This window comes from Fringilla coelebs, assembly GCF_963513975.1.
Source record: "Fringilla coelebs genome assembly, chromosome: 3".
NCBI lineage: Eukaryota > Metazoa > Chordata > Aves > Passeriformes > Fringillidae > Fringilla > Fringilla coelebs.
In genome coordinates this window covers 56382719-56452547 of record NC_140030.1, presented here as the reverse complement: position 1 = coordinate 56452547, position 69829 = coordinate 56382719, and the positions used below count along the sequence as shown (strand labels likewise).

The 69829-nt window shown below is 43.1% G+C and overlaps 5 protein-coding genes across 6 annotated transcripts; all 5 read left to right on the top strand.

The window, feature by feature from the left end:
* The first annotated feature begins 2183 nt into the window (after positions 1-2183).
* LOC311151786 (pantetheinase-like) lies at positions 2184-12856 on the top strand. Its single transcript, XM_084202453.1, has 8 exons — positions 2184-2329; positions 4046-4287; positions 4394-4524; positions 6294-6486; positions 7911-8202; positions 9353-9726; positions 11884-12054; positions 12426-12856. Exons 2-8 carry the CDS (start codon positions 4075-4077, stop codon positions 12543-12545), a joined length of 1494 nt encoding a protein of 497 aa, XP_084058579.1. The 5' UTR covers positions 2184-2329; positions 4046-4074; the 3' UTR covers positions 12546-12856.
* Positions 12857-15748: 2892 nt separating this feature from the next.
* On the top strand, positions 15749-24470 carry LOC311152450 (pantetheinase-like; the record flags this gene model as incomplete). Its single annotated transcript, XM_084203563.1, has 7 exons — positions 15749-15961; positions 16068-16198; positions 17947-18139; positions 19565-19856; positions 20995-21368; positions 23518-23688; positions 24055-24470. The coding sequence occupies 7 exons, from the start codon at positions 15749-15751 to the stop codon at positions 24172-24174; spliced, it is 1494 nt and encodes a 497-aa protein (XP_084059689.1). The 3' UTR covers positions 24175-24470.
* A 925-nt stretch (positions 24471-25395) lies between these two features.
* Positions 25396-36139, top strand: LOC311152272 (pantetheinase-like). Of its 2 annotated transcripts, none has more exons than XM_084203210.1 (8): positions 25396-25610; positions 27346-27587; positions 27692-27822; positions 29582-29774; positions 31204-31495; positions 32643-33016; positions 35175-35345; positions 35718-36139. In XM_084203210.1, exons 2-8 carry the CDS (start codon positions 27375-27377, stop codon positions 35835-35837), a joined length of 1494 nt encoding a protein of 497 aa, XP_084059336.1. In that variant the 5' UTR covers positions 25396-25610; positions 27346-27374; the 3' UTR covers positions 35838-36139. The 2 variants fall into 2 exon arrangements, with proteins under 2 accessions (XP_084059336.1, XP_084059335.1); XM_084203209.1 differs by having other exon boundaries at positions 25396-25622.
* Positions 36140-39050: 2911 nt separating this feature from the next.
* On the top strand, positions 39051-48905 carry LOC311151917 (pantetheinase-like; the record flags this gene model as incomplete). The annotated part of the gene is made up of 8 exons (XM_084202630.1): positions 39051-39263; positions 39368-39498; positions 41258-41450; positions 42884-43175; positions 44331-44704; positions 46856-47026; positions 47397-47581; positions 48719-48905. The coding sequence occupies 8 exons, from the start codon at positions 39051-39053 to the stop codon at positions 48903-48905; spliced, it is 1746 nt and encodes a 581-aa protein (XP_084058756.1).
* Positions 48906-53643: 4738 nt separating this feature from the next.
* LOC311152098 (pantetheinase-like) lies at positions 53644-61491 on the top strand. The gene is made up of 8 exons (XM_084202918.1): positions 53644-53724; positions 55569-55824; positions 55931-56061; positions 57143-57335; positions 57936-58227; positions 59109-59482; positions 59639-59809; positions 61066-61491. Exons 2-8 carry the CDS (start codon positions 55612-55614, stop codon positions 61183-61185), a joined length of 1494 nt encoding a protein of 497 aa, XP_084059044.1. The 5' UTR covers positions 53644-53724; positions 55569-55611; the 3' UTR covers positions 61186-61491.
* The last annotated feature ends 8338 nt before the right edge of the window (positions 61492-69829 follow it).

Here is a 69829-nt window from a genome sequence, read left to right as displayed (position 1 = left end):
GGCCTAGCACATGAGAACTTGTAAATTTCTTGATATATATATAAAGGAAATAAAAATGTGCCATGTAAGAATTTGGAAATTCTTAAGTTGACTACAAAGTCTTTAGTCTTTGTTAAATAATCAGTCTTGGGAGTTTCTGAGTGTTACTCTTCATCTTTGACCCTGATGTTTTATTGGTATTTTTGCTATGTAAAGACCCAAACTTCATTTTCTCCACTAGATGGAACCCTAACTCTGATAAAAGTTCTTGTGAGTTCTGCCACTAGTAGTTCTGGGTTGGAGATTTTGAGTGTCACATTTTCTTTGTAAGCTTTCACTGTATATTTTTGCTGAGCAGATGCTAGAAGTCAAGCACCAGTTTTGTGTGCATGTATTTGCAGAATTGAGAGTTCGATGTAACGGGACACTTGTGACTTGTCAGACATCAGTAGTCAAAAAGCCACCATAAGAACAACGTAGTTGTTACCAGAATCCTCTGTCCTCTGCCTTGAGGTCAAGGCAGCATTATTTCTGCCTGATTTTCCTGGTTCTATTCAAACACTAAGTGCACCTTGCCAATTCTCTTCTGCCCTGTTCCCCCAAATCCTCTAGAACCAGATCTCCCTCAAGACAGAAATGTCATTTTTCTCAGTCTTCCTGCTAGCTCCAATTGAGATGGGAGCTCTTTTGACTAGATCAACATTACTGAATATATGGTTTTGTGTTTGCCATCCAAGAGTACTGCTTTGACGATGCTCCTGCTTATTTTGCTTTTTCATAACCAGGTGCTGGCTGATGGACGTCTGATAAATCGGAATACTACATCAAAGCCAGTTTTGAGTGTAACACTCTTTGGGAGGTGGTATGAAAAGGACCCTCCATCCACATATCAAGCTTCAGCATGATTTCATTGCATGTCGTTCAAGCTTTCATCTGTTCCTTTCCGTAGTGCTAATTAATCACAAATTATGGAAATTAATAGAAATAATAATAATTAAATGACATTCTATTCCTCAGCTTGCCTTATCTAACAGTATAGTTACTGCACATTGATTTATTGACTTGATTTTGCAGCAAAGATCAATATGCTGCTGGGCTATTGTGTATGTGTTTTTATATTATAAATTTGGTTGGCATAGGCTTGGCCTTAACATTGGGAACAATAGAAAATAAATTCCTTTGACTTTACTGGTAGGATTCAGTGGGTTGTGCCCCAATAAAAAGAGTTTTTAATTATTTGAAATTTTTGTTGGAGTATTAGCAGCCATTTCCAGAACACTGTTCCCACCCCATTTCTGAACAGCCACTTTTGTAAACAAGAGATTACCAGAACCTTTGAAGATTCTAACTTCCTTTGAAAAAGAAAAAAAAGCCTCAAAACCATGTACCTTCAAAAAGCAGTTATTCAGCTCAGCATACTGCAGTGTGTTATCATACCATGATAGGTACTTCATGAGAGAGGAGTCTGCTTTAATCTTTCTGGCCACATTTTTAGGATGTGCAAAATCTCCCTAGCACAGAATTGCTGGTAAGTGTCACAAATGCTCAAAGTAAGCAATTTCTCAGGAGCATGTCTGTGTTCCCACAGAATGGTTGCTCCTACCAGTGCCAGGGAGAGCCGGGACTGTGCCCGCAGGTGTTGGGAAAGGGGAGGGAACAGCTGGAGCAGGTGGGACACGCTGGCACCTGTGAGGATGTGGGCCCTGCAGACTGTGTTTCTTAGGCAAGTGGACTGGATTACTTTGTGTTTCCCACCTAAGGTTTCTATGTGTGCCCAATTCTGTTGCTTGTTATGCGCGTTTGCTTTGAAGTCCAAACATTGTTTACACTTAATCTGACCAACATCTTTTAAAAAATATTGACTTGTAGGAGGCAAAATACATGGTGTTTTTAAACAGGGGAATGTCTTAAAAAGAAGACTGTAGTCCGTGAAAGTATCAAACTGAAACCCTCTACAATTCATGTACTGGAAGTAATGGGAAACATTCTACTGCTCGGAGAGGAAAAGCACTGCATCCTTAAATTTCTACCTGCGCCCCAGGAAAAGCTGTCCTGTTACGACACAAGTAACATAACTCCGAGCTGTTGGCAGAAGCGAGCGCCTTCTGACTTCCCGACTCCTGCCCGCGTGTACTCATGGCTCGGCAGTGATTGCGTGGCTGCCCGAGTCACCTTTCACACCGCCTCCTCCAGGCACGGTTAACCCTTGGAATGCGCAGCTGTCTTCCTCACGCTCTCCTCTCGCTAAGCTCAAGAAAAGAAGCCGGAGCACAGTCTGACGCCAGACTCCCTCTGCAGCTAAGCTGATTTAGCACCAAACTGCATCCTGCTGCACAAAGTAAATCCTCAGGTAGCCCCCACCATCAGGCGGTGGCAGCGATGGGGACGGGCGCAGTGCCGGGGTGGGAAGAGTGGATTGGGAGGGGAGAGGTGTGGGAAGTGGGCGGAACTCTCGGGAAGTTTCCCCTTGCATTGTGCACAGCCACGGAGAGCCCGGATCGCCGCAGTTTTCTTCAGTTTATTCGGTGGATTGTTTAGCTGGTGTCAGTTCCTTGCTCCCGGGCGAGCTCGCAGCCCCGCAGGAAATAGGGAGCGGTGCCTGCTGGTACCGGGGCAAACGGGGATAACTCCACTGCACCTTGTGCCGGCAGTGGGACTGGAATTGTGCGGGGCATTCCCCTAGGACTGCACTTGTAAATATTTCTGCTCAGCTCTGGCAGGGCAGTCACCTTTCTGGCTGATGTCCTCGCTATTGCTAAACCAGGGAGCATTTGCTACTTCCTCTTTCACCCTGATGTCTGATTGTGTTTAATGTGACTCAGCCTATATTTCGTTTGGTAAAAAATTGAGGCAGAGAGGGAGGGAGGCTTCCAAGCTACATTAGTTCAAGTATCAGCGAGATCTCCACTGCAGCCTTTAAAAGGCTTGTATTTCAGGCTCCTGAATGAGCGTGCTGGATCTAGGAATGTGTGTACAGAAGTACTTGGGGATGAACATCACCAGATAAATATCAAAGTTCCTACTGATTGAAACCCTCAGTCAGCACTACTCTGTGAGAGAACTCTGTGCTATCTGCATTCATAAGCCTGTCTGTATTTTCTGAACCAGCTCTACAGTGACAGTCTGCTGTAGCTGAAAGCACACAGCCTGTTCTGATTCCCACTGCTCAGACAGCCTTTTTCAAATGAGAATACTGCAAATACTAGAAAGTCAAAAAATGAAAGATGTCATTGGAACAAATGGATTTGAAGTGAGTTGAAGATTAAAAGTGAAGGCCTCTCCATGCACAGCAGGTTCCTGTGTACAGGAAGATGTGCAGAGGAGCAGGCATGCTACTGCACCTGGTGAACTACGCTGCTCTTTTGCTTCAGGCTAGTGAGAGACAGGGAATGAGTTACTTACATGCCTTCTTTTCTGGTGAAAAATTCTATCCAGATTAATATTTTCTGGTGGAAGGCTGTTGGAAAGTGATGCTCAGCTAAACAGAAGTGGCTGGGAGAGACACTGGGATAAACTCAAGAGACAGTTCTGTTGCTGGCCTGTTGGGTGCATGACATCTAAGTACAGTGAGATGCTAATGCAATTTCTGTGGTCTAGAGAAACACAGAAGCAAGCTGCACATACTGAGACATAGCATATGAATTGAGATATACAAAGATACTAGAATGAAGAAGTTTTTATTACCCTGTGTTTTGCCACTCAAAATTTACAGAAGACTAGCTCCACTGATGGCAATATCCACCTGGGTACCAGCTGAGCCCACACAGAAAAAGTCTTGCTGTAATCAGTGACAAAGAAGAGTATAACAACAGAAAGTGTCCTGCTCTTTCTAGATATGATTTTAATGACTTATTTTTTTACTGGCCCCGTTAGTGTTGGCATTGCCCAGCATTTTATGTTTGCTCAGTTGTGACATCCTTGCTGTGTACTGCAATACTTTCTTGTATCTCACACTAGTTTCCAAGGTAATGCTTTAACAGACCTGCAGTTCATTCCTCCCTCTTTCAAAGTAAACTTTGTCCCCCTTCTCTTTTCTGTGCATGTTCCTTTTGCACTGTTTGTCCAGAGCACTCCAGGAGCTGGGAGGCTGCAGCCATGCTCCCTTCCCAGGCTCTCCTGCCCGCTGTGGTGTTTGCACTCGCAGCCCTTCGGGCCCTTGCCTCCGACACCTTCCTGGCAGCCGTCTACGAGCACGCCGTCATCCTGCCCCCTGCCACCCAGGAGCCCGTTCCTCCCAGCGATGCTTTGGCCCTGATGAACAAAAACATGGATGTCTTGGAAGGGGCCATCAAGGAAGCTGCCCAGCAGGTACGAGGGCTCTGCTGTGAGGGCTGTCCATCAGAGTTTTCTGCTCCTGCTGACCCTCCTGGTTGTCTGTTGATGGGTGCCCTCTAAACGGAGCCTGTTGTGACAGGGTGCCCACATCATTGTGACTCCTGAAGACGGCATCTATGGCTGGCAATTCACAAGAGAAGCCATCTACCCCTACCTGGAGGATATCCCTGATCCGGTGGTGAATTGGATTCCCTGCACTGAGCCCTCAAGGTGATTCCTTCTGCAGTGCTTTAGGTGATTTCAGCCTCTCATCTCATGGAGTCTTGAGCAGCTCACACTAAATTACTAAGAACTGCTGACAACTCTAACATAAGTTTTAATTAAATTTTAGTATGAAGGTAGTTAAATGGTTAAATATATATTATGTCCATGACTAACTGATGAGGGAGACATTAAATTTGGTTTTTTTTTTTTTTTTTTTTAATTAGACACTTTAAGGAGAAAGTCAAACAACATACAGAATTTGGGTTACTAAAAGTTGAGGAAATCTCTATTTTTGTTGCCAGAATATTCTGCTTCTTGTTCTGCTTCCAATTTTTCCACATTATTTTGAATATAACTGACTGCAAATTATTAACAGTAGTATTTCTTTTGATTTTTTGGTTTCTTTATCTTTTATAAATGCCATATTGAAACAAAAGCCCTCAAACCATTTTTGTGGACAGCCAAGAAGTAGTCTCTGAGCAGATTATAAGAGATTATATGAAGTCAATAATTAAAGTGCAAACTTCTAAATGATAAAAACACAGGCATTTGAATCTTGGTTTTCCACAGTTAAGATAAGATAAAGTCTGAATTGCTAGAGTCTCTGTGCTGTAGAACACTATCTGTCATTCAAGCAGTATGTTTCAGCAGTGACAAACTAAGCTATAGCTGAGGACTGGACTTTAGACTCCTCCAGCATGCAATACGTGTTCAGCTATGGAATTACAGCCGTGGTCTGCCCTTTTCACCACGGCTTTCTGCACCTCCTTGATGAGAAGCAGGTTATTTTATCTGTGGGGATATAATAATTCAATGCTTCCGAGAAGAAGAGTTACATTTGCAGAGGATGTGCAACTTTTTGCTGAGACATAAGCAGCTGAAGTATACAGTCTTTCATGGAAGGTGGAGTGTGGGGTGGCAGTGTGTCTAAGCAGGTCTTTATTCTGGTGCATCACACAGGTTTAGCAGAGGTGATCTGAGTGCCTCCTCACTGTTCCAAATCAGGAGTTTCACTAGCAGCTTTTGGGAATATAGCACTTGCCATCAGTGTCTGGCATGCCTTATTCCTGGTGCTGTACGTGTATCTTGCATGGAGGTCCTGCTTGGGTGGCCCAGGCACCCCTTGCAAAGCCGTAGGCATTGCCCCACTGCAACGGGGAATGAACGGCTGCTCTCTTTGTGGCCTGGTATGGATGCTTCAGAGGTGCTGCCAGTTTCTGGCACATGGACACTGTCATATCTCAAAATTAATAGCCCACTGCTCTTCATGCCATGGTTACAGTTCCTGTGTGCTGCTGTCTATGGGAGGGAATGAATGCTGAATTGCCTTGACCCTATATCATCTGCATTATCCCACAGCTCAACCTTGCTTAGCGTGCTGAGGGCCCAGAGCTGCAAGCCCTCAGGTGCCAGTAAGCCTGATGCTAAAATATTTGCTTGTGTGACACCAAGCTCGTGTCTTCCTCTGCCTAGAGATTGCTCTCCTACCCTTTCCCAGCCCGAGGATTATCTGTTTACTGCAGTGCATGTTCCAGGTGCTGAAGGAGACTGGCAGGCATGTCCCTGCAGAGGCCAATGGGAGGTCTCCAGGGCCTACCCCAAGGTGCAGGAAGCATTCTGAGAAAGCACTGAAGCATCTCTCTGTATCTGCCTGCCCTGCCATGGCTGCAGGGTTGGAGATGCTGCTGGTGTGGCCTCGAGTACTGTGGAAATGGACACCACTGTCGGCACAGGTTTTGTTAAGTTTGTTTTTCTCCTTCCCAAAAATACATTAGATTTGGTCCAGCACCAGTGCAGGAACGACTCAGCTGCATGGCCAGAAATAACTCCATCTATGTGGTTGCAAATATCGGGGACAAGAAGCCGTGTGACTCCAGCGATCCCAGCTGCCCCAGGGACGGTCGGTACCACTACAATACGGACGTCGTCTTTGATGCACAGGGGAAACTGGTGGCTCGGTACCATAAGGTAAAGTGGCCTTGGAGAGACAGAAATTAATTTTCCCCTACTTCCAAAATGTATAGGTTTGGGAAGCGAAGTAGATGCCAGTCATTGTCCACTGGCAGAGTTTTGTTTTTCTTTATCATTTTAAAGAATATCTCTCTTGCTGTGAAGCATCGATGCCAAATTTGCATTTGCTGTCATGTTTCTCAAAACAGACTGGAATGAAAAATGATTGTTCTGGTGCAATTTAGTGGCATATGGTTTTGGTTGACTTCCTCAGTTCATTAGCTCACTACTACTGTAAATTCTGCTGCTTGAGCAGCTTCAGTTTTCAGTGCCAGCTTTTCACCAGACTACCAGTTCGTGTTCCAGGATTTCCATGTTCGCATCTACTTCATTGAAGATAAGCTGTCTGGCTTCAGAGAGGCAGGACCTTTTTTTCGATGCTGTTTTGACAGAGTTTTTCCACAATGGGAATTATTTGGACATAGCAAAGCAAGTGAAACAGCCAGATGGGTGTAAAAAGAGATAGGGATTTCAGGTCATTTGTACCAAACGGAGGTTCCTCTTTCAGTATTATGTGCCTACCCGCAAGTTCCATCAAAGCTGTTTATGAATCGGGTGCCAGATATCATGCCAGTGTGGGTAGAGTGAAGTGAGTTTATTTCATGCACTTTGGACCCAGTATTTCATCTGATTGTGTAGAGACAATGCCAAGATATCTATTTGTGAAGCAAACTGGGTGAGTGAAACACTGATAATGTAAATCTGTCCTTAGCCTGCTATGGCCCACATGCTGAATTACAAGTTAATACACTTGAACTTCTTTTCTGGCATGGTGTCTGTATTTACTTTAAGACCACCTGGATATTTATAAAGGACTCTTAATAAATATGTATGTGAAGGAAGAGGGAAAATGTTGGAAAGCTGAGAATGTCACAAACTTCAGTTTTTCTGTTGGCTGAGATCATCTGTCTTTCCCCCATCAGCACAGCCTTTATTTTCTACTCTGCAGTGTCCCAGATATTGTCCTGTGCTTCATGCTGGTGCTGTGTACTTCCAGTGTTTCTGGGCATCTCCACACAAAAGTCACCAGTTTAGTCTCTTGCCACCAGATCCCCCATGCTTCCCTTACATTACTATTTCTCTCTGGTTGCATTTGGGCCGCCAGTAATAAAAACTATGTGGGGGGAGTGGAGAGATTATTCTTATGTAAATGACACCAACAGAGCTGGAGGCTGCTTTCCCAGCTAGATCCCAGAGCAATATGTAATATGTGTTCCATATTTTGGGTACGATGACCATTTAGCCTGATTTCCTACCTGTGAGGGCTTCCAACACAGGTCAAAAATTTTCTCTAGACATTCTGAACAGCTTTAGGGAATGACTCCAAAACACACAGACTGTAAGTGCCTCTAACTGTTTTCTTTATTTTCCTTCCCCTACAGTATAATCTCTTTCTAGGAGAAACTCAGTTTAATTATCCAAAAGAGCCAGAAGCTGTCACCTTTGAGACTCCTTTTGGGAAGTTTGGCATTTTCACTTGCTTTGACATCCTTTTCTATGAGCCTGCCGTGGTCCTGGTGAGCAAGATGCAGGTGGACACCGTGCTCTTCCCAACAGCTTGGATGAATGTCCTGCCCTTTCTGACTGCAATTGAGTTTCACTCTGCCTGGGCTATGGGCATGCGTGTCAATGTCTTAGCTGCCAATACTCACAACACTAGCATGGAAATGACAGGTAACTTAATTTTCACTCTATGCAAGGATCTTTATAACCATGAATCTCTTATTCCCTGTTCTGTAAGGTGATTTTGCATAGGAATATAATGTATTTCTCTGGAAGGTGAAGAGTCTAGTCACCAAATTTTAAAGCTGATGGATGCTGTTCCTGTTGGTTTCATAAAGACATAACAAAACTTGTATTGTTTTCTTTGCCCCAGCTTCTTAGGATTCTCTTTTCTTTTAATAGCTCTAAATATGTAGTAGATCACTGCCCTTATGCCTAAACAGAATTTTTTGTGGTTTTTAAGGCTCTTTCCCTCTCCACTTATAAGACTATGATTGAATGCCAAACTGTAATTATACTTGTAAATCATATATGTGGCTACATTTATTCTGCCAAATGAGATATTTTTTTTTATAGCTGTATTCAACACTGTTACAGAAAACCCTTAAGAACCACATGTTAAGGCCTGATGTAGTAACACTGCTAAGATGTCCACGTCTTCATTTTAGAATGTAGCATTGAATTTTTTTAGACCTCAGCCAATGGAATAGTATATTTCAATTAGACCAGTATCTTCACTGAGCTGTGCAACCACAGTATTGTTTTGGGGCTTTTCATTTGAAATGCCTGTCAGGCTTCTGCAGTGATGGCTCTGACAGACCTTTGATTTCCCTCTGTTGCTTGGTGCTGGTCAGATGTGAATCACTCATGAGGAAAGGAGTTTGCAGCCAGTGCAAAGGGGGCTGGACAGTTGCTGTCTTCTTCTGTTCATGGACAGGCCTGTGATACTTGCCTGTGTTGTGTTTTGGATTGTCTCAACCAGTAGCTGGTCCTTTCACATCAATCAGCTGAGAAAAAAGGAATTATCAGCTCTATTGCATACAGGAGAAAAGAGAACCGAGGAGGCCATAAATATAATCATAACATAATATAAAAAAGCAAACATCCTCTGGCTACACTGAGCAGTCCTTATCTAAGGGAATAAATGCTATTCTTTGCCAAAGCATGAGCTCTGTGTACTGAGTTTGCTAAAGGTCACCTTTAATGAGACTAAAATTACTGTAATCTGTGTAGAATAGTGGATAAGCTATCAGTAGAGACAATTAGAAGGACAACATGGTTTTTTAAATTCTTCTTGGACTGAGTGTTGTGCTCTCCTCAGGGAGTGGCATTTATGCACCAGCTGGAGCCAGAACATACTCCTACAACATGAAAACTGAAGATGGTCACCTCCTCATTGCTGAACTGGATGCACACCCTCGTCTTTCTCCTGCCTCCCCGCCTGCTGTCAGCTGGAACTCATATGCTTTGAGTGTTGAAAGATTCTCACAGAATGACCATGAATTCTCAGGAATCATCTTTGAAGACCTCTTTACTTTCACAGAGCTCACTAAGCCCGGGGGGAATCTCACTGTCTGCCAAAAAGACCTCTGCTGTCACTTGAGCTACAAGATGGCAGAGAAAAGAGAGGATGAAGTTTATGTGCTGGGCGCTTTTGATGGCCTTCATGTTTTTGAAGGACAGTACTATCTGCAGGTAATCCTTTGGAGGGGTTGATTTACTTTAGGAAGCTTATGTACAGGGAGAAACCTTCAGCTCTGTGGTGGAAAAAGAGAAGACAATGACTCACTTCTATGCTGGAGTCCTAGTGCACCTTTTGTTAGTAATAGAAAGAAGCTGCTAAAACTTTCAAGCCTGTTTGCCTTCAAATCCAACAAATGCAGTAGAGAGGTCTCTAAACCTCTTCTGAATTCCCAGAGTGCACTCACATTTTGGGGGTGGGTAATATTGGCTAAATTTAGGTTCTCTTCTCTGAGTATTTGCAGTAAGTGTTCTGAATCTCCTCTTTATCACAGAATCACAGAATAGTTAGTATTGAAAAGGACATCTGAAGATCACATAGTCCAATCGCCCTGCCAGGGCAAGGTCACCTAGGGCAGATTGCATAGAAACACATCTGGGTGGCTTTTGAGTGTTTCCAGAGGAGGAGTATCCTAGACCTCCCTGGGCAGCCTGTCCTGATGTTCTGCCACCCTAAATGTAAACAAGTTCTTCCTCATGTTGAGGTGAAACTTCTTGTGTTTTTATGGCCATTGCTCCTCTCCCATTGCTGGGCACCACTGAAAAAGCTTGGCACCATCTTTTTGGCACACACCTTTGAGATATTTGTGTGTATTGATGAGACACCACTCAGTCTTCTCGAGCCTTAACAGGCCCAGCTCTCACAGTCACTCGTCATAAGAGAGAAGCTCCTCATTCCCAATCATCTTTGTGGCCTCAGCTGGACACTCTCCAGTAGCTCCTTTTCTTTCTTGTGCTGGAAAGAAAGAGGAGCCAGGGTACAGTACTCCAGTTGTGGTCTCACTGCATTTTCATCAGAGTTGCTGCTAAAAATCAGTTGATCATAGCTATATTTATGAGATGCTCTGATAAGTTAGGGTTACAGAAATGTTAATTCTTTGTCATTATCCAAATCATAGCAATAAAGCTTAGTTAAATGGCTTATGACTTTTAGTATAAATATCCTCCCTTCCTCTCTTTTAATCAAATATTTGGAAAGACAGTGAGTTACGTCCTGGTTGAATTTGCTTAAAGCCATATTTGAAAACATCCTTTGCCCTTATGATTAAGTTATTGTGCCAGCAGATGATACTTTTTTTTAGTTACTTATGCCTGTCAGCATCACCATTTTGTACCAGCTGGTACAGACTCCAGGATATGAGAGGAGGTGTTATCCAGCAAACAGCTCATCTAATACTAGGAAGGTAACTTGAATAAATTCAGTTCTTGGTGAGCTTGGTTATAAAATTTATTTCAGTGGTTGTGGAAGTTGCCAGATAGTCTCTGCCAGAATCAAAAATTCTAGAGAATATAGGAATTTCTACTCTTCCTTTTTCCCCTCAATATTTTTTTTCATTTCCTCAGAACATACTCCTTATTTCTCTGCCTACTTGCATTTCAACACAAAACCAGATTTGCTGATGAATAATACTGCTGAGTTTTTGCAAATATGCTTCTATGCCCCAATATGAGACACGTAGAAAAACTCCATCACTTACCAGCAAAACCAGACAACATCCTTCTATGTGCAGCAACTACTAACACAAAACTGTCACAAAGATGCTAACTTCATGTCCTTGGCCTATATTAACTAGGATTTGGACAGGGAACATCAAATTCAGACTTCCCATGGACTTCTAGGCCATCTAAGTACCATTAGCAACATGTACAACTAGCAGTAAGAGGACCTGGATGTGCACGTGTACAATGTACCTCTGTGGAAGACTTTCTTGCATTTGACTAAATGAATTTCCATTCACAAAGTCATCTTACTAGGACATGTGGGAAAGAAACCTTCAAATAACACAATTGGTGATTGAAATAATTAGTGGAAGGGACTAGGATTAGGCCTCAGGGGTGAAATGAGGTGTTTGGCTGCACTTGTGTCAAAACCAATTTATTTATAAAATGATAAGACTATGACAATTTAATTATAAACTTATAAGACTGAGGTCTTATACACCCAATCAGATCAAGGGGTAAAACAATCAGCTACAACTGAAAAGGAGTCACCCAAGAATTATGAAAAAGATCCTGTGACTATCACCTGCTCTGACACACATTAGCTTTGATGACACAAGGCACCAGTGTTAGCATCTTGCTAAATACATTATTGTCTCCTTCTCCCCACAGATCTGCACTCTGCTCAAGTGCCCCAGCACAAACCTGAGCACATGTGGGCAGCCCGTGGAGACGGCTCAGACCAAGTTTGAGATGTTCTCCCTCAGCGGCACGTTTGGTACCAGCTACGTCTTCCCAGAAGTGCTGTACAGCGGGGTGCAGCTGGCCCCCGGGGAGTTCGAGGTAATGGGACACCCCTGTGACTTGTCAGACATCAGTAGGCAAAAAGCCACTACAAGAGCAACGTAGTTGTTACCAGAGTCCTCTGTCCTCTGCCTTGAGGTCAAGGCAGCTTTATTTCTGCCTGATTTTCCTGGTTCTTTTCAAACAGTAAGTGCACCTTGCCAATTCTCTTCTGCCCTGTTCTCCCAAATCCTCTAGAACCAGATCTCCCTCAAGACAGAAATGTCATTTTTCTCAGTCTTCCTGCTAGCTCCAATTGAGATGGGAGCTCTTTTGACTAGATCAACATTACTGAATATATGATTTTGTGTTTGCCATACAAGAGTACTGCTTTGATGAAGCTGCTGCTTATTTTGCTTTTTCATAACCAGGTGCTGGCTGATGGACGTCTGATAAATCGGAATACTACATCAAAGCCAGTTTTGAGTGTAACACTCTTTGGGAGGTGGTATGAAAAGGACCCTCCATCCACATATCAAGATTCAGCATGATTTCACTGCAGGTCCTTCTAGCTTTCATCTGCTCCTTTCTGTAGTGCTAATTAATCACAAATGACGGAAATTAATAGTAATATAATTAAAATGGAATTCTGATCCTCAGCTTGCCTTATCTAACATTATAGTTACTGCACATTGATTTATTGACTTGATTTTGCAGCAAAGATCAATATGCTGCTGGGCTGTTGTGTATGTGTTTTTATATTATAGATTTGGTTGCCATAGGCTTGGCCTGTAAACAATAGAAACAATAGGAACAATAGAAAATAAATTCCTTTGACTTTACTGGTAGGATTCAGTGGGTTGTGCCCCAATAAAAAGTTTTTAATTATTTGAAATTTTTGTTGGAGTATTAGCAGCCATTTCCAGAACACTGTTACCACCCCATTTCTGAACAGCCACTTTTGTAAACAAGAGATTACCAGAACCTTTGAAGATTCTAAATTCCTTTGAAAAAGAAAAAAAGCCTCAAAACCATGTACCTTCATAAAGCAGTTATTCAGCTCAGCATACTGCAGTGTGTTATCATACCATGATAGGTACTTCATGAGAGAGGAGTCTGCTTTAATCTTTCTGGCCACATTTTTAGGATGTAGACAATCTCCCTAGCACAGAATTGCTGGTAAGTGTCACAAATGCTCAAAACAAGCAATTTCTCAGGAGCATGTCTGTGTTCCCACGGAATGGTTGCTCCTGCCAGTGCCAGGGAGAGCCGGGACTGTGCCCGCAGGTGTTGGGAAAGGGGAGGGAACAGCTGGAGGAGGTGGGACACGCTGGCACGTGTGAGGATGTGGGCCCTGCAGACTGTGTTTCTTAGGCAAGTGGACTGGATTACTTTGTGTTTCCCACCTAAGGTTTCTATGTGTGCCTAATTCTGTCGCTTGTTATGCGCGTTTGCTTTGAAGTCCAAACATTGTTTACACTTAATCTGACCAACATCTTTTAAAAAATATTGACTTGTAGGGGACAAAATACATGGTGTTTTTAAACAGGGGAATGTCTTAAAAAGAAGATTGTAGTACATGAAAGTATCAAACTGAAACCCTCTACAATTCATGTAGTGGAAGTAATGGGAAACATTCTACTGCTTGGAGAGGAAAAGCACTGTATGTTTAAATTTCTACCTGCGCCCCAGGAAAAGCTGTCCTGTTACGACACAAGTAACATAACTCCGAGCTGTTGGCAGAAGTGAGCGCCTTCTGACTTCCCGACTCCTGCCCGCGTGTACTCATGGCTCGGCAGTGATTGCGTGGCTGCCCGAGTCACCTTTCACACCGCCTCCTCCGGGCACGGTTAACCCTTGGAATGCGCAGCTGTCTTCCTCACGCTCTCCTCTCGCTAAGCTCAAGAAAAGGAGCCGGAGCACAGTCTGACGCCAGGCTCCCTCTGCAGCAAAGCTGATTTAGCACCAAACTGCATCCTGCTGCACAAAGTAAATCCTCAGGTAGCCCCCACCATCAGGCGGCGGCAGCGATGGGGCCGGGCGCAGTGCCGGGGAGGGAAGAGTGGATTGGGAGGAGAGAGGTGTGGGAAGTAGGCGGAACTCTCGGGAAGTTTCCCCTTACATTGTGCACAGCCACGGAGAGCCCGGATCGCCGCAGTTTTCTTCAGTTTATTCGGTGGATTTGTTTGTTTAGCTGGTGTCAGTTCCTTGCTCCTGGGCGAGCTCGCAGCCGCGCAGGAAATAGGGAGCGGTGCCTGCTGGTACCGGGGCAAACGGGGATAACTCCACTGCACCTTGTGCCGGCAGTGGAACTGGAATTGTGCGGGGCATTCCCCTAGGACTGCACTTGTAAATATTTCTGCTCAGCCCTGGCAGGGCAGTCACCTTTCTGGCTGATGTCCTCGCTATTGCTAAACCAGGGAGCATTTGCTACTTCCTCTTTCACCCTGATGTCTGATTGTGCTTAATGTGACCCAGCCTGTATTTCGTTTGGTAAAAAAGTGAGGCAGAGAGGGAGGGAGGCTTCCAAGCTACATTAGTTCAAGTATCAGCGAGATCTCTACTTCAGCCTTTAAAAGGCTTGTATTTCAGGCTCCTGAATGAGCATGCTGGATCTAGGAATGTGTGTACAGAAGTACTTGGGGATGAACATCACCAGATAAATATCAAAGTTCCTACTGATTGAAACCCTCAGTCAGCACTACTCTGTGAGAGAACTCTGTGCTATCTGCATTCATCAGCCTGTCTGTATTTTCTGAACCAGCTCTACAGTGACAGTCTGCTGTAGCTGAAAGCAGACAGCCTGTTCTGATTCCCACTGCTCAGACAGCCTTTTTCAAATGAGAATATTGCAAATACTAGAAAGTCAAAAAATGGAAAATGTCATTGGAACAAATGGATTTGAAGTGAGTTGAAGATTAAAAGTGAAGGCCTCTCCATGCACAGCAGGTTCCTGTGTACAGGAAGATGTGCAGAGGAGCAGGCATGCTACTGCACCTGGTGAACTACCCTGCTCTTTTGCTTCAGGCTAGTGAGAGACAGGGAATGAGTTACTTACATGCCTTCTTTTCTGGTGAAAAATTGTATCCAGATTAATATTTTCTGGTGGAAGGCTGTTGGAAAGTGATGCTCAGCTAAACAGAAGTGGCTGGGAGAGACACTGGGATAAACTCAAGGGACAGTTCTGTTGCTGGCCTGTTGGGTGCATGACATCTAAGTACAGTGAGATGCTAATGCAATTTCTGTGGTCTAGAGAAACTCAGAAGCAAGCTGCACGTACTGAGACATAGCATATGAATTGAGAAATACAAAGATACTAGAATGAAGAAGTTTTTATTACCCTGTGTTTTGCCACTCAAAATTTACAGAAGACTAGCTCCACTGATGGCAATATCCACCTGGGTATCAGCTGAGCCCACACAGAAAAAGTCTTGCTGTAATCAGTGACAAAGAAGAGTATAACAACAGAAAGTGTCCTGCTCTTTCTAGATATGATTTTAATGTCTTAAAATTTTTTTACTGGCCCCTTTAGTCTTGACATTGCCCAGCATTTTATGTTTGCTCAGTTGTGACATCCTTACTGTGTACTGCAATACTTTCTTATATCTCACACTTGTTTCCAAGGTAATGCTTTAACCGACCTGCAGTTCATTCCTCCCTCTTTCAAAGTAAACTTTGTCCCCCTTCTCTTTTCTGTGCATGTTCCTTTTGCACTGTTTGTCCAGAGCACTCCAGGAGCTGGGAGGCTGCAGCCATGCTCCCTTCCCAGGCTCTCCTGCCCGCTGTGGTGTTTGCACTCGCAGCCCTTCGGGCCCTTGCCTCCGACACCTTCCTGGCAGCCGTCTACGAGCACGCCGTCATCCTGCCCCCTGCCACCCAGGAGCCCGTTCCTCCCAGCGATGCTTTGGCCCTGATGAACAAAAACATGGATGTCTTGGAAGGGGCCATCAAGGAAGCTGCCCAGCAGGTACGAGGGCTCTGCTGTGAGGGCTGTCCATCAGAGTTTTCTGCTCCTGCTGACCCTCCTGGTTGTCTGTTGATGGGTGCCCTCTAAACGGAGCCTGTTGTGACAGGGTGCCCACATCATTGTGACTCCTGAAGACGGCATCTATGGCTGGCAATTCACAAGAGAAGCCATCTACCCCTACCTGGAGGATATCCCTGATCCGGTGGTGAATTGGATTCCCTGCACTGAGCCCTCAAGGTGATTCCTTCTGCAGTGCTTTAGGTGATTTCAGCCTCTCATCTCATGGAGTCTTGAGCAGCTCACACTAAATTATTAAGAACTGCTGACAACTCTAACATAAGTTTTAATTAAATTATAGTATGAAGATAGTTAAATGGTTAAATATATATTATGTCCATGACTAACTGATGAGGGAGACATTAAATTTGTTGGTTTTTTTTTAATTAGACACTTTAAGGAGAAAGTCAAACAACATACAGAATTTGGGTTACTAAAAGTTGAGGAAATCTCTATTTTTGTTGCCAGAATATTCTGCTTCTTGTTCTGCTTTCAGTTTTTCAACACTATTTTGGATATAACTGACTGCAAATTATTAACAGTAGTATTTCTTTGATTTTTTGGTTTCTTTATGTTTTACAAATGACATGTTGAAACAAAAGCACTCAAACCATTTTTGTGGACAGCCAAGAAGTAGTCTCTGAGCAGATTATAAGAGATTATATGAAGTCAATAATTAAAGTCCAAACTTCCAAACAGGAATTTGAATCTGGGTTTTCCACAGTTAAGATAAGATAAAGTCTGAATTGCTAGAGTCTCTGTGCTGTAGAACACTATCTGTCATTCAAGCCGTATGTTTCAGCAGTGACAAACTAAGCTATAGCTGAGGACTGGACTTTACACTCCTCCAGCATGCAGTATGTGTTCAGCTATGGAATTACAGCCGTGGTCTGCCCTTTTCACCACGGCTTTCTGCACCTCCTTGATGAGAAGCAGGTTATTTTATCTGTGGGGATATAATAATTCAGTGCTTCCAAGAAGAAGAGTTACATTTGCAGAGGATGTGCAACTTTTTGTTGAGACATAAGTAGCTGAAGTATACAGTCTTTCATGGAAGGTGGAGTGTGGGGTGGCAGTGTGTCTAAGCAGGTCTTTATTCTGGTGCATCACACAGGTTTAGCAGAGGTGATCTGAGTGCCTCCTCACTGTTCCAAATCAGGGGTTTCACTAGCAGCTTTTGGGAATATAGCACTTGCCATCAGTGTCTGGCATGCCTTATTCCTGGTGCTGTACGTGTATCTTGCATGGAGGTCCTGCTTGGGTGGCCCAGGCACCCCTTGCAAAGCCGTAGGCATTGCCCCACTGCAACGGGGAATGAACGGCTGCTCTCTTTGTGGCCTGGTATGGATGCTTCAGAGGTGCTGCCAGTTTCTGGCACATGGACACTGTCATATCTCAAAATTAATAGCCCACTGCTCTTCATGCCATGGTTACAGTTCCTGTGTGCTGCTGTCTATGGGAGGGAATGAATGCTGAATTGCCTTGACCCTATGTCATCTGCATTATCCCACAGCTCAACCTTGCTTAGCATGCTGAGGGCCCAGAGCTGCAGCCCTCAGGTGCCAGTAAGCCTGATGCTAAAATATTTGCTTGTGTGACACCAAGCTCGTGTCTTCCTCTGCCTAGAGATTGCTCTCCTACCCTTTCCCAGCCCGAGGATTATCTGTTTACTGCAGTGCATGTTCCAGGTGCTGAAGGAGACTGGCAGGCATGTCCCTGCAGAGGCCAATGGGAGGTCTCCAGGGCCTACCCCAAGGTGCAGGAATCAATCTGAGGAAGCACTGCAGCATCTCTCTGTATCTGCCTGCCCTGCCATGGCTGCAGGCTTGGAGATGCTGCTGGTGTGACCTCAAGTACTGTGGAAATGGACACCACTGACGGCACAGGTTTTGTTAAGTTTGTTTTTCTCCTTCCCTAAAATGCAATAGATTTGGTCCAGCACCAGTGCAGGAACGACTCAGCTGCATGGCCAGAAATAACTCCATCTATGTGGTTGCAAATATCGGGGACAAGAAGCCGTGTGACTCCAGCGATCCCAGCTGCCCCAGGGACGGTCGGTACCACTACAATACGGACGTCGTCTTTGATGCACAGGGGAAACTGGTGGCTCGGTACCATAAGGTAAAGTGGCCTTGAAGAGACAGAAATTAATTTTCCCCTACTTCCAAAATGTCTAGGTTTGGGAAGCAAAGTAGATGCCAGTCATTGTCCACTGGCAGAGTTTTGTTTTTCTTTATCATTTTAAAGAATATCTCTCTTGCTGTGAAGCATCGATGCCAAATTTGCATTTGCTGTCATGTTTCTCAAAAGAGACTGGAATGAAAAATGATTGTTCTGGTGCAATTTAGTGGCATATGGTTTTGGTTGACTTCCTCAGTTCATTAGCTCACTACTACTGTAAATTCTGCTGCTTGAGCAGCTTCAGTTTTCAGTGCCAGCTTTTCACCAGACTACCAGTTCGTGTTCCAGGATTTCCATGTTCACATCTATTTCATCGTAGATGAGTTGTCTGGCTTCAGAGAGGCAGGACCTTTTTTTCGATGCTGTTTTGGCAGAGTTTTTCTACAATGGGAATTATTTGGACATAGCAAAGCAAGTGAAACAGCCAGATGGGTGTAAAAAGAGATAAGGATTTTAGGTCATTTGAACCAAATGGAGGTTCCTCTTTCAGTATCATGTGCCTACCCGCAAGGTCCATCAAAGATGTTTATGAATCAGGTGCCAGATATCATGCCGGTGTGGGTAGAGTGAAGTGAGTTTATTTCATGCACTTTGGGCCCAGTATTTCATCTGATTGTGTAGAGACAATGCCAAGATATCTATATGTGAAGCAAACTGGGTGAGTGAAATACTGATAATGCAAATCTGTCCTTAGCCTGCTATGGCCCACATGCTGAATTACAAGTTAAGTACACTTGAACTTCTTTTCTGGCATGGTGTCCGTATTTACTTTAAGACCACCTGGACATTTATAAAGGACTCTTAATAAATATGTATGTGAAAGAAGAAGGAAAATGTTGGAAAGCTGAGAATGTCACAAACTTCAGTTTTTCTGTTGGCTGAGATCATCTGTCTTTCCCCCATCAGCACAGCCTTTATTTTCTACTCTGTAGTGTCCCAGATACTGTCCTGTGCTTCATGCTGGTGCTGTGTACTTCCAGTGTTTCTGGGCATCTCCACACAAAAGTTTAATCTCTTGCCACCAGATCCCCCATGCTTCCCTCACATTACTATTTCTCTCTGGTTGCATTTGGGCCGCCAGTAATAAAAACTATGTGGGGGGAGTGGAGAGATTATTCTTATGCAAATGACACCAACAGAGCTGGAGGCAGCTGGCTGCTTTCCCAGCTAGATCCCAGGGCAATATGTAATATGTGTTCCATATTTTGGGTACGATGACCATTTAGCCTGATTTCCTACCTGTGAGGGCTTCCAACACAGGTCAAAAATTTTCTCTAGTCATTCTGAACAGCTTTAGGGAATGACTCCAAGACATATAGTCAGTAAGTGCCTCTAACTGGTTTCTCTATTTTCCTTCCCCTACAGTATAATCTCTTTCAAGGAGAAACTCAGTTTAATTATCCAAAAGAGCCAGAAGCTGTCACCTTTGAGACTCCTTTTGGGAAGTTTGGCATTTTCACTTGCTTTGACATCCTTTTCTATGAGCCTGCCGTGGTCCTGGTGAGCAAGATGCAGGTGGACACCGTGCTCTTCCCAACAGCTTGGATGAATGTCCTGCCCTTTCTGACTGCAATTGAGTTTCACTCTGCCTGGGCTATGGGCATGCGTGTCAATGTCTTAGCTGCCAATACTCACAACACTAGCATGGAAATGACAGGTAACTTAATTTTCACTCTATGCAAGGATCTTTATAACCATGATTCTCTTATTCCCAGTTCTACAAAGTGATTTTGCAGAGGAATATAATGTATTTCTCTGGAAGGTGAAGAGTCTAGTCACCAAATTTTAAAGCTGATGGATCCTGTTCCTGTTGGTTTCATAAAGACATAACAAAACTTGTATTGTTTTCTTTGCCCCAGCTTCTTAGGATTCTCTTTTCTTTTAATGGCTCTAAATAAGTAGTAGATCACTGCCCTTATGCCTAAACAGAATTTTTTGTGGTTTTTAAGGCTCTTTTCCTCTCCACTTATAAGACTATGATTGAATGCCAAACTGTAATTATACTCGTAAACCATATATGTGGCTACATTTATTCTGCCAAATGAGAGATTTTTTTTTATAGCTGTATTTAACGCTGTTGCAGAAAACTGTTAAGAACCACATGTTAAGGCCTGCTGTAGTAACACTGCTAAGATGTCCACGTCTTCATTTTAGAATGTAGCATTGAATTTTTTTAGACCTCAGCCAATGGAATAGTATATTTCAATTAGACCAGTATCTTCACTGAGCTGTGCAACCACAGTATTGTTTTGGGGCTTTTCATTTGAAATGCCTGTCAGTGATGGGTATGACAGAGCTTTGATTTCCCTCTGTTGCTTGGTGCTGGTCAGATGTGAATCACTCATGAGGAGAGGAGTTTGCAGCCAGTGTAAAGGGGGCTGGACAGTTGCTGTCTCCTTCTGTTCATGGACAGGCCTGTGATACTTGCCTGTGTTGTGTTTTGGATTGTCTCAGCCAGTAGCTGGTCCTTTCACATCAATCAGCTGAGAAAAAAGGAATTATCAGCTCTATTGCATACAGGAGAAAGAGAACCGAGGAGGCCATAATATAATCATAACATAATATAAAAAAGCAAACATCCTCTGGCTACACTGAGCAGTCCTTATCTAAGGGAATAAATGCTATTCTTTACCAAAGCACGAGCTCTCTGTGCTGAGTTTGCTAAAGGTCACCTTTAATGAGACTAAAATTACTGTAATCTGTGTAGAATAGTGGATAAGCTATCAGTAGAGACAATTAGAAGGACAACATGGTTTTTTAAATTCTTCTTGGACTGACTGTTGTGCTCTCCTCAGGGAGTGGCATTTATGCACCAGCTGGAGCCAGAACATACTCCTACAACATGAAAACTGAAGATGGTCACCTCCTCATTGCTGAACTGGATGCACACCCTCGTCTTTCTCCTGCCTCCCCGCCTGATGTCAGCTGGAACTCATATGCTTTGAGTGTTGAAAGATTCTCACAGAATGACCATGAATTCTCAGGAATCATCTTTGAAGACCTCTTTACTTTCACAGAGCTCACTAAGCCCGGGGGGAATCTCACTGTCTGCCAAAAAGACCTCTGCTGTCACTTGAGCTACAAGATGGCAGAGAAAAGAGAGGATGAAGTTTATGTGCTGGGCGCTTTTGATGGCCTTCATGTTTTTGAAGGACAGTACTATCTGCAGGTAATTCTTTGGAGGGGTTGATTTACTTTAGGAAGCTTATGTACAGGGAGAAACCTTCAGCTCTGTGGTGGAAAAAGAGAAGACAATGACTCTCTTCTATGCTGGAGTCCTAGTGCACCTTTTGTTAGTAATGGAAAGAAGTTGCTAAAACTTCCAAGCCTGTTTGCCTTCAAATCCAACAAATGCAGTAGAGAGGTCTCTAAACCTCTTCTGAATGCCCAGAGTGCACTCACATTTTGGGGGTGGGTAATATTGGCTAAATTTAGGTCCTCTTCTCTGAATATTTGCAGTAAGTGTTCTGAATCTCTTCTTTATTAAGGAATCACAGAATAGTTAGTATTGAAAAGGACATCTGAAGATCACATAGTCCAATCTCCCTGCCAGGGCAAGGTCACCTAGGGCAGATTGCACAGAAACACATCTGGGTGGCTTTTGAGTGTTTCCAGAGGAGGAGTATCCTAGACCTCCCTGGGCAGCCTGTCCTGATGTTCTGCCACCCTAAATGTAAACAAGTTCTTACTCATGTTGAGGTGAAACTTCTTGTGTTTTTATGGCCATTGCTCCTCTCCCATTGCTGGGCACCACTGAAAAAGCTTGGCACCATCTTCTTGGCACACACCTTTGAGATATTTGTGTGTATTGATGAGACACCACTCAGTCTTCTCTAGCCTTAACAGGCCCAGCTCTCACAGTCACTCGTCATAAGAGAGAAGCTCCTCATTCCCAATCATCTTTGTGGCCTCAGCTGGACACTCTCCAGTAGCTCCTTTTCTTTCTTGTGCTGGAAAGAAAGAGGAGCCTGGGCACAGTACTCCAGATGTGGTCTCACTGCATTTTCATCAGAGTTGCTGTTAAAAATCAGTTGATCATAGCTATCTTTATGAGATGCTCTGATAAGTTAGGGTTACAGAAATGTTAATTCTTTGTCATTATCCAAATCATAGCAATAAAGCTTAGTTAAATGGCTTATGACTTTTAGTATAAATATCCTGCCTTCCTCTCTTTTAATCAAATATTTGGAAAGACAATGAGTTACGTCCTGGTTAATTTGCTTAAAGCCATATTTGAAAACATCCTTTGCCCTTATGATTAAGTTATTGTGCCAGCAGATGATACTTTTTTTTAGTTACTTATGCCTGTCAGCATCACCATTTTGTACCAGCTGGTACAGACTCCAGGATATGAGAGGAGGTGTTATCCAGCAAACAGCTCATGTAATACTAGGAAGGTAACTTGAATAAATTCAGTTCTTGGTGAGCTTGGTTATAAAATTTATTTCAGTGGTTGTGGAAGTTGCCAGATAGTCTCTGCCAGAATCAAAAATTCTAGAGAATATAGGAATTTCTACTCTTCCTTTTTCCCCTCAATATTTTTTTTCATTTCCTCAGAACATACTCCTTATTTCTCTGCCTACTTGCATTTCAACACAAAACCAGATTTGCTGATGAATAATACTGCTGAGTTTTTGCAAATATGCTTCTATGCCCCAATACGAGACACGTAGAAAAACTCCATCACTTATCAGCAAAACCAGACAACATCCTTCTATGTGCAGCAACTGCTAACACAAAACTGTCACAAAGATGCTAACTTCATGTCCTTGGCCTATATTAACTAGGATTTGGACAGGGAACATCAAATTCAGACTTCCCATGGACTACTAGGCCATCTAAGTACCATTAGCAACATGTACAACTAGAGGACCTGGATGTGCACGTGTACAATGTACCTCTGTGGAAGACTTTCTTGCATTTGATTAAATGAATTTCCATTCACAAAGTCATCTTAGTAGGACATGTGGGAAAGAAACCTTCAAATGAGACAATAGGCAATTGAAATAATTAATGGAAGGGACTAGGATTAGGCCTCATGGGTGAAATGAGGTGTTTGGCTGCACTTGTGTCAAAACCAATTTATTTATAAAATGATAAGACTATGACAATTTAATTATAAACTAATAAGACTAAGATCTTATACTCCCAATCAGATCAAGGGGTAAAACAATAAGCTACAACTGAAAAGGAGTCACCCAAGAATTATGAAAAAGATCCTGTGACTATCACCTGCTCTGACACACATTAGCTTTGATGACACAAGGCACCAGTGTTAGCATCTTGCTAAATACATTATTGTCTCCTCCTCCCCACAGATCTGCACTCTGCTCAAGTGCCCCAGCACAAACCTGAGCACATGTGGGCAGCCCGTGGAGACGGCTCAGACCAAGTTTGAGATGTTCTCTCTCAGCGGCACGTTTGGCACCAGCTACGTCTTCCCAGAAGTGCTGTACAGCGGGGTGCAGCTGGCCCCCGGGGAGTTCGAGGTAATGGGACACCCCTGTGACTTGTCAGACATCAGCAGTCAAAAAGCCACTACAAGAGCAACTTAGTTGTTACCAGAGACCTCTGTCCTCTGCCTTGAGGTCAAGGCAGCTTTATTTCTGCCTGATTTTCCTGGTTCTATTCAGTTAGTCCACCTTGCCAATTCTCTTCTGCCCTGTTCCCCAAATCCTCTGGAACGAGATCTCCCTCAAGACAGAAATGTCGTTTTTTTCTGCCTTCCTGCTAGCTCCAATTGAGATGGGAGCTCTTTTGACTAGATCAACATTACTGAATATATGATTTTGTGTTTGCCATACAAGAGTACTGCTTTGATGATGCTCCTGCTTATTTTACTTTTTCATAACCAGGTGCTGGCTGATGGACATCTGATAAATCGGAATACTACATCAAAGCCAGTTTTGAGTGTAACACTCTTTGGGAGGTGGTATGAAAAGGACCCTCCATCCACATATCAAGCTTCAGCATGATTTCATTGCATGTCGTTCAAGCTTTCATCTGTTCCTTTCCGTAGTGCTAATTAATCACAAATAATGGAAATTAATAGAAATAATAATAATTAAATGAGATTCTATTCCTCAGCTTGCCTTATCTAACAGTATAGTTACTGCACATTGATTTATTGACTTGATTTTGCAGCAAAGATCAATATGCTGCTGGGCTATTGTGTATGTATTTTTATATTATAGATTTGGTTGGCATATGCTTGGCCTTAACATTGGGAACAATAGAAAATAAATTCCTTTGACTTTACTGGTAGGATTCAGTGGGTTATGCCCCAATAAAAAGAGTTTTTAGTTATTTGAAATTTTTCTTGGAGTATTAGCAGCCATTTCCACAACACTGTTCCCACCCCATTTCTGAACAGCCATTTTTGTAAACAAGAGATTACCAGAACCTTTGAAGATTCTAACTTCCATTGAAAAAGAAAAAAAAGCCTCAAAAACTGTGTACCTTCAAAAAGCAGTTATTCAGCTCAGCATACTGCAGTGTGTTATCATACCATGATAGGTACTTCATGAGAGAGGAGTCTGCTTTAATCTTTCTGGCCACATTTTTAGGATGTAGAAAATCTCCCTAGCACAGAATTGCTGGTAAGTGTCACAAATGCTCAAAACAAGCAATTTCTCAGGAGCATGTCTTGTGTTCCCACGGAATGGTTGCTCCTACCAGTGCCAGGGAGAGCCGGGACTGTGCCCGCAGGTATTGGGAAAGGGGAGGGAACAGCTGGAGCAGGTGGGACACACTGGCACCTGTGAGGATGTGGTCCCTGCAGACTGTGTTTCTTAGGCAAGTGGACTGGATTACTTTGTGTTTCCCACCTAAGGTTTCTATGTGTGCCCAATTCTGTCGTTTGTTATGCGTGTTTGCTTTGAAGTCCAAACATTGTTTACACTTAATCTGACCAACATATTTTAAAAAATATTGACTTGTAGGAGACAAAATACATTGGTGTTTTTAAACAGGGGAATGTCTTAAAAAGAAGATTGTAGTCCATGAAAGTATCAAACTGAAACCGTCTACAATTCATGTACTGGAAGTAACGGGAAACATTCCTCTGCTCGGAGAGGAAAAGCACTGTATCTTTAAATTTTTACCTGCGCCCCAGGAAAAGCTGTCCTGTTACGACACAAGTAACATAACTCCGAGCTGTTGGCAGAAGTGAGCTCCTTCTGACTTCCCGACTCCTGCCCGCGTGTACTCAGCGCTCGGCAGTGATTGCGTGGCTGCCCGAGTCACCTTTCACACCGCCTCCTCCGGGCACGGTTAACCCTTGGAATGCGCAGCTGTCTTCCTCACGCTCTCCTCTCGCTAAGCTCAAGAAAAGAAGCCGGAGCACAGTCTGACGACAGACTCCCTCTGCAGCAAAGCTGATTTAGCACCAAACTGCATCCTGCTTCACAAAGTAAATCCTCAGGTAGCCCCCACCATCAGGCGGTGGCAGCGATGGGGACGGGCGCAGTGCCGGGGTGGGAAGAGTGGATTGGGAGGGGAGAGGTGTGGGAAGTAGGCGGAACTCTCGGGAAGTTTCCCCTTACATTGTGCACAGCCACGGAGAGCCCGGATCGCCGCAGTTTTCTTCAGTTTATTCGGTGGATTTGTTTGTTTAGCTGGTGTCAGTTCCTTGCTCCTGGGCGAGCTCCCAGCCCCGCAGGAAATAGGGAGCGGTGCCTGCTGGTCCCGGGGCAAACGGGGATAACTCCACTGCACCTTGTGCCGGCAGTGGAACTGGAATTGTGCGGGGCATTCCCCTAGGACTGCACTTGTAAATATTTCTGCTCAGCCCTGGCAGGGCAGTCACCTTTCTGGCTGATGTCCTCCCTATTGCTAAACAAGGCAGCATTTGCTGCTTCCTCTTTAACCCTGATGTCTGATTGTGCTTAATGTGACCCAGCCTATATTTCGTTTGGTAAAAAAGTGAGGCAGAGAGGGAGGGAGGCTTCCAAGCTACATTAGTTCAAGTATCAGCGAGATCTCCACTGCAGCCTTTAAAAGGCTTGTATTTCAGGCTCCTGAATGAGCATGCTGGATCTAGGAATGTGTGTACAGAAGTACTTGGGGATGAACATCACCAGATAAATATCAAAGTTCCTACTGATTGAAACCCTCAGTCAGCACTACTCTGTGAGAGAACTCTGTGGTATCTGCATTCATCAGCCTGTCTGTATTTTCTGAACCAGCTCTACAGTGACAGTCTGCTGTAGCTGAAGCAGACAGCCTGTTCTGATTCCCACTGCTCAGACAGCCTTTTTCAAATGAGAATATTGCAAATGCTAGAAAGTCAAAAAATGGAAAATGTCATTGGAACAAATGGATTTGAAGTGAGTTGAAGATTAAAAGTGAAGGCCTCTCCATGCACAGCAGGTTCCTGTGTACAGGAAGATGTGCAGAGGAGCAGGCATGCTACTGCACCTGGTGAACTACGCTGCTCTTTTGCTTCAGGCTAGTAAGAGACAGGCAATGAGTTACTTACATGCCTTCTTTTCTGGTGAAAAATTCTATCCAGATTAATATTTTCTGGTGGAAGGCTGTTGGAAAGTGATGCTCAGCTAAACAGAAGTGCCTGGGAGAGACACTGGGATAAACTCAAGAGACAGTTCTGTTGCTGACCTGTTGGGTGCATGACATCTAAGTACAGTGAGATGCTAATGCAATTTCTGTGGTTTAGAGCAACACAGAACCAAGCTGCACATACTGAGACATAGCATATGAATTAAGAAATACAAAGATACTAGAATGAAGAAGTTTTTATTACCCTGTGTTTTGCCACTCAAAATTTACAGCAGACTAGCTCCACTGATGGCAATATCCACCTGGGTACCAGCTGAGCCCACACAGAAAAAGTCTTGCTGTGATCAGTGACAAATAAGAGTATAACAACAGAAACTGTCCTGTTCTTTCTAGATATGATTTTAATGACTTAAAATTTTTTTACTGGCCCCTTTAGTCTTGGCATTTCCCAGCATTTTATGTTTGCTCAGTTGTGACATCCCTACTGTGTACTGCAATACTTTCTTATATCTCACACTAGTTTCCAAGGTAATGCTTTAACAGACCTGCAGTTCATTCCTCCCTCTTTCAAAGTAAACTTTGTCCCCCTTTTCTTTTCTGTGCATGTTCCTTTTGCACTGTTTGTCCAGAGCACTCCAGGAGCTGGGAGGCTGCAGCCATGCTCCCTTCCCAGGCTCTCCTGCCCGCTGTGGTGTTTGCACTCGCAGCCCTTCTGGCCCTTGCCTCCGACACCTTCCTGGCAGCCGTCTACGAGCACGCCGTCATCCTGCCCCCTGCCACCCAGGAGCCCGTTCCTCCCAGCGATGCTTTGGCCCTGATGAACAAAAACATGGATGTCTTGGAAGGGGCCATCAAGGAAGCTGCCCAGCAGGTACGAGGGCTGCCGTGAGGGCTGTCCATCAGAGTTTTCTGCTCCTGCTGACCCTCCTGGTTGTCTGTTGATGGGTGCCCTCTAAACGGAGCCTGTTGTGACAGGGTGCCCACATCATCGTGACTCCTGAAGACGGCATCTATGGCTGGCGATTCACAAGAGAAGCCATCTACCCCTACCTGGAGGATATCCCTGATCCAGCGGTGAATTGGATTCCCTGCACTGAGCCCTCAAGGTGATTCCTTCTGCAGTGCTTTAGGTGATTTCAGCCTCTCATCTCATGGAGTCTTGAGCAGCTCACACTAAATTATTAAGAACTGCTGACAACTCTAACATAAGTTTTAATTAAATTTTAGTATGAAGATAGTTAAATGGTTAAATATATATTATGTCCATGACTAACTGATGAGGGAGACATTAAATTTGTTGGTTTTTTTTTTAATTAGACACTTTAAGGAGAAAGTCAAACAACATACAGAATTTGGTTACTAAAAGTTGAGGAAATCTCTATTTTTGTTGCCAGAATATTCTGCTTCTTGTTCTGCTTTCAGTTTTTCCACACTATTTTGAATATAATGGACTGCAAATTATTAACAGTAGTATTTCTTTGATTTTTTGGTTTCTTTATCTTTTACAAATGCCATGTTGAAACAAAAGCCCTCAAACGATTTTTGTGGACAGCCAAGAAGTAGTCTCTGAGCAGATTATAAGAGATTATATGAAGTCAATAATTAAAGTCCAAACTTCTAAATGATAAAAACACAAGAATTTGAATCTTGGTTTTCCACAATTAAGATAAGATAAAGTCTGAATTGCTAGAGTCTCTGTGCTGTAGAACACTATCTGTCATTCAAGCAGTATGTTTCAGCAGTGACAAACTAAGCTATAGCTGAGGACTGGACTTTAGACTCCTCCAGCATGCAATACGTGTTCAGCTAGGGAATTACAGCCGTGGTCTGCCCTTTTCACCACGGCTTTCTGCACCTCCTTGATGAGAAGCAGGTTATTTTATCTGTGGGGATATAATAATTCAATGCTTCCGAGAAGAAGAGTTACATTTGCAGAGGATGTGCAACTTTTTGCTGAGACATAAGTAGCTGAAGTATACAGTCTTTCATGGAAGGTGGCGTGTGGGGTGGCAGTCTGTCTAAGCAGGTCTTTATTCTGGTGCATCACACAGGTTTAGCAGAGGTGATCTGAGTGCCTCCTCACTGTTCCAAATCAGGGGTTTCACTAGCAGCTTTTGGGAATATAGCACTTGCCATCAGTGTCTGGCATGCCTTATTCCTGGTGCTGTACGTGTATCTTGCATGGAGGTCCTCCTTGGGTGGCCCAGGCACCCCTGGCAAAGCCGTAGGCATTGCCCCACTGCAACGGGGAATGAACGGCTGCTCTCTTTGTGGTCTGGTATGGATGCTTCAGAGGTGCTGCCAGTTTCTGGCACATGGACACTGTCATATCTCAAAATTAATAGCCCACTGCTCTTCATGCCATGGTTACAGTTCCTGTGTGCTGCTGTCTATGGGAGGGAATGAATGCTGAATTGCCTTGACCCTATATCATCTGCATTATCCCACAGCTCAACCTTGCTTAGCGTGCTGAGGGCCCAGAGCTGCAGCCCTCAGGTGCCAGTAAGCCTGATGCTAAAATATTTGCTTGTGTGACACCAAGCTCGTGTCTTCCTCTGCCTAGAGTCTGCTCTCCTACCCTTTCCCAGCCCGAGGATTATCTGTTTACTGCAGTGCATGTTCCAGGTGCTGAAGGAGACTGGCAGGCATGTCCCTGCAGAGGCCAATGGGAGGTCTCCAGGGCCTACCCCAAGGTGCAGGAATCAATCTGAGGAAGCACTGAAGCATCTCTCTGTATCTGCCTGCCCTGCCATGGCTGCAGGGTTGGAGATGCTGCTGGTGTGGCCTCGAGTACTGTGGAAATGGACACCACTGACGGCACAGGTTTTGTTAAGTTTGTTTTTCTCCTTCCCTAAAATGCAATAGATTTGGTCCAGCACCAGTGCAGGAACGACTCAGCTGCATGGCCAGAAATAACTCCATCTATGTGGTTGCAAATATCGGGGACAAGAAGCCGTGTGACTCCAGCGATCCCAGCTGCCCCAGGGACGGTCGGTACCACTACAATACGGACGTCGTCTTTGACGCACAGGGGAAACTGGTGGCTCGGTACCATAAGGTAAAGTGGCCTTGGAGAGACAGAAATTAATCTTCCCCTACTTCCAAAATGTCTGGGTTTGGGAAGCAAATTAGATGCCAGTCATTGTCCACTGGCAGAGTTTTGTTTTTCTTTATCATTTTAAAGAATACCTCTCTTGCTGTGAAGCATTGATGCCAAATTTGCATTTGCTGTCATGTTTCTCAAAAGAGACTGGAATGAAAAATGATTGTTCTGGTGCAATTTAGTGGCATATGGTTTTGGTTGACTTCCTCAGTTCATTAGCTCACTACTACTGTAAATTCTGCTGCTTGAGCAGCTTCAGTTTTCAGTGCCAGCTTTTCACCAGACTACCAGTTCGTGTTCCAGGATTTCCATGTTCACATCTATTTCATCGTAGATGAGCTGTCTGACTTCAGAGAGGCAGGACCTTTTATTCGATGCTGTTTTGGCAGAGTTTTTCCACAATGGGAATTATTTGGACATAGCAAAGCAAGTGAAACAGCCAGATGGGTGTAAAAAGAGATAGGGATTTCAGGTCATTTGTACCAAATGGAGGTTCCTCTTTCAGTATTATGTGCCTACCCGCAAGTTCCATCAAAGCTGTTTATGAACTGGGTGCCAGATATCATGCCAGTGTGGGTAGAGTGAAGTGAGTTTATTTCATGCACTTTGGACCCAGTATTTCATCTGATTGTGTAGAGACAATGCCAAGATATCTATTTGTGAAGCAAACTGGGTGAGTGAAACACTGATAATGCAAATCTGTCCTTAGCCTGCTATGGCCCACACGCTGAATTACAAGTTAAGTACACTTGAACTTCTTTTCTGGCATGGTGTCTGTATTTACTTTAAGATCACCTGGACATTTATAAAGGACTCTTAATAAATATGTATGTGAAGGAAGAGGGAAAATGTTGGAAAGCTGAGAATGTCACAAACTTCACTTTTTCTGTTGGCTGAGATCATCTGTCTTTCCCCCATCAGCACAGCCTTTATTTTCTACTCTGTAGTGTCCCAGATACTGTCCTGTGCTTCATGCTGGTGCTGTGTACTTCCAGTGTTTCTGGGCATCTCCACACAAAAGTCACCAGTTTAGTCTCTTGCCACCAGATCCCCCATGCTTCCCTCACATTACTATTTCTCTTCTGGTTGCATTTGGGCCGCCAGTAATAAAAACTATGTGGGGGGAGTGGAGAGATTATTCTTATGTAAATGACACCAACAGAGCTGGAGGCAGCTGGCTGCTTTCCCAGCTAGATCCCAGGGCAATATGTAACATGTGTTCCATATTTTGGGTACGATGACCATTTAGCCTGATTTCCTACCTGTGAGGGCTTCCAACACAGGTCAAAAATTTTCTCTAGTCATTCTGAACAGCTTTAGGGAATGACTCCAAGACACATAGTAAGTGCCTCTAACTGGTTTCTCTATTTTCCTTCCCCTACAGTATAATCTCTTTCAAGGAGAAACTCAGTTTAATTATCCAAAAGAGCCAGAAGCTGTCACCTTTGAGACTCCTTTTGGGAAGTTTGGCATTTTCACTTGCTTTGACATCCTTTTCTATGAGCCTGCCGTGGTCCTGGTGAGCAAGATGCAGGTGGACACCGTGCTCTTCCCAACAGCTTGGATGAATGTCCTGCCCTTTCTGACTGCAATTGAGTTTCACTCTGCCTGGGCTATGGGCATGCGTGTCAATGTCTTAGCTGCCAATACTCACAACACTAGCATGGAAATGACAGGTAACTTAATTTTCACTCTATGCAAGGATCTTTATAACCATGAATCTCTTATTCCCTGTTCTATAAGGTGATTTTGCAGAGGAATATAATGTATTTCTCTGGAAGGTGAAGAGTCTAGTCACCAAATTTTAAAGCTGATGGATGCTGTTCCTGTTGGTTTCATAAAGACATAACAAAACTTGTATTGTTTTCTTTGCCCCAGCTTCTTAGGATTCTCTTTTCTTTTAATGGCTCTAAATAAGTAGTAGATCACTGCCCTTATGCCTAAACAGAATTTTTTGTTGTTTTTAAGGCTCTTTTCCTCTGCACTTATAAGACTATGATTGAATGCCAAACTGTAATTATACTCGTAAATCATATATGTGGCTACATTTATTCTGCCAAATGAGAGATTTATTTTTATAGCTGTATTCAACACTGTTACAGAAAACCCTTAAGAACCACGTTCAGGCCTGCTGTAGTAACACTGCTAAGATGTCCACGTCTTCATTTTAGAATGTAGCATTGAATTTTTTTAGACCTCAGCCAATGGAATAGTATATTTCAATTAGACCAGTATCTTCACTGAGCTGTGCAACCACAGTATTGTTTTGGGGCTTTTCATTAGAAATGCCTGTCAGGCTTCTGCAGTGATGGGTATGACAGACCTTTGATTTCCCTCAGTTGCTTGGTGCTGGTCAGATGTGAATCACTCATGAGGAGAGGAGTTTGCAGCCAGTGTAAAGGGGGCTGGACAGTTGCTGTCTCCTTCTGTTCATGGACAGGCCTGTGATACTTGCCTGTGTTGTGTTTTGGATTGTCTCAACCAGTAGCTGGTCCTTTCACATCAATCAGCTGAGAAAAAAGGAATTATCAGCTCTATTGCATACAGGAGAAAGAGAACCGAGGAGGCCATAAATATAATCATAACATAATATAAAAAAGCAAACATCCTCTGGCTACACTGAGCAGACCTTATCTAAGGGAATAAATGCTATTCTTTACCAAAGCACGAGCTCTCTGTACTGAGTTTGCTAAAGGTCACCTTTAATGAGACTAAAATTACTGTAATCTGTGTAGAATAGTGGATAAGCTATCAGTAGAGACAATTAGAAGGACAACAAGGGTTTTTAAATTCTTCTTGGACTGACTGTTGTGCTCTCCTCAGGGAGTGGCATTTATGCACCAGCTGGAGCCAGAACATACTCCTACAACATGAAAACTGAAGATGGTTACCTCCTCATTGCTGAACTGGATGCACACCCTCGTCTTTCTCCTGCCTCCCCGCCTGCTGTCAGCTGGAACTCATATGCTTTGAGTGTTGAAAGATTCTCACAGAATGACCATGAATTCTCAGGAATCATCTTTGAAGACCTCTTTACTTTCACAGAGCTCACTAAGCCCGGGGGGAATCTCACTGTCTGCCAAAAAGACCTCTGCTGTCACTTGAGCTACAAGATGGCAGAGAAAAGAGAGGATGAAGTTTATGTGCTGGGCGCTTTTGATGGCCTTCATGTTTTTGAAGGACAGTACTATCTGCAGGTAATTCTTTGGAGGGGTTGATTTACTTTAGGAAACTTATGTACAGGGAGAAACCTTCAGCTCTGTGGTGGAAAAAGAGAAGACAATGACTCTCTTCTATGCTGGAGTCCTAGTGCACCTTTTGTTAGTAATGGAAAGAAGTTGCTAAAACTTCCAAGCCTGTTTGCCTTCAAATCCAACAAATGCAGTAGAGAGGTCTCTAAGCCTCTTCTGAATGCCCAGAGTGCACTCACATTTTGGGGGTGTGCAATATTGGCTAAATTTAGGTTCTCTTCTCTGAATATTTGCAGTAAGTGTTCTGAATCTCTTCTTTATTAAGGAATCACAGAATAGTTAGTACTGAAAAGGACATCTGAAGATCACATAGTCCAATCTCCCTGCCAGGGCAAGGTCACCTAGGGCAGATTGCACAGAAACACATCTGGGTGGCTTTTGAGTGTTTCCAAGGGAGGAGTATCCTAGACCTCCCTGGGCAGCCTGTCCTGATGTTCTGCCACCCTAAATGTAAACAAGTTCTTCCTCATGTTGAGGCGAAACTTCTTGTGTTTTTATGGCCATTGCTTCTCATCCCGTTGCTGGGCACCACTGAAAAAGCTTGGCACCATCTTTTTGGCACACACCTTTGAGATATTTGTGTGTATTGATGAGACACCACTCAGTCTTCTCTAGCCTTAACAGGCCCAGCTCTCACAGTCACTCATCATAAGAGAGAAGCTCCTCATTCCCAATCATCTTTATGGCCTCAGCTGGACACTCCAGTAGCTCCTTTTCTTTCTTGTGCTGGAAAGAAAGAGGAGCCTGGGCACAGTACTCCAGATGTGGTCTCACTGCATTTTCATCAGAGTTGCTGTTAAAAATCAGTTGATCATAGCTATATTTATGAGATGCTCTGATAAGTTAGGGTTACAGAAATGTTAATTTTTTGTCATTATCCAAATCATAGCAATAAAGCTTAGTTAAATGGCTTATGACTTTTAGTGGAAATATCCTGCCTTAATCTCTTTTAATCAAATATTTGGAAAGACAGTGAGTTACGTCCTGGTTGAATTTGCTTAAAGCCATATTTGAAAACATCCTTTTGCCTTTATGATTACGTTATTGTGCCAGCAGATGATACTTTTTTTTTAGTTACTTATGTCTGTCAGCATCACCATTTTGTACCAGCTGGTACAGACTCCAGGATATGAGAGGAGGTGTTATCCAGCAAACAGCTTCTCTAATACTAGGAAGGTAACTTGAATAAATTCAGTTCTTGGTGAGCTTGGTTGTAAAATTTATTTCAGTGGTTGTGGAAGTTGCCAGATAGTCTCTGCCAGAATCAAAAATTCTAGAGAATATAGGAATTTCTACTCTTCCTTTTTCCCCTCAATATTTTTTTCATTTCCTCAGAACATACTCCTTATTTCTCTGCCTACTTGCATTTCAACACAAAACCAGATTTGCTGATGAATAACACTGCTGAGGTTTTGCAAATATGCTTCTATGCCCCAATACGAGACACGTAGAAAAACTCCATCACTTATCAGCAAAACCAGACAACATCCTTCTATGTGCAGCAACTACTAACACAAAACTGTCACAAAGATGCTAACTTCATGTCCTTGGCCTATATTAACTAGGATTTGGACAGGGAACATCAAATTCAGACTTCCCATGGACTACCAGGCCATCTAAGTACCATTAGCAACATGTACAACTAGCAGTAAGAGGACCTGGATGTGCACGTGTACAATGTACCTATGTGGAAGACTTTCTTGCATTTGACGAAATGAATTTCCATTCACAAAGTCATCTTACTAGGACATGGGGGAAAGAAACCTTCAAATAACACAATTGGTGATTGAAATAATTAGTGGAAGGGACTATGATGAGGCTTCAGAGGTGAAATGAGGTGCTTTGGCTGCACTTGTGTCAAAGACAATTTATTCATAAAAAGATAAGACTATGACAATTTAATTATAAACTTTTAAGACTAAGGTCTTATACACCCAATCAGATCAAGGGGTAAAACAATAAGCTACAACTGAAAAGGAGTCACCCAAGAATTATGAAAAAGATCCTGTTACTATCACCTGCTCTGACACACATTAGCTTTGATGACACAAGGCACCAGTGTTAGCATCTTGCTAAATACATTATTGTCTCCTCCTCCCCACAGATCTGCACTCTGCTCAAGTGCCCCAGCACAAACCTGAGCACATGTGGGCAGCCCGTGGAGATGGCTCAGACCAAGTTTGAGATGTTCTCTCTCAGCGGCACGTTTGGCACCAGCTACGTCTTCCCAGAAGTGCTGTACAGCGGGGTGCAGCTGGCCCCCGGGGAGTTCGAGGTAATGGGACACCCTTGTGACTTGTCAGACATCAGTAGGCAAAAAGCCACTACAAGAGCAACGTAGTTGTTACCAGAGTCCTCTGTCCTCTGCCTTGAGGTCAAGGCAGCTTTATTTCTGCCTGATTTTCCTGGTTGTATTCAAACACTTAAGTCCACCTTGCCAGTTCTCTTCTGCCCTGTTTCCCCAAATCCTCTAGAACCAGATCTCCCTCAGGACAGAAATGTCATTTTTCTCAGTCTTCCTGCTAGCTCCAATTGAGATGGGAGCTCTTTTGACTAGATCAACATTACTGAATATATGATTTTGTGTTTGCCATACAAGAGTACTGCTTTGATGAAGCTGCTGCTTATTTTGCTTTTTCATAACCAGGTGCTGGCTGATGGACGTCTGATAAATCGGAATACTACATCAAAGCCAGTTTTGAGTGTAACACTCTTTGGGAGGTGGTATGAAAAGGACCCTCCATCCACATATCAAGCTTCAGCATGATTTCACTGCAGGTCCTTCTAGCTTTCATCTGCTCCTTTCTGTAGTGCTAATTAATCACAAATGATGGAAATTAATAGTAATATAATTAAAATGGCATTCTGATCCTCAGCTTGCCTTATCTAACATTATAGTTACTGCACATTGATAAGACTATGACAATTGACTTGATTTTGCAGCAAAGATCAATATGCTGCTGGGCTGTTGTGTATGTGTTTTTATATTATAGATTTGGTTGGAATAGGCTTGGCCTGTAAACAATAGAAACAATAGGAACAATAGAAAATAAATTCCTTTGACTTTACTGGTAGGATTTAGTGGGTTGTGCCCCAATAAAAAGTTTTTAATTATTTGAAATTTTTGTTGGAGTATTAGCAGCCATTTCCAGAACACTGTTCGCACCCCATTTCTGAACAGCCACTTTTGTAAACAAGAGATTACCAGAACCTTTGAAGATTCTAAATTCCTTTGAAAAAGAAAAAAAGCCTCAAAACTGTGTACCTTCAAAAAGCAGTTATTCAGCTCAGCATACTGCAGTGTGTTATCATACCATGATAGGTACTTCATGCGAGAGGAGTCTGCTTTAATCTTTCTGGCCACATTTTTAGGATGTAGAAAATCTCCCTAGCACAGAATTGCTTGTAAGTGTCACAAATGCTCAAAACAAGCAATTTCTCAGGAGCATGTCTGTGTTCCCACAGAATGGTTGCTCCTACCAGTGCCAGGGAGAGCCGGGACTGTGCCCGCAGGTGTTGGGAAAGGGGAGGGAACAGCTGGAGCAGGTGGGACACGCTGGCACCTGTGAGGATGTGGTCCCTGCAGACCGTGTTTCTTAGGCAAGTGGACTGGATTACTTTGTGTTTCCCACCTAAGGTTTCTATGTGTGCCCAATTCTGTCGTTTGTTATGCGTGTTTGCTTTGAAGTCCAAACGTTGTTTACACTTAATCTGACCAACATCTTTTAAAAAATATTGACTTGTAGGGGACAAAATACATGGTGTTTTTAAACAGGGGAATGTCTTAAAAAGAAGATTGTAGTACATGAATGTATCAAACTGAAACCCTCTATAATTCATGTACTGGAAGTAATGGGAAACATTCTACTGCTCGGAGAGGAAAAGCACTGTATCTTTAAATTTCTACCTGCGCCCCAGGAAAAGCTGTCCTGTTACGACACAAGTAACATAACTCCGAGCTGTTGGCAGAAGTGAGCGCCTTCTGACTTCCCGACTCCGGCCCGCGCGTACTCAGCGCTCGGCAGTGATTGCGTGGCTGCCCGAGTCACCTTTCACACCGCCTCCTCCAGGCACGGTTAACCCTTGGAATGCGCAGCTGTCTTCCTCACGCTCTCCTCTCGCTAAGCTCAAGAAAAGAAGCCGGAGCACAGTCTGACGCCAGGCTCCCTCTGCAGCAAAGCTGATTTAGCACCAAACTGCATCTTGCTGCACAAAGTAAATCCTCAGGTAGCCCCCACCATCAGGCGGTGGCAGCGATGGGGACGGGCGCAGTGCCGGGGAGGGAAGAGTGGACTGGGAGGAGAGAGGTGTGGGAAGTAGGCGGAACTCTCGGGAAGTTTCCCCTTGCATTGTGCACAGCCACGGAGAGCCCGGATCGCCGCAGTTTTCTTCAGTTTATTCGGTGGATTTGTTTGTTTAGCTGGTGTCAGTTCCTTGCTCCCGGGCGAGCTCGCAGCCCCGCAGGAAATAGGGAGCGGTGCCTGCTGGTCCCGGGGCAAACGGGGATAACTCCACTGCACCTTGTGCCGGCAGTGGGACTGGAATTGTGCGGGGCATTCCCCTAGGACTGCACTTGTAAATATTTCTGCTCAGCCCTGGCAGGGCAGTCACCTTTCTGGCTGATGTCCTCGCTATTGCTAAACCAGGGAGCATTTGCTGCTTCCTCTTTCACCATGATGTCTGATTGTGCTTAATGTGACCCAGCCTATATTTCGTTTGGTAAAAAAGTGAGGCAGAGAGGGAGGGAGGCTTCCAAGCTACATTAGTTCAAGTATCAGCGAGATCTCTACTGCAGCCTTTAAAAGGCTTGTATTTCAGGCTCCTGAATGAGCATGCTGGATCTAGGAATGTGTGTACAGAAGTACTTGGGGATGAACATCACCAGATAAATATCAAAGTTCCTACTGATTGAAGCCCTCAGTCAGCACTACTCTGTGAGAGAACTCTGTGCTATCTGCATTCATCAGCCTGTCTGTATTTTCTGAACCAGCTCTACAGTGACAGTCTGCTGTAGCTGAAAGCACACAGCCTGTTCTGATTCCCACTGCTCAGACAGCCTTTTTCAAATGAGAATATTGCAAATGCTAGAAAGTCTAAAAATGGAAAATGTCATTGGAACAAATGGATTTGAAGTGAGTTGAAGATTAAAAGTGAAGGCCTCTCCATGCACAGCAGGTTCCTGTGTACAGGAAGATGTGCAGAGGAGCAGGCATGCTACTGCACCTGGTGAACTACGCTGCTCTTTTGCTTCAGGCTAGTGAGAGACAGGCAATGAGTTACTTACATGCCTTCTTTTCTGGTGAAAAATTCTATCCAGATTAATATTTTCTGGTGGAAGGCTGTTGGAAAGTGATGCTCAGCTAAACAGAAGTGGCTGGGAGAGACACTGGGATAAACTCAAGGGACAGTTCTGTTGCTGGCCTGTTGGGTGCATGACATCTAAGTACAGTGAGATGCTAATGCAATTTCTGTGGTCTAGAGAAACTCAGAAGCAAGCTGCACGTACTGAGACATAGCATATGAATTGAGAAATACAAAGATACTAGAATGAAGAAGTTTTTATTACCCTGTGTTTTGCCACTCAAAATTTACAGAAGACTAGCTCCACTGATGGCAATATCCACCTGGGTACCAGCTGAGCCCACACAGAAAAAGTCTTGCTGTAATCAGTGACAAAGAAGAGTATAACAACAGAAAGTGTCCTGCTCTTTCTAGATATGATTTTAATGTCTTAAAATTTTTTTACTGGCCCCTTTAGTCTTGGCATTGCCCAGCATTTTATGTTTGCTCAGTTGTGACATCCTTACTGTGTACTGCAATACTTTCTTATATCTCACACTAGTTTCCAAGGTAATGCTTTAACAGACCTGCAGTTCATTCCTCCCTCTTTCAAAGTAAACTTTGTCCCCCTTCTCTTTTCTGTGCATGTTCCTTTTGCACTGTTTGTCCAGAGCACTCCAGGAGCTGGGAGGCTGCAGCCATGCTCCCTTCCCAGGCTCTCCTGCCCACTGTGGTGTTTGCACTCGCAGCCCTTCGGGCCCTCGCCTCCGACACCTTCCTGGCAGCCGTCTACGAGCACGCCGTCATCCTGCCCCCTGCCACCCAGGAGCCCGTTCCTCCCAGTGATGCTTTGGCCCTGATGAACAAAAACATGGATGTCTTGGAAGGGGCCATCAAGGAAGCTGCCCAGCAGGTACGAGGGCTGCCGTGAGGGCTGTCCATCAGAGTTTTCTGCTCCTGCTGACCCTCCTGGTTGTCTGTGGATGGGTGCCCTCTAAACGGAGCCTGTTGTGACAGGGTGCCCACATCATCGTGACTCCTGAAGACGGCATCTATGGCTGGCGATTCACAAGAGAAGCCATCTACCCCTACCTGGAGGATATCCCTGATCCGGCGGTGAATTGGATTCCCTGCACTGAGCCCTCAAGGTGATTCCTTCTGCAGTGCTTTAGGTGATTTCAGCCTTTTATCTCATGGAGTCTTGAGCAGCTCACACTAAATTATTAAGAACTGCTGACAACTCTAACATAAGTTTTAATTAAATTATAGTATGAAGATAGTTAAATGGTTAAATATATATTATGTCCATGACTAACTGATGAGGGAGACATTAAATTTGTTGGGTTTTTTTTAATTAGACACTTTAAGGAGAAAGTCAAACAACATACAGAATTTGGGTTACTAAAAGTTGAGGAAATCTCTATTTTTGTTGCCAGAATATTCTGCTTCTTGTTCTGCTTTCAGTTTTTCCACACTATTTTGAATATAATGGACTGCAAATTATTAACAGTAGTATTTCTTTGATTTTTTGGTTTCTTTATCTTTTACAAATGCCATGTTGAAACAAAAGCCCTCAAACCATTTTTGTGGACAGCCAAGAAGTAGTCTCTGAGCAGATTATAAGAGATTATATGAAGTCAATAATTAAAGTCCAAACTTCTAAATGATAAAAACACAAGAATTTGAATCTTGGTTTTCCACAATTAAGATAAGATAAAGTCTGAATTGCTAGAGTCTCTGTGCTGTAGAACACTATCTGTCATTCAAGCAGTATGTTTCAGCAGTGACAAACTAAGCTATAGCTGAGGACTGGACTTTAGACTCCTCCAGCATGCAATACGTGTTCAGCTATGGAATTACAGCCGTGGTCTGCCCTTTTCACCACGGCTTTCTGCACCTCCTTGATGAGAAGCAGGTTATTTTATCTGTGGGGATATAATAATTCAATGCTTCCAAGAAGAAGAGTTACATTTGCAGAGGATGTGCAACTTTTTGCTGAGACATAAGCAGCTGAAGTATACAGTCTTTCATGGAAGGTGGAGTGTGGGGTGGCAGTGTGTCTAAGCAGGTCTTTATTCTGGTGCATCACACAGGTTTAGCAGAGGTGATCTGAGTGCCTCCTCACTGTTCCAAATCAGAGGTTTCACTAGCAGCTTTTGGGAATATAGCACTTGCAAGCAGTGTCTGGCATGCCTTATTACTGGTGCTGTACGTGTATCTTGCATGGAGGTCCTCCTTGGGTGGCCCAGGCACCCCTTGCAAAGCCGTAGGCATTGCCCCACTGCAAAGGGGAATGAACGGCTGCTCTCTTTGTGGCCTGGTATGGATGCTTCAGAGGTGCTGCCAGTTTCTGGCACATGGACACTGTCATATCTCAAAATTAATAGCCCACTGCTCTTCATGCCATGGTTACAGTTCCTGTGTGCTGCTGTCTATGGGAGGGAATGAATGCTGAATTGCCTTGACCCTATATCATCTGCATTATCCCACAGCTCAACCTTGCTTAGCATGCTGAGGGCCCAGAGCTGCAGCCCTCAGGTGCCAGTAAGCCTGATGCTAAAATATTTGCTTGTGTGACACCAAGCTCGTGTCTTCCTCTGCCTAGAGATTGCTCTCCGACCCTTTCCCAGCCCGAGGATTATCTGTTTACTGCAGTGCATGTTCCAGGTGCTGAAGGAGACTGGCAGGCGTGTCCCTGCAGAGGCCAATGGGAGGTCTCCAGGGCCTACCCCAAGGTGCAGGAATCAATCTGAGGAAGCACTGCAGCATCTCTCTGTATCTGCCTGCCCTGCCATGGCTGCAGGGTTGGAGATGCTGCTGGTGTGACCTCGAGTACTGTGGAAATGGACACCACTGACGGCACAGGTTTTGTTAAGTTGGTTTTTCTCCTTCCATAAAATGCAATAGATTTGGTCCAGCACCAGTGCAGGAACGACTCAGCTGCATGGCCAGAAATAACTCCATCTATGTGGTTGCAAATATCGGGGACAAGAAGCCGTGTGACTCCAGCGATCCCAGCTGCCCCAGGGACGGTCGGTACCACTACAATACGGACGTCGTCTTTGACGCACAGGGGAAACTGGTGGCTCGGTACCATAAGGTAAAGTGGCCTTGGAGAGACAGAAATTAATTTTCCCCTACTTCCAAAATGTCTAGGTTTGGGAAGCAAAGTAGATGCCAGTCATTGTCCACTGGCAGAGTTTTGTTTTTCTTTATCATTTTAAAGAATATCTCTCTTGCTGTGAAGCATCGATGCCAAATTTGCTTTTGCTGTCATGTTTCTCAAAAGAGACTGGAATGAAAAATGATTGTTCTGGTGCAATTTAGTGGCATATGGTTTTGGTTGACTTCCTCAGTTCATTAGCTCACTACTACTGTAAATTCTGCTGCTTGAGCAGCTTCAGTTTTCAGTGCCAGCTTTTCACCAGACTACCAGTTCGTGTTCCAGGATTTCCATGTTCGCATCTACTTCATTGAAGATAAGCTGTCTGACTTCAGAGAGGCAGGACTTTTTATTCGATGCTGTTTTGACAGAGTTTTTCCACAATGGGAATTATTTGGACATAGCAAAGCAAGTGAAACAGCCAGATGGGTGTAAAAAGAGATAAGGATTTTAGGTCATTTGAACCAAATGGAGGTTCCTCTTTCAGTATTATGTGCCTACCCGCAAGGTCCATCAAAGCTGTTTATGAATCAGGTGCCAGATATCATGCCGGTGTGGGTAGAGTGAAGTGAGTTTATTTCATGCACTTTGGGCCCAGTATTTCATCTGATTGTGTAGAGACAATGCCAAGATATCTATTTGTGAAGCAAACTGGGTGAGTGAAACACTGATAATGCAAATCTGTCCTTAGCCTGCTATGGCCCACATGCTGAATTACAAGTTAAGTACACTTGAACTTCTTTTCTGGCATGGTGTCCGTATTTACTTTAAGACCACCTGGACATTTATAAAGGACTCTTAATAAATATGTATGTGAAGGAAGAGGGAAAATGTTGGAAAGCTGAGAATGTCACAAACTTCACTTTTTCTGTTGGCTGAGATCATCTGTCTTTCCCCCATCAGCACAGCCTTTATTTTCTACTCTGTAGTGTCCCAGATACTGTCCTGTGCTTCATGCTGGTGCTGTGTACTTCCAGTGTTTCTGGGCATCTCCACACAAAAGTCACCAGTTTAGTCTCTTGCCACCAGATCCCCCATGCTTCCCTCACATTACTATTTCTCTTCTGGTTGCATTTGGGCCGCCAGTAATAAAAACTATGTGGGGGGAGTGGAGAGATTATTCTTATGTAAATGACACCAACAGAGCTGGAGGCAGCTGGCTGCTTTCCCAGCTAGATCCCAGGGCAATATGTAACATGTGTTCCATATTTTGGGTACGATGACCATTTAGCCTGATTTCCTACCTGTGAGGGCTTCCAACACAGGTCAAAAATTTTCTCTAGTCATTCTGAACAGCTTTAGGGAATGACTCCAAGACACATAGTGAGTAAGTGCCTCTAACTGGTTTCTCTATTTTCCTTCCCCTACAGTATAATCTCTTTCAAGGAGAAACTCAGTTTAATTATCCAAAAGAGCCAGAAGCTGTCACCTTTGAGACTCCTTTTGGGAAGTTTGGCATTTTCACTTGCTTTGACATCCTTTTCTATGAGCCTGCCGTGGTCCTGGTGAGCAAGATGCAGGTGGACACCGTGCTCTTCCCAACAGCTTGGATGAATGTCCTGCCCTTTCTGACTGCAATTGAGTTTCACTCTGCCTGGGCTATGGGCATGCGTGTCAATGTCTTAGCTGCCAATACTCACAACACTAGCATGGAAATGACAGGTAACTTAATTTTCACTCTATGCAAGGATCTTTATAACCATGAATCTCTTATTCCCTGTTCTATAAGGTGATTTTGCAGAGGAATATAATGTATTTCTCTGGAAGGTGAAGAGTCTAGTCACCAAATTTTAAAGCTGATGGATGCTGTTCCTGTTGGTTTCATAAAGACATAACAAAACTTGTATTGTTTTCTTTGCCCCAGCTTCTTAGGATTCTCTTTTCTTTTAATGGCTCTAAATAAGTAGTAGATCACTGCCCTTATGCCTAAACAGAATTTTTTGTGGTTTTTAAGGCTCTTTTCCTCTCCACTTATAAGACTATGATTGAATGCCAAACTGTAATTATACTCGTAAATCATATATGTGGCTACATTTATTCTGCCAAATGAGAGATTTATTTTTATAGCTGTATTCAACACTGTTACAGAAAACCCTTAAGAACCACATGTTAAGGCCTGCTGTAGTAACACTGCTAAGATGTCCACGTCTTCATTTTAGAATGTAGCATTGAATTTTTTTAGACCTCAGCGAATGGAATAGTATATTTCAATTAGACCAGTATCTTCACTGAGCTGTGCAACCACAGTATTGTTTTGGGGCTTTTCATTTGAAATGCCTGTCAGGCTTCTGCAGTGATGGCTCTGACAGACCTTTGATTTCCCTCTGTTGCTTGGTGCTGGTCAGATGTGAATCACTCATGAGGAGAGGAGTTTGCAGCCAGTGTAAAGGGGGCTGGACAGTTGCTGTCTCCTTCTGTTCATGGACAGGCCTGTGATACTTGCCTGTGTTGTGTTTTGGATTGTCTCAACCAGTAGCTGGTCCTTTCACATCAATCAGCTGAGAAAAAAGGAATTATCAGCTCTATTGCATACAGGAGAAAGAGAACCGAGGAGGCCATAAATATAATCATAACATAATATAAAAAAGCAAACATCCTCTGACTTTGGCTACACTGAGCAGACCTTATCTAAGGGAATAAATGCTATTCTTTGACAAAGCACAAGCTCTGTGTTCCTAGTTTGCTAAAGGTCACCTTTAATGAGACTAAAATTACTGTAATCTGTGTAGAATAGTGGATAAGCTATCAGTAGAGACAATTAGAAGGACAACATGGTTTTTTAAATTCTTCTTGGACTGACTGTTGTGCTTTCCTCAGGGAGTGGCATTTATGCACCAGCTGGAGCCAGAACATACTCCTACAACATGAAAACTGAAGATGGTTACCTCCTCATTGCTGAACTGGATGCACACCCTCGTCTTTCTCCTGCCTCCCCGCCTGCTGTCAGCTGGAACTCATATGCTTTGAGTGTTGAAAGATTCTCACAGAATGACCATGAATTCTCAGGAATCATCTTTGAAGACCTCTTTACTTTCACAGAGCTCACTAAGCCCGGGGGGAATCTCACTGTCTGCCAAAAAGACCTCTGCTGTCACTTGAGCTACAAGATGGCAGAGAAAAGAGAGGATGAAGTTTATGTGCTGGGCGCTTTTGATGGCCTTCATGTTTTTGAAGGACAGTACTATCTGCAGGTAAATTCTTTGGAGGGTTGATTTACTTTAGGAAGCTTGTACAGGGAGAAACCTTCAGCTCTGTGGTGGAAAAAGAGAAGACAATGACTCTCTTCTATGCTGGAGTCCTAGTGCACCTTTTGTTAGTAATGGAAAGAAGTTGCTAAAACTTCCAAGCCTGTTTGCCTTCAAATCCAACAAATGCAGTAGAGAGGTCTCTAAGCCTCTTCTGAATGCCCAGAGTGCACTCACATTTTGGGGGTGTGTAATATTGGCTAAATTTAGGTCCTCTTCTCTGAATATTTGCAGTAAGTGTTCTGAATCTCTTCTTTATTACAGAACCACAGAATAGTTAGTATTGAAAAGGACATCTGAAGATCACATAGTCCAATCTCCCTGCCAGGGCAAGGTCACCTAGGGCAGATTGCACAGAAACACATCTGGGTGGCTTTTGAGTGTTTCCAGGGGAGGAGTATCCTAGACCTCCCTGGGCAGCCTGTCCTGATGTTCTGCCACCCTAAATGTAAACAAGTTCTTCCTCATGTTGAGGTGAAACTTCTTGTGTTTTTATGGCCATTGCTCCTCTCCCATTGCTGGGCACCACTGAAAAAGCTTGGCACCATCTTCTTGGCACACACCTTTGAGATATTTGTGTGTATTGATGAGACACCACTCAGTCTTCTCTAGCCTTAACAGGCCCAGCTCTCACAGTCACTCGTCATAAGAGAGAAGCTCCTCATTCCTAATCATCTTTGTGGCCTCAGCTGGACACTCTCCAGTAGCTCCTTTTCTTTCTTGTGCTGGAAAGAAAGGGGAGCCTGGGCACAGTACTCCAGATGTGGTCTCACTGCATTTTCATCAGAGTTGCTGCTAAAAATCAGTTGATCATAGCTATATTTATGAAATGCTCTGATAAGTTAGGGTTACAGAAATGTTAATTCTTTGTCATTATCCAAATCATAGCAATAAAGCTTAGTTAAATGGCTTATGACTTTTAGTATAAATATCCTGCCTTCCTCTCTTTTAATCAAATATTTAGAAAGACAATGAGTTACGTCCTGGTTAATTTGCTTAAAGCCATATTTGAAAACATCCTTTGCCTTCATGATTATTTTGCCAGCAGATGATACTTTTTTATTAGTTCCTTATGTCTGTCAGCATCACCATTTTGTACCAGCTGGTACAGACTCCAGGATATGAGAGGAGCTGTTATCCAGCAAACAGCTCATGTAATACTAGGAAGGTAACTTGAATAAATTCAGTTCTTGGTGAGCTTGGTTGTAAAATTTATTTCAGTGGTTGTGGAAGTTGCCAGATAGTCTCTGCCAGAATCAAAAATTCTAGAGAATATAGGAATTTCTACTCTTCCTTTTTCCCCTCAATATTTTTTTTCATTTCCTCAGAACATACTCCTTATTTCTCTGCCTACTTGCATTTCAACACAAAACCAGATTTGCTGATGAATAACACTGCTGAGTTTTTGCAAATATACTTCTATGCCCCAATACGAGACACGTAGAAAAACTCCATCACTTATCAGCAAAACCAGACAACATCCTTCTATGTGCAGCAACTACTAACACAAAACTGTCACAAAGATGCTAACTTCATGTCCTTGGCCTATATTAACTAGGATTTGGACAGGGAACATCAAATTCAGACTTCCCATGGACTACCAGGCCATCTAAGTACCATTAGCAACATGTACAACTAGCAGTAAGAGGACCTGGATGTGCACGTGTACAATGTACCTATGTGGAAGACTTGGTTTCATTTGACTAAATGAATTTCCATTCACAAAGTCATCTTACTAGGACATGGGGGAAAGAAACCTTCAAATGACACAATTGGTGATTGAAATAATTAGTGGAAGGGACTATGATGAGGCTTCAGAGGTGAAATGAGGTGCTTTGGCTGCACTTGTGTCAAAGACAATTTATTCATAAAAGGATAAGACTATGACAATTTAATTATAAACTTATAAGACTAAGGTCTTATACACCCAATCAGATCAAGGGGTAAAACAATAAGCTACAACTGAAAAGGAGTCACCCAAGAATTATGGAAAAGATCCTGTGACTATCACCTGCTCTGACACACATTAGCTTTGATGACACAAGGCACCAGTGTTAGCATCTTGCTAAATACATTATTGTCTCCTCCTCCCCACAGATCTGCACTCTGCTCAAGTGCCCCAGCACAAACCTGAGCACATGTGGGCAGCCCGTGGAGATGGCTCAGACCAAGTTTGAGATGTTCTCTCTCAGCGGCACGTTTGGCACCAGCTACGTCTTCCCAGAAGTGCTGTACAGCGGGGTGCAGCTGGCCCCCGGGGAGTTCGAGGTAATGGGACACCCCTGTGACTTGTCAGACATCAGTAGGCAAAAAGCCACTACAAGAGCAACTTAGATGTAACCAGAGTCCTCTGTCCTCTGCCCTGAGGTCAAGGCAGCTTTATTTCTGCCTGATTTTCCTGGTTCTATTCAACCACTAAGTGCACCTTGCCAGTTCTCTTCTGCCCTGTTCCCGAAATCCTCTAGAACCAGATCTCCCTCAAGACAGAAATGTCGTTTTTCTCAGTCTTCCTGCTAGCTCCAATTGAGATGGGAGCTCTTTTGACTAGATCAACATTACTGAATATATGATTTTGTGTTTGCCATACAAGAGTACTGCTTTGATGAAGCTGCTGCTTATTTTGCTTTTTCATAACCAGGTGCTGGCTGATGGACATCTGATAAATCGGAATACTACATCAAAGGCAGTTTTGGGTGTGACACTCTTTGGGAGGTGGTATGAAAAGGACCCTCCATCAATAGGCCCTCCATCAAAAGGACCGTCCATATCAAGCTTCAGCATGATTTCACTGCAGGTCCTTCAAGTTTTCATCTGCTTGTTCCTGTACTGCTAATTAATCACAAATGATAGAAATTAATAATAATATTCATAATTAAAATGTCATTCTATTTTTCTAGTTGCCTTATCTAATGGCATTGCTATTGCACATTGATTTATTGACTTGATTTTGCAGCAAAAATCAATACACTGCTGGACAGTTTGTATGTGTTTTTATATTATAAATTTGGTTGGCATAGGCTTGGCCTTAACATTGGGATCAATAGAAAATAACTTCCTCTGACTTTACTGGTAGGATTCAGTGGGTTATGCCCCAATAAAAAAGTTTTTAATGATTTGAAATTTTTGTTGGAGTATTAGCACCATTTCCAGAACACTGTTCCCACCCCATTTATGATCAGCCACTTTTGTAAACAAGAGATTACCAGAACCTTTGAAGATTCTAACTTCCTTTACAAAGGAAAAATAGTCTTGAAAATATGTTCCTTCAAAAAAGCAGTTATTCAGCTCAGCACTAGAGTGTGTTATCATACCATGGCCTAACACACCGTTGGAGGAGTCTGCTTTAATCTTTCTGGCCACATTTTTAGGATGTGCAAAATCTCCCTAGCACAGAATTGCTGGTAAGTGTCACAAATGCTCAAAACAAGCAATTTCTCAGGAGCATGTCTGTGTTCCCACGGAATGGTTGCTCCTACCAGTGCCAGGGAGAGCCGGGACTGTGCCCGCAGGTGTTGGGAAAGGGGAGGGAAGAGCTGGAGCAGGTGGGACACGCCGGCACCTGTGAGGATGTAGGCCCTGCAGACCGTGTTAGGCAAGTGGACTGGATTACTTTGTGTTCCCACCTAAGGTTTCTATGTGTGCCCAATTCTGTCGTTTGTTATGCGCGTTTGCTTTGAAGTCCAAACATTGTTTACACTTAATCTGACCAACATCTTTTAAAAAATATTGACTTGTAGGAGGCAAAATACATGGTGTTTTTAAACAGGGGAAAGTCTTAAAAAGAAGATTGTAGTACATGAATGTATCAAACTGAAACCCTCTATAATTCATGTACTGGAAGTAATAGGAAACATTCTACTGCTCGGAGCGGAAAAGCAGTGTATCTTTAAATTTCTACCTGCGCCCCAGGAAAAGCTGTCCTGTTACGACACAAGTAACATAACTCCGAGCTGTTGGCAGAAGTGAGCGCCTTCTGACTTCCCGACTCCGGCCCGCGCGTACTCAGCGCTCGGCAGTGATTGCGTGGCTGCCCGAGTCACCTTTCACACCGCCTCCTCCGGGCACGGTTAACCCTTGGAATGCGCAGCTGTCTTCCTCACGCTCTCCTCTCGCTAAGCTCAAGAAAAGAAGCCGGAGCACAGTCTGACGCCAGACTCCCTCTGCAGCAAAGCTGATTTAGCACCAAACTGCATCCTGCTGCACAAAGTAAATCCTCAGGTAGCCCCCACCATCAGGCGGTGGCAGCGATGGGGACGGGCGCAGTGCCGGGGAGGGAAGAGTGGATTGGGAGGAGAGAGGTGTGGGAAGTAGGCGGAACTCTCGGGAAGTTTCCCCTTGCATTGTGCACAGCCACGGAGAGCCCGGATCGCCGCAGTTTTCTTCAGTTTATTCGGTGGATTTGTTTGTTTAGCTGGTGTCAGTTCCTTGCTCCTGGGCGAGCTCGCAGCCCCGCAGGAAATAGGGAGCGGTGCCTGCTGGTACCGGGGCAAACGGGGATAACTCCACTGCACCTTGTGCCGGCAGTGGGACTGGAATTGTGCGGGGCATTCCCCTAGGACTGCACTTGTAAATATTTCTGCTCAGCCCTGGCAGGGCAGTCACCTTTCTGGCTGATGTCCTCGCTATTGCTAAACCAGGGAGCATTTGCTACTTCCTCTTTCACCATGATGTCTGATTGTGTTTAATGTGACCCAGCCTATATTTCGTTTGGTAAAAACGTGAGGCAGAGAGGGAGGGAGGCTTCCAAGCTACATTAGTTCAAGTATCACCGAGATCTCTACTGCAGCCTTTAAAAGGTTTGTATTTCAGGCTCCTGAATGAGCATGCTGGATCTAGGAATGTGAGTACAGAAGTACTTGGGGATGAATATCACCAGATAAATATCAAAGTTCCTACTGATTGAAACCCTCAGTCAGCACTACTCTGTGAGAGAACTCTGTGGTATCTGCATTCAGCAGCCTGTCTGTATTTTCTGAACCAGCTCTACAGTGACAGTCTGCTGTAGCTGGAAGCAGACAGCCTGTTCTGATTCCCACTGCTCAGACAGCCTTTTTCAAATGAGAATACTGCAAATACTAGAAAGTCTAAAAATGAAAGATGTCATTGGAACAAATGGATTTGAAGTGAGTTGAAGATTAAAAGTGAAGGCCTCTCCATGCACAGCAGGTTCCTGTGTACAGGAAGATGTTCAGAGGAGCAGGCATGCTACTGCACCTGGTGAACTACGCTGCTCTTTTGCTTCAGGCTAGTGAGAGACAGGCAATGAGTTACTTACATGCCTTATTTCCAATGAAAAATTCTATCCAGATTAATGTTTTCTGTTGGAAAGTGATGCTCAGCTAAACAGAAGTGCCTGGGAGAGACACTGGGATAAACTCAAGGGACAGTTCTGTTGCTGGCCTGTTGGGTGCATGACATGTAAGTACAGTGAGATGCTAATGTAATTTCTGTGGTCTAGAGCAACACAGAAGCAAGCTGCACATACTGAGACATAGCATATGAATTGAGAAATACAAAGATACTAGAATGAAGAGTTTTTAAGACAGCCTGGATCTGTGTCCTGCTAAGTCCTCTGCAGGACATCAATGGAATAAACTGTATGAATGCAGCCACAGTGAACCTGCTCATAGTGATTAATCAGACCTATTAAACACATTTTAATGAAATCACTAGTTTCAGTGAGAGATATGGTGTAATGTACCTTCTTCCTGTTTTGTCACATTTTTCCGAGCTCTTAGTGTGTTCATATGGATACTCCTCTGATAAACTCCTTGTTTTACAGTCATGTCCTGAATGATGGATGCTTGATTAATAAGAAAAAAAACAACTAAATCAGTCTTTACTGTAGTGCTTTTTGAATGGTTTTATGAAAGGGATCATCTGAAACAAGACCCACAACCAACATGCTCCCAATGATATTTCCGTAACTGAAGCTCTACACTATCATGTCCAAATGGGATACAGCATCATCTACAACAACCATCCCGATTGTGTTTCTAATTTCCAGTTGCAAAAAGTCATCAATGTGTTTTGTTTAGCTATAATGTGGAAATTTTGTGTTATTACTACCATTTATTGAGAAGAATCTATTTCTATGTCTTAAGATTACTAACATTTTATTAGTTCAAAACAGTAGGTGTTTTTCTCTGTTTGTTGTATTTTTATTTTTCTAATCCTCAGAAAGCCTGAATTGTAGTCCAGACTATACATTCTTTTTAAAACAGCATTGCATATTTTTTCATTGCAGATTATTATGGGATCAGTAAATAAAGCAGTGAAAGATGTGATTTGTGGCAGGCCTATACACATGCTCAATATACCTTTGTCTCTGGAATATGTCTTGTGCTGACTTATGCCAGTCTGTTCTTTTACCACAATTAGACCTTTTATTTTTTCCCTATTTGTGTTGTTTTCATTTTATATCCTTTATGTCATTGGTGCCTATCATTTAGGAAATGGCAACAGAGTGCATCATGGAAGCTGAATGAGGACTGCAGTCAAAGAGCTCCTCCTGAAACAAAATGTGCCACCACTTTTGGTCAGAACATAATTCGAATCATTATTCATATGAAACCGCTGTTGAAATAAAACTTGGAATTGAAACCTCAAATTATTCTGGTTGTCAGTTCTGAAAAACAGTTTGATGACACCTCCTGACTGCACTGGATGCTATTCAGTGACAGAATTTTTACTGCAACCAGTAAGCAAGTCACTGAGTGACCTGGTATCTCATAGCAGCTCCTCCCTCCCATCTTCTCTGTTTCTTTCTCGTCATGTAACACCAATGTATGTGAAATAAACTTTTCCCTTTGCTCCTTCTTGTTAATGCTGGGTGGTGCTGCCCTGCAGATGAATTTTCTGTAGGAATTTGGGGATTTATAGTTCTGTTTCAGACCAGCTAGTCCTGGTGAGATGGCACAGTTCACATTTTTGCTTTCTCTTCTTCCCAGTGACCTGTGTTTTGTTGATGTGGCTGGACCTTAGTGACCTTCTTCCAGCACATCAGGGTATAAAGATGTGCATGTTCTGTGGCTGTGTCCTTTACAGTGGTCAGAGACCTCTGCTTGTGTAATTTCTCCTTTCTTTTCCCCACATTGCTACCATTGCTGGTCTCACCATAGTATCATAGAATCTTCAGGGTTGGAAGAGATCTTTGAGATCATCCAGTCCAGCTGTAAACTTGGCATTGCCAGAGTAACCCCTAAACCACTAAACCATCATGCAGTGCCATATCCAGACTCCTCTTAAACACCTCTGGGGCTCGACCATCTCCCTGCACAACCTATTCCAATGCCTGACCACCTGTACCGTGAAAATTATTTTTTCTAATATCTAACTTGAATCTCCTCTGTCTCAGTTTAAGGCCATTACCTCCTGTCCTCTCATTGCAGGCAGAGCAGGAGAGACTGGCCCTCACCTCACTGCAAACTCCTTTCAGGGAGTTGTAGAGAATGATGAGGTCTCCTGTGAGCTTCCTCTTCTCCAGACTAAACAAATCCAGCTCCCTGAGCTGTTCCTCATAATGCATGTTTTCTAGACCTTTCAGGAGCCTTGTTGCCCTTCTCTGGACAGGCTCCAGCACGTCAGTGCCTGTGTTAAAGTGAGAGTTCCAGAGCAAAACACAGCACTCAAAGTGCAGCCTCACCAGTGCTAAGTACAGTGGATGATCCCTTCCCTTGTCCTGCTGGCCACACTGTTCTTGATATAGGCCCAGATGCCATTGACCTTCTTGGCCACCTGGGCACACTGCTGGCTCATACTGAGCCAGCTGTCAGCCAGCACTCCCAAGTCCATTTCTGTCAAACAGCTCTCAAGCCACTCCTCCCCAGCCTGTAGCACTGCCTGGGGTTGCTGTGACCCAAGGGTAGGACCTGGCACCTCCCCTTCTGGAACCTCCTGCAATTGTCCTTAGTCCATTGGTTGAGTCTGTCCAGCTCTCTCTGTAGACCCTTCCTACCCTCACACAGATCACTTCCAACCAACTTAGTGTCATTTAGCCAATTTTTTACCCATCCAAGATTTTTGCCATGATGCTCTCAAGGTCCTCAATCCTATGTTCTGGAGCCAGTGAGACACTGGGAGTGCAAATATTCTCCAGACCCAAGCACCGATTACCACTGCTGTGCGCCGTATGACCATTTTTGTTTCCAAATGTAAACAGATACACGTGACATAACAGTGACATGTCTCACATAATGACATGTTTATCAGAAGCCCCAGACAATGTGCTCTGACTCATGGAAGCTCAACATTATTGCTGCTAAAGCCACACTGTCTTAAAACATTGTTCACTGTTTGAGTCAGTTACTGTGTGACCACAGACTGATCTCAGTCCAGCAAGGGTTTATCCAGTGTGGTCCTCTTCCCATGGGTAAAACTCAGTGCAGACACTGTACTTGTCCCCAGGGAACCTGGTGGGTGATACCACAACTCTCTCCCAAAGAAAGGATCTGGATTTAAGGGAAGTTATGGCACCTGCGACGCCCTCATCTTGCAGAAAGGATTCAGCAGGAGTGTGTGGCCAGTCTCAAAGCTGAGGTGGCTTCTTCAGGTTTGCTCACTGCTGATGCCAGTCCTCTGGGTAATGGAATGTGTGTGCAGGGGGTGTAGGATCCCAGCCCTGAATATGGTGAGTATCTTGAATCCAGGATTTTGTTCAAGCCATTGTGGTTTGGTTAAGGTATGTTGAGTATTTTCCTACAGAAGACTGGCAGAAGCCATAATGACACTGAATGCTTTTTGCTACAGAGATTGCATAACACTTACCATTGTGAAATGTGTTATTGTGAGAAGTGAGTCAAGCATACAGAAAGTAATCCTGTGCAAGTCCACCCGTCACCCACATACCAACTCACTCTGTATAAAAACAAGGCTGCGTGTAACCACCGATAACAATAAACACTTCTTCGAGGGTAGTGCAGAAAAAACCCTTTCGTTACCTGACTGCTGAGTCAGAGCCAAAGAAGGTAAGAAACTTGGGTGCCAGATACAAGTGATTTTTGTGCACATGCAGCTTTAGCTTCAAGATTTCTGCCAGAGTGATCTGTGGATATAAGAAAGCACATTGCAATAGGCAAAATCTAGAAATTGTGTGTCCTATTCATGACGGTCTTCCTACAGAGACCTTTGGGGACCAGAGATCTTCAGGGCTTGGTTATTAAGTGGTGGGTGTGCTGATGGTTCTGCTCAGACAACCAGCTTTCCCTTCAGCTCCCCCCTAGGATATGCAGCAGCCCCCAAAGTCCTTGCTACTCTGACCTGTGCTGTGCTGAGCTGGGGTACCACAGGTATTACCCATGCTGGCACCTACCTCTCCCAGCACCTCATGCCCTTGAGTTTGGGCAGGAATATGTTCACCCTGGTCTCTGCTGAGATTTCCCAAAGTTGTTTTCCTTCTGGGACCCAGGCTTGCCTTGAACTGTGTTACTACAGCAATACTATGCCTGATTTTTTGATATATCTGGTAAGTAACGTGTTTTTTCAGCTGCAGCACAGTGGGGACTTCTCAGTGACTTCCCTGTGTTGCTGTGAGGCAGAATTGCTCCATGCTGGCAGCTCTCTAGCCTTTGATGCTGAGTCTTTCCGGACAGGGTGATTACATGGGTGTGTTTTAGCTACCCTGGGGAATTACCAGCTTTTGTGCAAGATTTCCTCTTTTTAAAGCCCACTGCCTTTGCCTGCCTGCCACGTCCTCTTGGGTGACTTCCAGGCTCTAGACATGGGGCTTCCTAAAACTTGTGCCTCTGCTGTGCTTTTGGTGCTATCTGCTCTGGAGGCCTGTGCCCTGAACACAGATGCTGCAGCCATCTGTGAGCACAATGACATTTTAGAATCATAGACTTGATGAAGTGTTGGCTTCTCCTGAGGAGGCCTTGGTGCTGATGGAGAAGAATCGTTCTTTTGGGTGACACTACATAGTGAAGAGGAAGATTTTTCAAGGAGGAAGAAGGATTTTTTTTTTTTAACTTTTTCTAAGTGGTAAATGACAAGTCAGGTTATGCTCCTTTACCCTCACTAAAGTACCACAGGTCCTAACTAAGGTTTTTCTAGGGATCATCTAAAACTCTAGTAGCAATATTCTCTTTACAAAATACTATGCCATAAATTTATTTCTATGAGAAAAAATGGTGCTTTCCCTGAGTAATTTCAAGTTGGTTATTGTACAAAAGCTTCCTTTTGAAAGGATCATAGTAAAGAAAATATTGTGTTCTCAAATTCTTTCTCACAAAACAAGCAAGTCTGTTAGCTCTAGGCAGAGAGGTCAGCACAATTCAAGTGATAGTTTATACTGCAGTGTGAGCCCAATGGGGAGGACACTCTCAAGGAACCCACCTGAACTGTAGTAAGCTGTTGGACAAAAGCAGGAGGTATGGCGGGACCCTGTCTCATAAACACCGCTGAATTATCTGCATCTGGAGCAAGAGGGCTGCGCCCCACACAGGTGGCCTGTCTGCAGCCATGGCTGAAGTTTTAACTGATGGCAGCCATGTGCAGTAAGGTTATTTGGAGTAGTGTATCCTTACAAGGGAAGTCTGGGCTTTTCCCAAGATGGGTTTAAAAGCGTGGAGAGGGATGTGCAAATGAAATGTGCAAGTGCTCCTTCCAATGAACCCCTTGTAGAGTAGCATGGCTTCTGACAAGCTCTCTTAGCCTTTTGTTCTATTTTTATTTAAAACCTTTCATATTGGAAACAAGATCAAATTCCGAGAAAAGCTTCTTTGACTTTTTGGCAGAAATCTCTCAGATTACTCAACAGAAGATTATTGCCAAAGCAAACCTATTTGTCTTTACTCCTCCTCTTTCTCTCTAGTTTATATTCCCCATGCTGACCCAGGAGCTGGGAGGCTGCAGCCATGCTCCCTTCCCAGGCTCTCCTGCCCGCTGTGGTGTTTGCACTCGCAGCCCTTCGGGCCCTTGCCTCCGACACCTTCCTGGCAGCCGTCTACGAGCACGCCGTCATCCTGCCCCCTGCCACCCAGGAGCCCGTTCCTCCCAGCAATGCTTTGGCCCTGATGAACAAAAACATGGATGTCTTGGAAGGGGCCATCAAGGAAGCTGCCCAGCAGGTACGAGGGCTCTGCTGTGAGGGCTGTCCATCAGAGTTTTCTGCTCCTGCTGACCCTCCTGGCTGTCTGTTGATGGGTGCCCTCTAAACGGAGCCTGTTGTGACAGGGTGCCCACATCATTGTGACTCCTGAAGACGGCATCTATGGCTGGCGATTCACAAGAGAAGCCATCTACCCCTACCTGGAGGATATCCCTGATCCGGTGGTGAATTGGATTCCCTGCACTGAACCCTCAAGGTGATTCCTTCTGCAATGCTTTAGGTGATTTCAGCCTCTCATCTCATGGAGTCTTGAGCAGCTCACATTAAATGACTAAGAACTGCTAATTCTTTAATCTATAAAAATTCACAAGTACTGTAGAAATGAGATGCATCAAAAAGAGTTCTTAATTAGATGGTAATGAGAATATGTCAGGTAAAAGCATTGAGACAGTTTTACTTGGAAAAGGACAAAAATGAGAATGTTTTAGGCAAAATAATTATTTTAAAAACATGCACAACTTTATTGATTCAGATAACTTCTGAAAACCTTCTGTAAGTAGAAGATATTTTACTATCATGTAGCTGCATAGATCAGACAAGCTGATTCAGCCCTCAGCGCAGGTGGCTGAATGATTTCTAAACCAAATTGCCCAAAATATCAATATAGATCTGAAAGAAATATCTTCTGGAAATCCAGCCACTTTCACATCTGCTGTGTTACACATAGAGGTGGTCCCAATGTGTGTCAGCTGGGGACAAAGACTGAGTTCATGGCTAAGCTAAGCTAAGCAAGACTGAGTTCATGTCTAAGCTAAGCTTTTATGTCCTCTTCTGAGGCCTTATGAAGCTCGATTTCAGGAATCCTCAGCTCTGTAAATGCCATGTCCGCTTTTTACTGAAGGCATATAGACAACAATTATTAAAAAAGGCTAAAATGTTCTTCTGAATCAGGGTTTACAGCTGCTTGGTAATTTGCTTTTTAAGCTATTTAAGATTTATGTCTCTGTACTGATTTATTCTTGTATTTGCTTTCTGAAGCTCTTCACATCTTTGTATGGATGTTAGCTGGGAATTCTATCCACACAGAAAATAACATTGTAAAGGATACGGGAAAGAAGAACACAGGGAGGCCATTTTTTAAAGATAAAAGAGACTGGCAATTTAAAATGATGCTGTGAACAGAGATGAAAATGAATAAAACCGATGATCTGATCAATTGCTTTTCAGCATCTGGGGATGTGCAGTTAGTGGAGTAGTAATACTGAATGGATTACTTTTTCATGAGGCGCTTAAAATTCTAGAGAACTTTTTTTTTTCCTTCACTAAAAATGCAATAGATTTGGTCCAGCACCAGTGCAGGAACGACTCAGCTGCATGGCCAGAAATAACTCCATCTATGTGGTTGCAAATATCGGGGACAAGAAGCCGTGTGACTCCAGCGATCCCAGCTGCCCCAGGGACGGTCGGTACCACTACAATACGGACGTCGTCTTTGACGCACAGGGGAAACTGGTGGCTCGGTACCATAAGGTAAGGAAATGCTTCAGCATCAACCTCTAGTTTATTATCAATGAATTTTTCAGCTCTCTGGCACCAATTTCAGATGGTTTATACAATAATTTTACATTATTATAAAGTGACAGCCAATCCAGGATGATTTGATGATCCTATGACCAGAAGGAAAATTAAGTAATTGCTTGACCAGTCAGGCAAATTATTCCCGGGAGCACTGCAGCTGCAGAGTGCATGCCAGCTGCCAAACACTCGAGGGCTACATTTATGACAGTAAATGGTAAGAAAACGGTGACAGAATTTTCCATACTCAGTAAACATTAGCTTCTCCTTGATACATTTGTAGCCAACCTAGACAGTGCTTTTGCAGGGGAGATCTTGCCCCTTGTCTTGGAGTTAAGCAGCTAATACTGGATGGACATTGCTGTCAGGAGGTAGAGGGGCACAGCCACCCCATTTTGGGTGGGGAGGGTCAGCTGGATGGATAAAAACCAGCTGTGCCAGGCACCTCAGGTGCCTCCACTCCCAGGGCTGCATTAAAGCCTGTCTCAGATGCAAAAGCTGTTCATAATCTTGCCTTATTTTCAGTTTCTAATATGCCATTTTCTTCACCTGCAGTACAATCTGTTTAGAAGTGAAACTCAGTTTGATTATCCAAAGGAGCCAGAAGCTGTCACCTTTGAGACTCCTTTTGGGAAGTTTGGCATTTTCACTTGCTTTGACATCCTTTTCTATGAGCCTGCCGTGGTCCTGGTGAGCAAGATGCAGGTGGACACCGTGCTCTTCCCAACAGCTTGGATGAATGTCCTGCCCTTTCTGACTGCAATTGAGTTTCACTCTGCCTGGGCTATGGGCATGCGTGTTAATTTACTTTCAGCAAATACTCACAACACCACCAAGGCAATGACAGGTGAGTCGCATTCAGGAACAGGGAAATTGTTCCCAGATTCAGAAGCAGGCAGAAATGTTTTAGACGTAGTGAAGTCGCTAAAAAATAGTGTTTTAATTGGACTAAAAATCTTTGTACTATTTGGTACTGAATGCAACAAACAACTTCAGGTAAAAGAATGTTGAATGTTCTGAAAAAGGTAAAAATAGAAAAAAAGTAGACATTAGGACATTAGACATTTCTATACATAGAAAGTTATCATAACTTAGAAGTGAAATTTTGTTTCAGAAAATAGCACAAAGTTTCACTTAAATATTCAGTCTCTCATCTAGAGGCAGCATTTTCTATTTAAAATTCTATCAACAGTTAAATCGAGCAAAAAAATGTTTTAATCAGAACCTAGTAGTGTAAAACCAAAAGGAGAATTCCACCCATATACTGAATAAAACATTCTCTTTTTTCTTGTGGCTGCTGAAGGCTTAGAGATATGTTTTGCTTTGCTCTGAAATTTTTTTTTTTTTTTTTCTGTAAACTGGGAAAAGGATGTAGCTGCATCTGTTACTCTTCCCTGAATCAAAGTGAAAACTACAAGGGAACATTTTTGCCTGCCCTAAATAGACTGAGTTTAGGCCCTGTGTGTCCTTCACTGAAACATAACTACCCCCATCACTGCCTCCTTTGTCAAATATGCCGCTCTGAGAGCTATGATTTATTTTTAAATAAACCTAAATTTTAATGCTAGGATGGGTATTTCAGCTTTTCAGTGCTTTAAAATTATTCCAAAACCTCCCAGTAATGTATTGAATGATGAGAGTATCACTGAAAAACAATGCCAGTGTGGTGTGGGGGGTGGCTGTGCTGTGTGCTGCTGGCTAACGGAGGGCTGGTGGTGTCCTCGGCAGGCAGTGGGCTGTTCACACCAGAAGGACCTGCTGCCTACCACTACGACAGTGACACCGAGGAGGGACATCTCCTGCTGGCAGAGTTGAGTGCACACCCCCGTCTTTCCCCCACCTACCCCCCTGCCATCAACTGGAGTTTGCATGCCACGAGCATCAAGAAATTTCCTGGAGAAAACGACACTTTCTCGGGAACTGTCCGGAAGGATGTATTCACTTTCAGAGAACTCAGGCACAAGGATGGAAATTGCAGTGTTTGCCAAGGAGACCTTTGCTGTCATCTGGTCTACCAGATGTCAAACAAGACGAGAGATGAAGTTTATGTCCTGGGTGCATTTGATGGGCTTCACGGTTCTCTCATAAAATACCACTGGCAGGTAATTGCATGTTTAGAGGTGAGTGTGGCCACATGCCAAGCACCTAAAAACATTTGTCCATTACTGCATCCTGAGAACTTTTCTTGCTGACAAATCCAGCTCACGGTTGCTGAAATCTTAGTGGTGTTTTGCCTTTCTGTCTCCTCCTCCCCACAGATCTGCACTCTGCTCAAGTGCCCCAGCACAAACCTGAGCACATGTGGGCAGCCCGTGGAGACGGCTCAGACCAAGTTTGAGATGTTCTCTCTCAGCGGCACGTTTGGCACCAGCTACGTCTTCCCAGAAGTGCTGTACAGCGGGGTGCAGCTGGCCCCCGGGGAGTTCGAGGTAATGGGACACCCTGGAGCTGTTTGTTGCGAGGTTTCTCATGCTGTGGAGCTGAAAATTGATCTGGCAGCAATGTCCCACCCAAGAACTGCTTTCTTTAGTTCCGCTGACGGGAACTCAAGGGGATCGGTTTAAACAGGGGGATTGAATCAATCCAGCAAATTTGCCTTCCCACTTCAGATCATTAATGAAGAAACCACAGCTTTCAAGGAGCTATTTTCTACATGTTTCACATAATGGTCATTTTAGGAGAAAAAAAAAATATATACTCTGAGAAATTGTCCAAACAAGAAAAATTACTTTGAAGTATCATCTGTAAGAGCAGAGATTGTCTGCAGTTAAGAATGTTAGAAGTGATTTTTGAGGGGTTTGTGGGGTTTATTTTTTTATTTGGCAGTTCATATTTTATTTTTGCCAAAATATGTTTTCATTCATAAACCTTAGATTAGTTTTATGCAAGAGGCTAGATGGAATTCTCATTGATTTGGAAGAAGTATTTAACAGCTTACAAGAGACAATTAAGACAGTGAGAAAGACCTGAAAAATTTTAAGGGAAACAAGGGTGATTTTTTTACAAAGTAGGGAATTGAAAAGCATTGTTCACCCTTCATACTGGTTTTCGAATGAGACTTCTGTAAAAATAGGCGCATCAAAGAATTTATTGGTATGCTAAAAATATGATTGTGGTCTAATTTTAAAACAATAGGCTGTATTTTCTTAACAAATACGTGCTTACCCCTTGTCACAGGGGCAAAAAATGTTGTTACAGGTGTTCACAGTTGGTGAACAGTGATTTCAAATTGATATGTAAAAAGGAAATAAGGAAAGCTACATATAGCCAGTAGCCTGAATTTCTCTTTTTCCATCTGAAAATTGTTTTGTGGTCTACAGATCAAAAAATGTTTCAAGTACGTCCTAGATGTGCATATAACCTTTGTTGCCTTGTGTGGGTAACTAAAGAGAATCTAAAAAATTAGTTATTCTCACTCTCACCTTCTTATGAGGTGGAGAAAATGGTCTTTAGTTCCAAAGACGGAGGAAGGTTTAAGGATTTCTGGGTCCAAGGAAGGGTGGGAAGGCTATAATGGGGAGGCTGTGGCAAACCCAGAGAGAATTTTGTTTTCTTTCACTATCATGACTGTTTTTAAAATGTTGCATCAAAATATTCAGCATCTAAGGTCTATTCTTTCTGTACTATGCAGTGTTGCTGCTCTGTTAGGTGAACCATTAGTGCCATTCTTTCCCTTTTCCACCAGGTGCTACGTGACGGGCGTTTGAAAAGCAAGCATGGCACGTCGAAACCGCTCATAACAGCGACACTTTTTGGAAGGCTTTATCAGAAGGACCAGCCACATCCTCTGCGAATTTCCCTGTAAAGTGTCTCCTTAGGAGTTACTTAGGAGTTACTCGCTCACCAGAGACAGGAGGGGAGTTTCCTCCTGAGCCATAGCAGTTATCTTGTGTGATTCTTTTTCTGCAATACTGCGCTTCTGCTCAGCACCTGTGGTAGTTGGGTTATTTGGGGGAAAGTGATGTGTTCACCCTGCTATGCATGCCTTTTTAACAGGGCTTGAGCTATAGTGCAATTATTTTTTATTATGCGTGATCTGTGCATGAACCTTTAATCAGAATTCTTTTCCCCCCAAAATATCATATAGATTGCTAGGATTACAGTAGAAAGGAGACTGATACCAAAACCTATGAAATGTGGTTTGTCATTTTATTGGAGAATAAATTGTCTCCAAGAAAGCCTGTCTGTCCCTTTTGCCCCTTCCTGTTTTTCAGATTGCATGATCATTAAGCTTTTGCATTTTTCAGCCCAATCAGCAGAGCCTACTTAACACTCAATGAGCCCTGGCTCCATTCTGACTAAGATACTGTAAAGAGAATACCAGATTTGAAATTTTCTTAGGTGCAATCTTAAAGAGAGAAAGTGGTCCTCCACAGTCCATCCAGGTGTTGGGTCTGGCTAAGATAAGATAAAGCACATCCAATTCTGCAGTCTCTCTGATCTTGCACCTCTTCGTACGTGGCAGATGGGTGTTGGGTCCAGGGCACTTCACATCCAACTTACCATATACAACACAGTACTCCAGCACCTTCTCCTGGGTGTATGGATAATTTCTTCAAAACTGTTAAGATATATGAAATAGGCAATCTTTTAGCACCTGAAGCATATTTCACCCTGTAGCATGAGAAATGGGCCTTATTTTGCGTTTCTAGCAATGAGATATCAAACTTGGCAGCCCTGGCCCTCATTTCTGCCTATCATGTTATGGAGCAAATGAGCTTTGTTTGCATCCAATATGCTTGGAATTATCTCTGCCTCCACACTTATCCCATAGCATTCTACATCTACTGCCGTTCTTAGAGCCTGCATTAAGGTTAGCACTGAGCTGTGCTAAATGTGGCACATAAGATACACTCTGTGACTTCCCATCCCACGCACACCTATGTATGTTATCCAGAAGTTGTTGAAATCACATGATTTTGGTTTTGCCCCGTGCTGCAGCTTCTCAGCATGCAACTTTAGGGGCTCTTTCTGGGAGTATTTTCATCCTGGAAATAAAACACTTGAACTCTTGACTCAATGGGATAAATGTACTACTTGGGAGCAGTTACTCAAAATGGACAGGGATTCTAAGTTGTGCTTGCTGGTTCCTTGTTCAGCCCCTCACAAGTGAACACAAAAATCTCCCACATATTGCTTGCTGGCATTTCTGAAGTTCTTGACATTTCCCAGGTATGTGCAGAGCTGACTGTCTTGGGTTGTTAGAGCTTGACACAGGTAGGATACAATAAATATACAATAAATATTGCTAGTTAAATACAGGATATCAGGAAAGGACTCTCATATCTTGTCCATTAGCAGTGCAGAAGTCCAGGATTCCTTTAAAATTACACTAAAAGCAAATTTGAAGAATGGCTCACCTGCAGTTTTTGAGATGTACTGCACAACCTTTCTCTCTTTGAGAGGGTTCCAAGGGTGCCATACAATGAATTGCTGAGGGGTTTATTAAACTCTTTCTGATTTCTGATGACAAAGCAAGAATTTGGACAAGCAGAGGATGAAGTTGCATGGACTGTTGCAGCAGCCTCAGAATACCTCCATCATTTCAATACACAAGAACTACAAACCCTGCTTTTGGGGGAGGATTCCCTGAAGGGGTTGCAAAAACCAACCAGATCTTCACCTCAGTGGCTGGTGGTCACAAGTGACTAGACAAAGTTCAGTTAACAAAATACGAGGTTTTGTAATAAAAGGAAATTTCAAATTATGCAAATTACAGAAACATTCAGAATAGAGAAGCAGAGAGGCAAATGCAACAATGCAACAAATGACATCTTTAACAGCAGCAGTATTTACTGGCTGTGGGACAGATCTGCCAGAGTAGAAAAGTCAAATTAATGTATAAGTAATTCGCGTCAATGACCCCACCCCAAAAGCTGCTGCAGATGGTATCTTAATGAGACTCCTCCCTCTCTGAGCTGGAAAAGCGTGCTCTTCACATATCAATATTTCTTCCTTTCACCTTGATGCTGGCTAAAGCAAACAAGACCCACCTGTCCACAGGGTTTCTAACCACACAGAAAGAAAAACAAGTTCATAATAGATTTTACTGATGCAAGGCTTCAGATGAAGGTAGAAAAATACTCCATTTAAACAAATATGATCCAAACCTTGCAGCTATCTTAAGTAAAACTAGTAACAATTTTTCAGAAACTTTGAGTAAAATTTAATGTACTTTATTTTACATACTGAATTAAGGTAAGGAGGCCTTGGGAGAAAATAGAGAAACAAAATCTTAATAATCTGGAGTTTTAAAGAGAGAAGGACTCTTCAGCCACGTCCTTACACATATATTTAAAGTCATCATGGCCTCAAGATATACATTAAATAGTGTGGTACACTGAGGTGCAGAGGTCGTGTGACTTTTAGACCAAGTAATTCAAAGCTAAATGTTTATGAACAACATATATTATCATGGGTGAGTTACTGACAGTACAGGAGCCCATTCCTGGGTACATTGAATCAGTGCAGTGATAGTGAGTGACAGACAGAATGACAATGACCTGAATTTGAACTGCAGAATTTCTAATTAATCAACAATTGAATTATAACCCCACTTTATCCAGATGGTATTTGCAATGCCAATGTTCACTCGCAGGACAACAAAGTTGAAAAAGAGAAATCCCTTTCAGAGGTCAATAAAGAGAGCAGCAGTTATTATAAGGTTTACCACAGCTAATACAGGAATGATTTTCTGTGGTTTATGATGGACCATGAAATGTCATGGAGCCCCAACAGAGAAGTAATTATAGAATACCTTCCAAAAATTAATCATTTAACGCTGTAGACAAACGCCACCTCCTACTGAAGCCACAGATGAGCATGACAACATTTCCAAGTGTTGTCTATCTGTGAATGAGACACAGCTGATTGGTGAAAGAGACTTTGCATACTGACAACACGATGTTATTTTCTCTTTCAGTCTGGAAAAAAAATTAGTAGCTATGAAAGTATTAAAATATTTATTGTAGCCACTCAATTATATAAAGCTTTAAGGGAAATAATCCATTTTCTGTTCAGATATTCTCATGGCAGCAGGGAATTTCTACTACAAATATGTACAATATAGGAAATGCATTGTAACTGCATTATTTTAATTTTGTCTATCCATCTTCATTTGGTACTGCTAATGTTAAAGTTAATTGATAACCTCATCATCTGAGAGCTGCAATGGTGTCAGGATGCAAGATTAACAAGGAGTATACAAAGCAGGGATAGATTTTAATGTTTAACATATAATCAATCTTTAGGAAATCCCCTTTCAGAAAAATGGGAGAATGAATATTTGCATACAGTTGCTCAGCTAGCTTATGTACTGCAAAACATAATAACATAAAACTAAAAAAAAAAAAAAATTTGAATACCTTTGAGATAGTCAAGATCAAGTGATGACTTTTGTGACAGCAATTTTGAACATTTACTTCTAAATGAACATAGGACTATGAGACACACTTGAACTTACCAAAGTCAAATACATGGAAACATTAAGGTCAGCTTTTTAAAAATAGTTATTTTTCTATTTTGCAATTCACATTGATGTGTTTTCCAGCCCTCTAAAACTGATTTTTGTAAACTGAAAAAGTTCTATTCAGTTCTCAGTTTTAGGGCTCTCTAAGGAAAATTCATTGCGGGCGGGAGAGAGGAGTGGTTCAGGCAAGACTTTCTTGTCAAACCTATGGATGAGTTTGAAATAATCTAACCTTAATTCTGCAACACTCATGAAATTCTTAGACAAAATATAGTACTACCAGACAGCTTCCATTAAGTTGAGCAAAGAAAGTACACTGAACTCCAGGCCAATGCCATTGCCATGTTACTTACAGACTCTCTAGGATACACTCTCCCTGCTTTTTAGGCACCTTTGTAAGTTTTCCATACAGCATTTATTCCTGTACTGGCTAAGTGTCACTATATAATACCTAAAGCTCTCCTTTCCTTTCATTTTGTCTCCACTAGGAGCCAGAAATCTTCACTTAATGCTCTTTACATTGGGTTCAAATAAAGTAAAATGGGGGCAGTGAGTTTGCTGTACTGCCACTAAAATCAGTGGTGGTTACATTCAGTTTGCATCTACTGATTGTGCATCTGCAGTTCTACATTTAGCTTTGAACTCAAACAGTCATAATCTGTGGTTTTTTTCAGTTCCCTCTGCATGGAGGGTCTCACACAACTTGACTGCTTTTAGTTGTGGTTGGAAGTCATCAACTCTGCCTCAAAGAGTCCAGAGGTAGTGACTGATATAGCGCCGAGCCTGACAAAAGTTAGGTGCGCTGATCCTGTGACATTCCCAGTACCTTAGTTTATCACTCAGCTTACAAAGTGTACAAAAATTGATCCAAAAAAGTACAAACCTTTATTTTCTTCCCATCCCCTTCTTGGTAAGTGGTTGTCTTCTCCAGTTTTCTCAGAGATGTTCTTATGCCAAGTTGGATGCAATAATTACCATAAACAAATGGTGAAAACACATTGTAATTAATTCATGGGAACATTTTTTTAAAAAATACTTATTCTTGTCTAAGAAGAAATCAAATATATCTGACAGGGATTTACATGAGGGAAGAGCAAACTGTAAAAAACATGGCCATTAATAAATAATGAGGCATTTCCTGGTAGCTAGGCTGAAAGACAGAAAGCTTTGGCAGGTGTGACTTAAAAAATATGTGTGGTCTTTTCATAACTAGTGTAAACTAGCTGGATGTTAAGAGTATCAGATGGCTGTATGTATGAGGATTGTGTATATATAAAAGCTTAAGTTTAATCAATCATCATTACCTAGAAACAGACTTAAGCATTTATTTTGTTGAAGAGTTTATGAGACGATCTTTAGTGTTATGCTAGGCCTTTTAGTTGTTTATTCATACTAACATTAACCTCTGTTTGCAGGAATTCATCCAAGCTCAGCATTAGACTAATCAAAAACAGAAACCTCTTGCACTTTGGGGTTGTGTAACACTTAATGTAACCACTCCTGTATTTTGCCAAGGGAATCTTACAATGCCAGTTGTTTTCTGCTGAGCCTTTTCTTATAGATCGTTGTCCCTTCTGCTCCAAGGATGTGACTTGTATTCCTCCCTGATTTGCCAAGGCTCATCATTAGATCTTCATGACTTACAAACATTTGCAAGTAGAAGGGAGAATTGCAGATAAGAACAAAATGGACTACAGGGGGTGAAAAAGGGAGGGAGGGAGGAGAAGAGAGATATGCTTTCTCTTCACCAGTCCTCACCTGCATGAACAAAAATGTATGCAAGATGGTAGAGGAACATTTAAACAGCTGAACCTCCTGTTGCCATCTGTTCCCTCTAAGTGTCTTGTGTATTGGCAGGAGCTAGCTAGCCAGTAAGAACTCAATAACACTCATAAATCAAGTTCAAATTGACTTCAATACACCCTAACCTCTTCTTCAGAGTCGTGGTATTCAAGTGATATACAGCACCTACTGTAAGTAAAGCACAAGATAAATAAAGCTTTTCTGATGAAAAAAATGGGCTGCCCAGGCATGTCTTCCTGAGCAGAGGGTCAGCAAGAAAGGGTACAGCCTCTGGCACTGGTAATTTCTGCACTAGTTGTGTTGCTGTTTCTGCAGTGCCATGGTACCGCTGATGTTCGTGCACAGCATCATTGCTTCCTACAGCAAGAAATGGCTGCAGAAGGGAAAGATGGCCCTGGCACGTTACCCCCTTAAAAATGGCCCACAGTGCATTAGCACTGGCATCTGCAGACTGTTGGGCTTGCAAATGGTCTACTAGAAACAGTCAGATGCAATATTTCTGGGAAAATAGCATCTGTCTACTGGAGTCAAATCCAGCATTTGTGAAAGGAACAGAGAACAGTCCATGAGAAGGCAATCATTTATTGACATATAAGTCTTTATTAGCAATTTTAGCTCTCAGTGGCTTCCAGCAGAGTAGTCACACTTCCAGACCAGAATGTGACATTTCAAGACTTTCATTTCACCATGAGTTGTCCTTCTTGTTCAGCCTCATGTCATTTGTGCCACCTTGCCAGTACTATACTTTCCCTAAGTCCCAAGCTTATCACAGCCCCAAATACCCAGGGGAGAAGTTGCAGCCTGAGCCCCACAGGTCCTGCTACAGGCTCAGAGAAATCCCTGGGGAGCAGGAGCTGAAAGGCCTGGCTCTCCACCAGTGCTGCCCACCAACTGACACACACAAACTGACCCAAAGTGGGTCGGTTCTTTTCTGTGGGGTTACTTTTTTCCTGGAAGAATGCTCCTTCTTGGATCCCACAGCAATGCTAAAACTACTGTTTGAGGATGAGGGATGCTATCACTCAGCTGCAGATATAGTTCTCTGGTATGGTAAAAGTATATAAGTAGGAAAGCAACAGCTCTTAAGTCCCTGCTACAAAGCATATCATATAAACACCTGAGCATCATAAATAAACAGCAAGCAAAAGTTTTCATTAGAAAGAAACAATATCTTTTAGTCAGTCTTGTTGTCAGACACTGTCAAAGTATTGTGCTTGGAGCTTCTGGGAAGTATCCACTCTGGGATAGGCAAATCAAATTTTTAAAGATAACTGAAAGTGTTAAAGTTTGTCAGCATTAAACAAAACTGAAAGGAGTAAGTGAAATATTGGGCAATCTTAAAAACAGTTCAATGCTATTAGCTCCATCTGTTCCTTGACCAGAATAAACATTTCCTTTACTTTGCATGCTTATTTTCATGAAAGAAGCCTGGCTTAACTTACTTCAAATTGATTCACCTCTGCATATGCTAGTGGCACTAGCCACTATTACAGGATTATCTTTTCTGGATATTTAAGATTTACGTCATCCTGTTGATGAGATTTTCCCAGCAGGCTGTGAACCAGTCAGACCAAGCATGCAGCCACTTAGCTGGGAGAACTGGTGTGGGATGAGTCAGTTCCACGCTGTATCTGCAGCCCGCGCCGTTGGTGATGAGGAAGTGACTCCTGTGCTGTATCATCTCCCATCCCCGAGAAATGCAGTCCGGAATGCGGTGAGCTGCTGATTTGCTGGTCTGGGATGTCATTTTCTTTCAAAGATGAATCTCCTGCGGTTAGCACTGAAGATAATGGTTGTTATTCTGCACAGTTCTTTCTGTAGTGAGCAGCAATAGCACCAAGAGCAGTAAGTATTATTTAAAGTATGATTTAAAAAGCCATTCATTCCCAATGGCTGAAAGAAAAACATAGCTGGGGGCAAAGCTCTTTTCACACACAGCTATGAATTCAGGGCAAGGCTCTTTCCTTTCTGTGAAGTCATTAGAGGGCCATAAAGATGCCGAATGGGATTGTACCTTTTCACTGTTGAGTGCCTCCCTCCTCTGTTTTTGTCTTCATTTTGGAGGTGGTGTTCAGAGGCCAGCAAATACCAACGAAGCAGTTACAGTCAGTGACTGCAGTTCATTCCCGTTGGATTGACGAGTGCAGAGAAGCACTGGCAAGGCACAAGGGACCTGCCCTGCAGTGCCTCTGCTCTGTGCAGCAGCTGCAAGGATTCACTTACCCTGCTGGAGTGAGAGGCAAGGGGCTGCTCCTGCCCTCGGGAGCCCTGAGAGAAGCTTGAGAGAGTGAAGGCAATGGACCACGATGTGGAATTGCTTACTGAGACTACCAAATATGTAGGATTCCTCACCCTGTGCAGAGATAGTTTCTTGGCTTTGGATGGATGTTTTTTTCTTTGCTATTAAAAATTATATTCTCGGAATCTCTTACTCCTCTGTGCATTTCAGAGATTTGCATTTATGCTGGAGTTTGGATTTATAGTCCTTAGCCTAAGCACTACTCTTGCAGAAAGAGCACAAACATTGCATTACTCTGTATAAACACCTGGCTTTACTTGGCAGGGAAAAATGATGTTTTCTACTGAAAACTAGGAATAGGAACCGTGGGAAAATGTTTACAGCTCAGTCATCTCATCTATTGTCCCAATTCCTCTGGTACAAGTCTGGGCCAATTTCACACTGTCTTCAGTGGAACTGCACCAGGTTTTCAGAAGAAACATTCAGATTAGTAGTTGCAAGATCTTCTTGTTTAACCCCTATAAAGAAATAATTATTTTGTACCACTAGCTTATTGGGAATTTGAGCATTTCCCCCTAGATTTCAAGCATATAAATAGAAACTTAGGAAGATTTTCTTTTTAATATATTATGCTCTTTTGCCTTTTTTTTTTTCCTGAGAAATGCATACAAGATGAGTGGAGTTACACACTTTCAAAACTCCTCTTCAGCCATAGGGTCATCTTACAGCCCCATGGTTCCCCTAACAGAGAAACAGTTTTTAAAACAGAACTGTGTGAAAATGAGAAACTTTCTGCTGAGGAACCAGACAGTACCCAGAGAAATGCAAGCTAAATGAATCACAGTAGAAACCAGTGTTTTCCTGACATTTTTTTCACAGTAGCAGTTCTCACTCTCAAGTCCTTTTCTGTTCTTTCCCACTTCCAGTGTCCCTTCCACA

What these genes read in the sequence shown, in the direction of transcription:
- LOC311152098 (XM_084202918.1), top strand. Translation starts at nt 55,612, where the DNA reads ATGCTCCCTTCCCAGGCTCTCCTGCCCGCTGTGGTGTTTGCACTCGCA. An exon ending in CACCACCAAGGCAATGACAG is followed by an intron (nt 58,228 to 59,108) that starts GTGAGTCGCATT and finishes TGTCCTCGGCAG; the next exon opens with GCAGTGGGCTGTTCACACCA. An exon ending in TCATAAAATACCACTGGCAG is followed by an intron (nt 59,483 to 59,638) that starts GTAATTGCATGT and finishes TCCTCCCCACAG; the next exon opens with ATCTGCACTCTGCTCAAGTG.
- LOC311152272 (XM_084203210.1), top strand. Translation starts at nt 27,375, where the DNA reads ATGCTCCCTTCCCAGGCTCTCCTGCCCGCTGTGGTGTTTGCACTCGCA. An exon ending in TCAAGGAAGCTGCCCAGCAG is followed by an intron (nt 27,588 to 27,691) that starts GTACGAGGGCTG and finishes CTGTTGTGACAG; the next exon opens with GGTGCCCACATCATCGTGAC. An exon ending in AAGGACAGTACTATCTGCAG is followed by an intron (nt 33,017 to 35,174) that starts GTAATTCTTTGG and finishes TCCTCCCCACAG; the next exon opens with ATCTGCACTCTGCTCAAGTG.
- LOC311151786 (XM_084202453.1), top strand. Translation starts at nt 4,075, where the DNA reads ATGCTCCCTTCCCAGGCTCTCCTGCCCGCTGTGGTGTTTGCACTCGCA. An exon ending in TGGTGGCTCGGTACCATAAG is followed by an intron (nt 6,487 to 7,910) that starts GTAAAGTGGCCT and finishes CTTCCCCTACAG; the next exon opens with TATAATCTCTTTCTAGGAGA. An exon ending in AAGGACAGTACTATCTGCAG is followed by an intron (nt 9,727 to 11,883) that starts GTAATCCTTTGG and finishes TTCTCCCCACAG; the next exon opens with ATCTGCACTCTGCTCAAGTG.